The sequence below is a fragment of the Heterodontus francisci genome, chromosome 23, assembly GCF_036365525.1.
Source record: "Heterodontus francisci isolate sHetFra1 chromosome 23, sHetFra1.hap1, whole genome shotgun sequence".
Lineage (NCBI taxonomy): Eukaryota > Metazoa > Chordata > Chondrichthyes > Heterodontiformes > Heterodontidae > Heterodontus > Heterodontus francisci.
The window spans coordinates 69,232,590-69,302,737 of NC_090393.1; the positions used below are offsets into that span (position 1 = coordinate 69,232,590).

Here is a 70,148-nt window from a genome sequence, read left to right on the forward strand (position 1 = left end):
TCAATGCAGGTGTCCCAGCTGTTTTCGAGAGTTCTCCATTGTTTTAATAGGCTGTTTTGAGGTTTTCCCCTTTCTTTAATAAATTCACTGTTTTTTTCAGGCTTCTTGCCTTAATGGAGGTGCTCCCCCTTCCCCCCTCTGTTTTCGGGGCTTTCCCGTGCTTTTCAGGAGTTCCCGTGCTTTTCAGCAGTTTCCCGATCTTCGCCCTCGTGTTCAGCCCAAGTAAAAGATTGGGTTTTTGCCTGTTTTTTTTAACCTTTTCTGAGCACAATGCCTTGAGAAAAACACTGCAAGTTTTTCAAAGGGCTTTTAAACTGATCCAAGACCACTGGTATCATGACTCACCCGATCGCTGCATTTTAGTTGTAGTTCACCACCCTTCTGTTCTGTGGTGCAGCCTATATTTCTGTGCTCTGACTCACCAAAGCTATGGAACTCTTCATAGCCTTTTCTGTAGGTAAGCAGTTTTCTTACTGTATCGGACCATTAGTTATCTTTAAACTTTTGTGTTGTTCACCTGTTGTTTCTTTCAAAGGTAAGATCTTCAAATTCTCCAGGTCACTTTCACCACCATTTTACTGCTGCCACCATATTGGGTTTCGTTGTATTAGTAATGTTATAGGGCTTTCTAGAGAAAGTCTTAGACTCCGATAAAGGTGAATTAACAACTCTATTATTTACACTCTCCGCAAGCCACCTAAGCTAGCATCCTTTGTGCTGCTATACCTTCTTCTTAAGCCTATCTTATGTGACTGTTATGTCATCACTTGTACATTGGGAGGAGTCTCTCTCATTGTCTTTGGTATTAACCCTTTACATCCTTATACTACAATATGTCAGCCAGACCAAGTAAGGACAGCAGATTTCCTTACCTAAAGGACATTAATGAAGCAGATGGGTTTTTCGGACAATTGATGGTCAATATTGCTGACTAGCTTTCAATTCCAGATTTTTATCAATTAATTGAATTTAAATTCCACCAGCTGCCGTGGTGGGATTTGAAACCATGTCTCCAGAGTATTAGCCTGGGCCTCTGGATTACTAGTCCAGTGACATTACCACTACGCCACTGTCTCCCCTATCCCAGAGTTTAACCTGGGTCATGTTTCTCTGTAGCTGTCATTTGATCCAATCTAAAAATAATGCTGGCTGTGCCAAACCTCACTGACTTTGAAACAACTTTGCCGAGTGGTCCCAGGGATGAGGGATTACAGTTACATGGATAGACTGGAGAAGCTGGGTTTGTTCTCTTTAGAGCAGAGAAGGCTAAAAGGAGATTTGATAGAAGTGTTAATAATCCTGAAGGGTTTAGACAGAGTAAATAAAGGGAAACTGTTTCTGTGACTGAAGAGTCAATAACCAGAGGGCACAGATTGAAGGCGAATTGCAAAAGAACAAGAGTTGACATGAAAAAAATTTTTTACGCAACTAATTGTTGGATTTGGAATGCACTGCCTGAAGTGGTGGGGATACAGATTCAATAGTAGCTTTAAAAATGAAATTGGAAAAATAACTGAAGGAGAAAAAAATTGCAGGGTTACAGGGAAAGAGTGGGGCAGTGGGGATTAACTGGATACAAGCCCGGCTCCTATTTCCCGTCTCCATGGTGACAATTCAGCCCTCTGACTTTCCGGATTTTCATTATCATCAGCAAATGTGATATAGTCCATTTTACACGATCACCCAAGTCAAAATTACCCCCAAACTATTCCGTTTCCCAATTAATATCCATCACTCAAATGAATAGAAAATCAAAGTTGTTAATGATATGTCAGTTGACTGTTAGTTGCATTCTGGAGATGGGTATTCTGGAGATGTCTGTGCTCATATATATGTATAGATTGAACCAAGCTGAGTTTGGGGTTTTTGTTAGAGCTGCAGGATATGCAATATGTTTCTTTGTAAATGCTTGTAATTGAATAAAGGCTAGGCTGAGGCACAGTGTGGCTTTCGAGCAGAGAGATCCACCATTGACATGATGTTCTCACTTAGCCAGCTACAGAAGAAATGCCGTGAACAACAGATACCCTTCCACATTGCTTTCATTGATCTTACCAAAGCCTTTGACCTCGTCAGCAGACGTGGTCTCTTCAGACTACTAGAAAAGATCGGATGTCCACCAAAGCTACTAAGTATCATCACCTCATTCCATGACAATATGAAAGGCACAATTCAGCATAGCGGCGCCTCATCAGACCCCTTTCCTATCCTGAGTGGCGTGAAACAGGGCTGTGTTCTCGCACCTACACTGTTTGGGATTTTCTTCTCCCTGCTGCTCTCACATGCGTTCAAGTCTTCAGATGAAGGAATTTTCCTCCACACAAGATCAGGTTGGCAGGCTGTTCAACCTTGCCTGTCTAAGAGCCAAAGTACGGAAAGTCCTCATCAGGGAACTCCTCTTTGCTGACGATGCTGCATAAACATCTCACACTGAAGAGTGTCTGCAGAGACTCATCGACAGGTTTGCAGCTGCCTGCACCGAATTTGGCCTAACCATCAGCCTCAAGAAAATGAATATCATGGGACAGGACGTCAGAAATGCTCCATCCATCAATATTGGCGACCACGCTCTGGAAGTGGTTCAAGAGTTCACCTACCTAGGCTCAACTATCACCAGTAACCTGTCTCTCGATGCAGAAATCAACAAGCGCATAGGAAAGGCTTCCACTGCTATGTCCAGACTGGCCAAGAGAGTGTAGGAAAATGGCGCACTGACACGGAACACAAAAGTCCGAGTGTATCAGGCCTGTGTCCTCAGTACCTTGCTCTACAGCAGCGAGGCCTGGACAACGTATGTCAGCCAAGAGCGACGTCTCCATTCATTCCATCTTCGCTGCCTCCGGAGAATCCTTGGCATCAGGTGGCAGGACCGTATCGCCAACACAGAAGTCCTCAAGGCGGCCAATATCCCCAGCATATACACCCTACTCAGCCAGCGGCGCTTGAGATGGCTTGGCCATGTGAGCCGCATGGAAGATAGCAGGATCCCCAAGGACACATTGTACAGCGAGCTCGTCACTGATATCAGACCCACCGGCCGTCCATGTCTCCGCTTTAAAGACGTCTGCAAACGCGACATGAAGTCCTGTGACATTGATCACAAGTCGTGGGAGTCAGTTGTCAGTGATCGCCAAAGCTGGCGGGCAGCCATAAAGACGGGGCTAAAGTGTGGCGAACCGAAGAGACTTAGCAGTTGGCAGGAAAAAAGACAGAAGCGCAAGGCGAGAGCCAACTGTGTAACAGCCCCGACAACCAATTTTATCTGCAGCACCTGTGGAAGAGTCTGTCACTCTAGAATTGGCCTTTATAGTCACTCCAGGCACTGCTTCACAAACCACTGACCACCTCCAGGCGCTTACCCATTGTCTCTCGCGACAAGGAGGCCAAAGAAGAAGAAGAAGAAGGCTGAAGTATTCTATTCTTCACCAGCTGGCTATCTGAGTTTTGACATTGCAGCAGAGAATGGGTGCCTAAAGGTGGATTTTGGAACCTATGATTTTTTTTGCTGTTTCAAAAAAAAACTTGAAATCCCAGCAGCAAATGTGGATAATAGCAGAAAGCAAGTCTCAACATTAATGGTACAATTTCACTCCAATGTTCTGAGAGTTTGAACCAAATGGCCAGTGGTAGAATGAGATTGATATATGGACACAAGTGTGCAGCCAGTGTAGGATTGCACTGTGCATCCAGTGTAGGATGGCACTGTGCAGTCAGTGATGGATAGCACTGTGCAGCCAGTGTAGGGTGGCATTGTGCAGCCAGTGTAGGAAGACAGGGTGCAGCCAGTGTAACATAACATTGCAGCCAGTGTAGAATGCCACTGTGCAGCCAATGTTCGGATGGCACTGTGCAGCCAGAGAAGGTTGATACTGTGAAGCTAGTGTTGGATGGCATTGAGCAGCCAGTTTAGGAAGACATTGTGCAGCCAGTGTAGGATGGCACTGTGCAACCAGAGAAGGATGACATGGTGAACCCAGTGTAGGGTGGCACTGGCAGTCAGTGTAGGAAGACACTGTTCAGCCAGTGTAGGATGGCACTGTGCAGCCAGAGAACGATGACATGTTGAAGCCAGAGAAGGATAACATGGTCAAGCCAGTGTAGGATGGCACTGTGCAACCAGTGTAGGATGACACTGTGCAGCCAGTGTAGGATGGCACTGGTTAGTCACTATAGGATGCCGCTGTGCAGCCAGTGTAGAATGACACTGTGCAGCCAATGTAGGATGACACTGTGCAGCCAGTGTAGGATGGCACTGCTCAGTCACTGTGGGATGACACTCTGCTGCCAGTGTAGAATGACACTTTGCAGCCAATGTAGGATGGCACTGTGCAGCCAGTGTAGGATGGCACTGCTCAGTCACTGTAGGATGACACTCTGCAGCCAGTGTAGGATGACACTGTGCTCCCAGTGTAGAATGACACTCTGCAGCCAGTGCAGGATGGCACTGCTCAGTCACTGTAGGATGACACTGTGCAGCCAGTGTAGGATGGCACTGTGCAGCCAGTGTAGGATGACACTGTGCAGCCAGTGTAGGATGGCACTGCTCAGTCACTGTAGGATGACACTCTGCTGCCAGTGTAGAATGACACTTTGCAGCCAATGTAGGATGGCACTGTGCAGCCAGTGTAGGATGGCACTGTGCAGCCAGTGTAGGATGGCACTGCTCAGTCACTGTAGGATGACACTCTGCTGCCAGTGTAGAATGACACTTTGCAGCCAATGTAGGATGACACTGTGCAGCCAGTGTAGGATGACACTGTGCAGCCAGTGTAGGATGGCACTGCTCAGTCACTGTAGGATGACACTCTGCAGCCAGTGTAGGATGACACTGTGCTCCCAGTGTAGAATGACACTCTGCAGCCAGTGCAGGATGGCACTGTGCCCCCAGTGTAGAATGGCACTGCTCAGTCACTGTAGGATGACACTGTGCAGCCAGTGTAGGATGGCACTGCTCAGTCACTGTAGGATGACACTCTGCTGCCAGTGTAGAATGACACTTTGCAGCCAATGTAGGATGACACTGTGCAGCCAGTGTAGGATGACACTGTGCAGCCAGTGTAGGATGGCACTGCTCAGTCACTGTAGGATGACACTCTGCAGCCAGTGTAGGATGACACTGTGCTCCCAGTGTAGAATGACACTCTGCAGCCAGTGCAGGATGGCACTGTGCCCCCAGTGTAGGATGGCACTGCTCAGTCACTGTAGGATGACACTGTGCAACCAGTGTAGGATGGCACTGCTCAGTCACTGTAGGATGACACTGTGCAGCCAGTGTAGGATGGCACTGTGCAGCATATGTTGAAAGACAGAGTGCAGCCAGTGAAGGAAGGCACTGTGCAGCCAGTGTAGGAGGAAACTGTACAGCCAAAGTGGGAAAGGAAAAAAATGGGTTTATGTAGTGCCTTTCATTACCTCAGTATGTCCCAAAGTGCTTTAAGCCAATGAAGTAACTTTTGAAGTGCAGTTACTATTGTAATATAGGAAACACTGTGGCCAATTTGCACATAGTATGATCCCATAAGGAGAAATGTAATAATGGGCAGATAATCTGTGTTACTAATGTTAATTGAGTGATAAATATTGGCCAGGACAACGGGGATAACTCCTCTGCTCTTCTTCGAAAAAGTGTTATGGAATCTTTAACGTTCACCTGGAGAGCAGACAGAGCCTTGGTTTAATGTCTCATTTGAACGACAGCACAACAGTGCAGCACTCCCTTGGTACTGCACTGGACCCAAATTTTTAATTCCTCTCTGGCCACAGGAGAGGTGCCAGAGGACTGGAGAACAGCTAATGTGGTCCCACTATTTAAGAAAGGTTGTAGAGATAAGCCAGGGAATTATAGACCAGTGAGTCTCATGTCAGTGGTAGGGAAACTACTGGAGAAAATTCTGAAGGAGAGAATCTATCTCCACTTGGAGAGGCAAAATTTGATTAGGAATAGTCAGCATGGCTTTGTCAGAGGGCGGTCATGTCTAACAAATTTGATTGAATTTTTTGAGCATGTGACCAGGTGTGTAGATGAGGGTAGTGCAGTTGATGTAGTTTACATGGATTTCAGCAAAGCCTTTGACAAGGTCCCACATGGGAGACTTATCAAGAAAGAAAATGCACATGGGATACAAGGTAACTTGATAAGGTGGATTCAAAATTGGCTTAGCTGTAGGAGACAGAGAGTAATGACAGACGGCTGTTTTAGTGACTGGAAGCCAGTGTCCAGTGGCATACCACAGAGATCTGTGCTGGGTCCCCTATTGTTTAATATATATAAACGACATAGATGACTATGTGGTATGATCAGTAAGTTCGTGGATGACATAAAGATTGGCCAAGTGGTTAACAGTGAGGTTGAGTGCCTTGGGTTACAGGAAGATATAGACGGGATGGTCAAATGGGCAGAAAAGTGGCAGATGGAATTTAACCCTGAAAAGTGTGAGGTGATACACTTTGGAAGGAGTAATGTGACACAGAAGTATTCAATGAATGGCCTGACACTGGGAAGTTCCGAGGAACAAAGGGACCTTGGCGTGCTTGTCCATAGATTCCTGAAGGCAGAAGGGCAGGTTAATAGGGTGGTGAAAAAGGCATATGGGACACTCGCCTTTATCAGTCGAGGCATAGATTACAAAAGCAGGGAGGTCATGTTGGAGTTGTATAGAACTTTGGTAAGGCCACAGCTGGAGTACTGTGTGCAATTCTGGTCGCCACATTATAGGAAGGATGTGATTGCACTGGAGGGGGTTCAGAGGCAATTCACTAGGATGTTGCCTGGGATGGAACATTTAAGCTATGAAGAGAGGTTGGATAGGCTTGGGTTGTTTTCGCTGGAGCAGAGAAGATTGAGGGATGACCTGATCGAGGTGTACAAGATTATGAGGGGCATGGACAGTGTGGATAGGGAGCAGCTGTTCCCGTTAGTTGAAGGGTCAGTTACGAGGGGACACAAGTTTAAGGTGAGGGGCGGGAAGTTTAAGGGGGATTTGATGAAGAACTTTTTTACCCAGAGGGTGGTGACAGTCTGGAATGCACTGCCTGGGAGGGTGATAGAGGCGGGTTGCCTCACATCCTTTAAAAAGTACCTGGATGAGCACTTGGCATGTCATAACATTCAAGGCTATGGGCCAAGTGCTGGCAAATGGGATTAGGTAGACAGGTCAGGTGCCTTTAATGCATCGGTGCAGACTCGATTGGCCGAAGGGCCTCTTCTGCGCTGTATTATTCTGTGATTCTGATTCTGAGTGTCAGCTGAGATATTTGTTCTTATGCCCTGGAGTGGAACTTGACTGTACAACTTTCTGACTCAGAGGTGAGAGTGTCACCCACTGAACTATGGCTGACACCTGTGACTGGCAACGTGCAGCTAATAAAAGAACACAAGAACTAGGAGCAGGATTGGACCATATGGCCCATCGAGCCTGCTCCACCATTCATAACGATCATGGCTGATCTTAGGATTCAACTTCACTTTCCTGCCCGATCACCATACCCTTTGATTCCTGAGAGACCAAAAATCCCAGCCTTAAATGTATTCAATGATGGAGCATCCACAACCCTCTGGGCTGGAGAATTCCAAAGATTCACAAACCCTTTGTGTGAAGTAATTTCTCCTCATGTGGGATGGCACTGTGCTGGGATGGTTAGTCATGCATGGGTTGGTTTAATAAAAACAGAATATGCTGGAAATATTCAGCAAGTCAGGTAGCATCTGTAGAGAGAGAAACAGAGTTAATGTTTCAGTTAGATGACCTTTCATCAGAACTTGAAAAAGTTGTTAGATGGAACAGATTTTAAACAAGTAAGAAAGAAAGGAAAAGGCGGAGGGGAGGAAAGAACAAAAGGGAAGGTCTGCGATAAGGTGGAAGGCAGGAGAGATTAACTGACCAAAGGGATGATAGTGTAAAGCAAAAGGAGATGCTAATGGCACAAGTAAAGCAACAGAAGATGGTCTAGAGGAGGTGTAAATGGGAAGCACAGAACTCAAGGTTGAGTCTGTAAGGCCTCATTGGAAGAGTATAAGAGGCTGAGGAAAGAGAGGTCAGACTGGGAGTGGGGCAGAGAATTAAAATGACAGGCGACCAGAATGTCGAGTTCACGCTTGCAGACTGAATGAAGGTGTTCTGCAAAGCGGTCACTCAATCTGCATTTTAAAAAATTTGTTCATGGGATGTGGGCGTCGCTGGCTAGGCCAGCATTTAATGCCCATCCCTAATTGCCCTTGAGAAGGTGGTGGTGAGCTGCCTTCTTGAAGAGTCCATCTGGCGTAGGTACGCCCACAGTTCTATTAGAAAGGGAGTTCAAGGATGTTGACCCAGTCACAGTGAAGGAACGGCGATATAGTTCCAAGTCAGGATGGTGTGTGGTTTGGAGAGGAACTTGCAGGTGGTGGTGTTCCCATGCATCTGCTGCCCTTGTCCTTCTAGGTGGTAGAGGTCACGGGTTTGGAAGGTGCTGTCGAAGGAGCCTTGGTGAGTTGCTGCAGTGCATCTTGTAGATGGTACACACTGCTGCCACTGTGCATCGGTGGTGGAGGGAGTGAATGTTTAAGGTGTTGGATGGGTGCCAATCAAGTGGGCTGCCTTGTCCTGGATGATGTCGAGCTTCGTGAGCGTTACTGGAGTTGCACTCATCCAGGCAAGAGAAGACTATTCCATCACACTCCTGACTTGTGCCTTGTGGACAAATGCGGATTCATTAAGGAAAACCAGCATGGATTTCTTAAGAGAAAATCATGTTTAACAAACTTGCTGGAGTTTTTTGAAGAGGTAACAGAGAGGGTTGATGAGGGTAATGCAGTTGATGTGGTGTACATGGACTTCCAAAAGGCATTTGATGCAGAGCCACACAACAGACCTGTGAGCAAAGTTATAGCTCATGGAATGAATGGGACAGTAGCAATATGGATACGGAATTGGCTGAGTGACAGGAACCAAAGAGTAGTGGTTAATGAATGTTTTTTGGGCTGGAGGAAGGTTTGTAGTGGAGTTCCCCAGGGATCAGTTTTGGGACCCTTGCTTTTCCTGATATATATTAATGACCTAGACCTTGGTGTACAGGGCACCATTTCAAAGTTTGCAGATGATACGAAACTTGGAAGCATTGTGAACTGTGAGGAGGATAGTGTAGAACATCAAAAGGACATAGACAAGTTGGTGGAATGGGCAGACAGGTGGCAGATGAAGTTCAATGTAGAGAATGTAGGGGCAGCACAGTGGCGAAGTGGTTAGCACCGCAGCCTCACAGCTCCAGCGACCCGGGTTCAATTCCGGGTACTGTCTGTGTGGAGTTTGCAAGTTCTCCCTGTGTCTGCGTGGGTTTCCTCCGGGTGCTCCGGTTTCCTCCCACATGCCAAAGACTTGCAGGTTGATAGGTAAATTGGCCATTATAAATTACCCCTAGGATAGGTAGGTGGTAGGGAAATATAGGGACTGGTGGGGATGTGGTAGGAATATGGAATTAGTATAGGATTAGTATAAATGGGTCGTTGATGGTCGGCACAGACTCGGTGGGCCGAAGGGCCTGTTTCAGTGCTGTATCTCTAAAAAAAAAATGTGAAGTGATTCATTTTGGTAGGAAGAACATGGAGAGACAATAAAGAATAAAGGGTACAATTCTAAAGGGGGTGCAGGAGCAGAGGGACCTAGGTGTATATGTGCATAAATAATTGAAGGTGGCAGGGCAGGTTGAGAGAGCGGTTAATAAAGCAGACAGTATCCTGGGATTTATTAATGGGGGCATAGTGTACAAGAGCAAGCAAGTTATGTTGAACTTGTACAAGACACTAGTTTGGCCTCAGCTGGAGTATTGCGTTCAGTTCTGGGTGCTGCACTTTAGGAAGGATGTGATGGCATTAGAGGGGGTGCAGAAAAGATTCATGAGAATGCTAGCAAGGATGAGGAATTTCAGTTATGAAGATAGATTGGAGAAGTTAGGACTGTTTTCCTTGGAGAAGAGAAGGCTGAGAGGAGATTTGATCGAGGTAGTCAAAATCATGAGGGGTCTGGACAGAGTAGATAGAGAGAAACTGTTCCCACTCCTGAAAGGATCAAGAATGAGAGGGCAAAGATTTAAAGTGATTGATAAAAGAAGCAAAAGTGACATGAGGAAAAACTTTTTCGCGCAGCCTGTGGTTAAGATCTGGAATGCACTGTCTGAGAGTGTGGTGGAGGCAGGTTCAGTTGAAGCATTCAAAATGAATTAGACTGTTATTTGAAAAGGAAGAAGGTGCAGGGTTACAGGGAGAAGGCAGGGAGTGGCATTGCTCATAAGGAGAGCCAGTGCAGACACGATGGGCCAAATGGCCTCCTTCTACGCTGTAATAATTCTGTGATTCTTGTAGATGGACAACAGGATTTGGGGAGTCAGGGAGTGAGTTATTCGCCGCAGCATTCCCAGCTTCTGACCTGCCCTTGTAGTCACTATATTTATGTAACCGGTCCAACAGCAACAACTTATATTTATATAGTGCCTTTAATGTAATGTAAGGGCGGCACAGTGGCGCAGTGGTTAGCACCACAGCCTCACAGCTCCAGGGACTCGGGTTCGATTCCGGGCACTACCTGTGTGGAGTTTGCAAGTTCTCCCTGTGTCTACGTGGGTTTCCTCCAGGTGCTCCGGTTTCCTCCCACATGCCAAAGACTTGCAGGTTGATAGGTTAATTGGTCATTATAAATTACCCCTAGTATAGGTAGGTGGTAGGGAAATATAGGAACAGGTGGGGATGTGGTAGGAATATGGGATTAGTGTAGGATTAGTATAAATGGGTGGTTGATGTTCGGCACAGACTCGGTGGGCCGAAGGGCCTGTTTCAGTGCTGTATCTCTAATCTAATCAAAATGTCCCAAGGCGCTTTACAGGACCATTATAAAACAAAGGGCTGCATTTTATATTTCTGCCGCCGACGTAAATAATAACGGTCCACCTGCGAGGACCGCATGTCATGGAGCTGCTGCGTTATTCAGCGCGGCGGCTCATTTAAATGGCTCTCCATCTCCGGCAATGGCGCAGCAGCCTTTGCGCAGGCACTGACTCCATTTTTAAAGGGCTTCGAGCTCTTCATTTCAATTTGAATATTTAAAGCTACATTGAAATTAAAAAATAAAACAAATTGATCCTGCCTCTCTCCCACCCCCAATAACCATGGAATTAATTAGCTGCCAATCCCCCACCCCCAAAGCACTTACCTTGTGCACCGGACCTTCCCCCCCACCACCCCCCCCACCAAAGTTCATAAACTTGAAACCTTACCCTTTCCCACCATCCCCTAAACCAATGAAATGAGTCTGACGCCACTCACTAAAAAACTTACCTGCTTCCCCCCTCCCCAGCAGTGTTCCGCCTTGGATTCCCAGATGGGGACCTGAAGGCACGGGAGTGCCAGCATCAATATCGCAGTGGGACGGAAGGTGGAGAGTAATTGATGCCTTTACTTAAATTTATTTAAACATGTAAATTTTGCTCCCGTCACCGAGTGGCTGAGGGCAGCCGCCAAAAAGCCTCACTGCTGCCGGCAATATCAGGCCGAGCCTTCCCAGCATCAAGGCCCATGGCATTTTCCACCCCCCGCACCCTCACGACCCCCGACATTGGAGGGATTGTAAAATTCAGCGCTAAATATGTCGCCGAGCCACAAAAGGAGATATTAGGTCAGATGACCAAAAGCTTGGCCAAAGTGGTAGGTTTTAAGGAGTGTCTTAAAGGAGGAAAGTGAGGTAAAGAAGTGGAAAGGGGTAAGGAAGGAATTTCAGAGCTTACAGTCATGGCACTTGAAGGCACGCCCACCAATCCTGGACTGATTAAAATTGGAGATGCTAATGATGCTAGAATTAGAGGAGCACAGATATCTTGGAGGGTTGTAGGGCTGGAGGAGATTACAGAGATGGGGAGGGGCGAGGCCATGCAAGGACTTGAAAACAAGAATAAAGATGTTAAAATCAAGAACGGGAAACAATGTAGGCCAGCGAGCACAGGGGTGATAGGTGAACGGGACTTGGTTTCAGTTAAGACACGGGCAGCAGAGTTTTGGATGACCTGCAGTTTACAGAGAGTAGAATGTGGGACATCCACCAGGAGTGAACAACAAAGAACACTACAGTACAGGAACAGGCCATTCGGCCCTCCAAGCCTGCACCGATCTTGATGCCTGTCTAAACTAAAACCTTCTGCACTTCCGGGGACCGTATCCCTCTGTTCCCATCCTGTTCATGTATTTGTCAGGATGCCTCTTAAACGTCGCTGTCGTACCTGCTTCCACCACCTCCCCTGGCAACAAGTTCCAGGCACTCACCACCCTATGCTTAAAAAACTTGCCTCGCACATCCCCTCTAAACTTTGCCCCTCGCACCTTAAACCTATGTCCCCTAGTAACTGGCTCTTCCACCCTGGGAAAAAGCTTCTGACTATCCACTCTGTCCATGCCATTCATAACTTTGTAAACCTCTATCATGTTGCCCCTCCACCTCCGTCATTCCAGTGAAAACAATCCAAGTTTATCCAACCTCTCCTCATAGCTAATGCCCTCCAGACCAGGCAATATCCTGGTAAACCTCTTCTGGACCCTCTCCAAAGCCTTCACATCCTTCTGGTAGTGTGGCGACCAGAACTGCACATAATATTCCAAGTGTGGCCCAACTAAGGTTCTGTACAGCTGCAGCATGACTTGCCAATTTTTATACTCTATGCCCTGACCGATGAAGGCAAGCATGCCGTATGCCTTCTTGACTACCTTATCCACCTGCGTTGCCACTTTCAGTGATCTGTGGACCTGTACACCCAGATCTCTCTGCCTGTCAATAGTCCTAAGGGTTCTGCCATTTACTGTATACTTTCCACCTGTATTAGACCTTCCAAAACGCATTACCTCACATTTGTCCGGATTAAACTCCATCCGCCATTTCTCTGCCCAAGTCTCCAACCGATCTATATCCTGCTGTATCCTCTGACAATCCTCATCACTATCTGCAACTCCACCAACCTTTGTGTCATCCGCAAACTTACTAATCAGACCAGCTACATTTTCCTCCAAATCATTTATATATACTACAAACAGCAAAGGTCCCAGCACTGATCCCTGCGGAACACCACTAGTCACAGCCCTCCATTCAGAAAAGCATCCTTCCACTGCTACCCTCTGTCTTCTATGATCGAGCCAGTTCTGTATCCATCTTGCCAGCTCACCTCTGATCCCGTATGACTTCACCTTTTGTACCAGTCTGCCATGAGGGACCTTGTCAAAGGCTTTACTGAAGTCCATATAGACAACATCCACTGCCCTTCCTTCATCAATCATCTTCGTTACTTCCTCAAAAAACCCGAAAAAGATAGTAAGACACGACCTTCCCTTCACAAAACTATGCTGCCTCTCGCTAATAAGCTCATTTGTTTCCAAATGGGAGTAAATCCTGTCCCGAAGAATCCTCTCCAATAATTTCCCTACCACTGACGTAAGGCTCACCGGCCTATAATTTCCTGGATTATCCTTGCTACCCTTCTTAAACAAAGGAACAACATTGGCTATTCTCCAGTCCTCCGGAACCTCACCTGTAGCCAATGAGGACACAAAGATTTCTGTCAAGGCCCCAGCAATTTCTTCCCTTGCCTCCCTCAGTATTCTGGGGTAGATGTCATCAGGCCCTGGGGACTTATCTACCTTAATGCTTTGCAAGACGCCCAACACCTCCTCCTTTTTGATATCGACATGACCCAGACTATCTCCACTCCCTTCCCTAGAATCATCATCCACCAAGTCCTTCTCTTCGGTGAATACTGATGCAAGGTACTCATTTAGTACATCGCCCATTTCCTCTGGCTCCAAGCGTAGATTCCCTCCTCTGTCCTTGAGTGGGCCAACCCTTTCCCTGGCTACCCTCTTGCTCTTTATACACATATAAAAAGCCTTGGGATTCTCCTTAATCCTGTTTGCCAATAACTTTTCGTGACCCCTTTTAGCCCTCCTGACTCCTTGCTTAAGTTCCTTCCTACTTTCTTTATATTCCTCAAGGGCTTTGTCTGTTCCCAGCCTTCTAGCCCTTATGAATGCTTCCTTTTTATTTTTGACTAGGCTCACAATATCCCGCGTTATCCAAGGTTCCCGAAACGTGCCAAACTTATCCTTCTTCCTCACAGGAACATGCCGGTCCTGGATTCTAATCAACAGACGTTTGAAAGACTCCTACATGTCAGATGTTGATTTACCCTCAAACAGCCATCCCCAATCTAAATTCTTTGGTTCCTGCCTAATATTGTTATAATTGTTATAATCCACAAGTACCTTAAAACTTACGGAATTATGGTCACTGTTCCCGAAATGCTCCCCTACTGAAACTTCGACCACCTGGCCGGGCTCATTCCCTAGTTGGACTATCTACATCTTGTTTCAAGAAGCCCTCCTGGATGCTCCTTACAAATTCTGCCACATCCAAGTCCCTAGCACTAAGTGAGTCCCAGTCAATATAGGGGAGGTTAAACTCACTCACCACTACAACCCTGTTGCTTTTACATCTTTCCAAAATCTGTCTACATATCTGCTCCTCTATCTCCCGCTGGCTGTTGGGAGGCCTGTAGTAAACCCCCAACATTGTGACTGCACCCTTCCTATTCCTGAATTCTACCCATATAGCCTCGCTGCATGACCCCTCCGAGGTATCCTCCTGCAGTACAGCTGTGATATTCTCCTTAACCAGTAATGCAACTCCCCCACCCCTTTTACATCCCCCTCTATCCCGCCTGAAGCTTCTAAATCCCGGAACATTTAGCTGCCAATCCTGTCCTTCCCTCAACCAAGTCTCTGTAATAGCAACAACATCATAGTTCCAAGTACTAATCCAAGCTCTAAGTTCATCTGTCTTACCTGTTATACTTCTCGCATTGAAACAAATGTACTTCAGACCACCAGTCCCGCTGTGCTCAGCAACATCTCCCTGCCTGCTCTTCCTTTAGTCTTACTGGCCTTATTTACTAGTTCCCCCTCAGTTATTTCACCTGCTGTCCTACTGCTCTGGTTCCCACCCCCCTGCCACACTAGTTTAAACCCTCCTGAGTGACACTAGCAAACCTCGCAGCCAGGATATTTGTGCCGATCCAGTTTAGATGCAACCCGTCCTTCTTGTACAAGTCCCATCTGTCCCTGAAGAGATCCCAATGGTCCAGATATCTGAAACCCTCCCTCCTACACCAGCTGTTCAGCCACGTGTTTAGCTGCACTATCTTCCTATTTCTAGCCTCACTGGCACGTGGCACAGGGAGTAATCCTGAGATTACAACCCTAGAGGTCCTGTTTTTTAACTTTCTACCAAACTTCCTGAACTCCCCCTGCAGGACCTCATCACTCTTCCTGCCTACGTCATTGGTACCAATGTGTACCACAACCTCTGGCTGTTCACCCTCCCCCTTCAGAATGCCCCCTGTCCGTTCAGAGACATCCTTGACCCTGGCACCAGGGAGGCAACATACCATCCTGGAGTCTCTTTCACATCCACAGAAGTGCCTATCTGTGCCCCTGACTATAGAGTCCCCTATAACTATTGCTCTTCTGCGCTTTGTCCCTCCCTGCTGAACAACAGAGCCAGCCGTGGTGCCACTGCTCTGGCTGCTACTGTTGTTTTCCCCTGATAGGCCATCCCCCCCAACAGTATCCAAAATGGTATACTTGTTAGAGAGTGGGATAGCCACAGGGGATTCTTGTACTGACTGCCTGCCCCTTCTAGCGGTCACCCATCTATCTGCCTGCACCTTGGGTGTAACCACATCTCTAAAACTCCTGTCTATGATGCTTTCCGCCACCTTCATGCTCCTAAGTGCATCCAGTTGCTGCTCCAACCGATCCATGTGGTCTGTGAGGAGCTGCAACTGGGTACACTTCCTACAGATGTAGTTGCCTGGAAGCGTCACGGACATCCCACATCTCACAGGTGAAGCACTTTACTCCTCTAACTGACATTTCTAGAACTAATTAATAAATTAATTTAAAGTAGATACTTATTAAACCCTTACTAAATTAAGTTACATTTAACTATTTTCTTTTCTTTCTTTCTTTTGGGCCTCCTTATCTCGAGAGACAATGGATACGCGCCTGGAGGTGGTCAGTGGTTTGTGAAGCAGCGCCTGGAGTGGCTATAAAGGCCAATTCTGGAGTGACAGGCTCTTCCACAGGTGCTGCAGAGAAATTTGTTTGTTGGGGCTGTTGCACAGTTGGCTCTCCCCTTGCGCCGCTGTCTTTTTTCCTGCCAACTACTAAGTCTCTTCGACATTTAACTATATGGTCTAGATTTTTACTATAAATATTAAATGCAAAATATAGTAATCTCCTCCCTCCGGTTTAGTTACTTCTCTACTTATTAATTAATTAGTTAATTCGGGTTTTAATCAATATTAATCAATGTTTTATTTTCAAATTCAGTGCAGATTCCCTACCAGCCAATCAGGTCACAGCTTTCCTGTGACGTCACTTTTTCAGTTTTTTTTTACCCGAGGTAACTTAACGGCATGGAACTCCGCCCTCTGAGTCTTCTCCCTGGATGTAGGCCGCGAATTCCCGAGGTAAGGTTTTTATACTTACCGGTCCAGAACTCTGTCCTCCGATTGTGCATTGGAATAGTCAAGCCTCGAGGTAACAAAAGCATGAATGAGGGTTTCAGCAGCAGATGAGCTGAGACAGGGGTGAAGTCGGACTATATTACAGGGGTGGAAATAGGCAGTCTTAGTCAGAGCACGAATATGACGTTGGAAGCTCATCTCAGGATCAAATGTGACATCAAAGTTGCAAACAGACTGGTTTAATCACAGACTATTGCCAGTGTTACTATATTTTTTGTTAGGTTTTTTTTGAGGACTCATGTATTTTAGAATTATGGACATTGTTTTATTTTGGAAAATTGAAAAATATTCCATGGATGCTTTTTTCACTGGTGTCATTGAAAGGACACTGAACAGTGCTTGAAAACAACATTTACTGGAAGTCACCTGTCTTCAGATAAATACCCAGCAGGGGCTTTTTGACTTGGGGGAGATGTTTACTGAGACGTGACAGGTCAAGATTTATAGGGATCAGGTGTCTTGACTCTTGTGATATTGTTTTTGGTTCCACTTTGGACAGTGTGTTGGGGTGTGAACTGTTTCGAAGGCAGTTGGAGAAAACCAGCCAAGAGAGCAGCCACCATCAGCTCATCCTCTTCCACCTCCTTGAAAACTTCCTGAGAATCAAGTGTAAGAAATATAGAAACTGATCCTGCATTTCTCCTGAAAAGCCTCCCAAACTGATCTTTAACGTCACCTGAAAAGAACGGTTCAGAAAGATCCTAGTGACAGCCCTCTACGCATATTTGGGATGCCAAACCAAAAAGGGACAACTAACATCATTCCATATCTTCTCTTTTCTTCTTCAAAAATTAGCAAGTACTATATCAAAGTATTCTTTTTTGTCTTTTTTTTGTAATACAGCTCCAAAGAGAAAATCTCTATCTTTCAGTTAACCGGTGTGTGTGTGTGAGGGGCTAAGGTAAAAAGGGAGCTTTCATATTTCAATCTGTGTGTTAATGCTTTGCTTTGTTACTGGTTAAGTGTTGTTTTATAATAAACGTATAATTTTGTTGTTTATTACAGAAACCTGATTGGTGTATTTTATTCTGGGATAAAAATAGAGTCTATGATTGACCGTATCAGTAACTGGGTAAACATTTAAATATATGTTGTGACCTGTGGAGAAGTGGAACTAGAAAAAAACAGTGCTTTCCTCCGGCCTCAGTTTGTAACATATAACTGGGGGCTCTGTGCGGGATAACCCAACACTGACGACGTACAATTGTAAGTGGGGTAATAATAGTTGAAAAGAGGAAATGTAAAAAAAAAAACAAGTTTATTGTGCATTCGAGTAAAGTTTACACTACTGGAATGTCTGTGTCAGTTACTATGACCTTTCTGGGGAAGAAGGATGTATTCCTGAGGGATTTGAGACACTTAACCAAGGCTAGGCTAAAGGATTTGGCAGAATCGTTGGCGTTAGAGTTAAAACCAGGAGCTAAGAAAGCAGGTATAGTTGTAATTAGAAGAAGCAGAAGGCAAACTACATGGTAGTACAGTTGAATTAGCTAAAACACGGTTGCAGATGAGGCAGTTTGAACTTGACAAAGAAAAGGAAAAAGAAATAGAATTGGTAAAACGTAAGCTTGAATTTCAAAGATAAAGTAAAAGAGAAGGAAGGGAATTAGAATTTAAAAAGATGGAACTAAAACGAAGGGCTGGTCCTGACTCCAGCGAAAACGTTGGTGAGGAAAGATCTGACTCCAGCCCAGGACCCAGTGGAGAGCTGTTTAAATTTGTACAAGCCCTCCCAAAGTTTGAGGAAAGGGATGTAGAGGCACTTTTCATTTCTTTTGAACAGATAGCTAGACAGGTGAAGTGGTCAAAGGAAAGCTGAAACTGCTTATGCAAAGCAGGTTGATGGGCAGAGCTCATGAAATTTATGCCATGCTTTCTGAGGAGGCGTCTGCAGATTATGAGATGACAAAAAAAAAGCTATTCTCAAGGCTTATGATTTGGTCCATGAAGCTTACCGACAGAAATTTTAGAACTTGCGGAGACAGTCTGGGCAGACATATAGAATTTGAGAGGGTAAAGCAAATTAATTTTGATCATTGGATGCAGGTACTAAAGGTAGAGGCTACGGATGAAACCTTAGGGAACTAATTCTCTTGGAAGAATTAAAAAATTCACTCCCTCCGTTAGTAAGAACCCATGTAGAGAAACAGAAAGTCCGTCACCCCCACAAACCCGAGAAGGATAGAAGGTGGGAGGCTGAAAGGAAGTCAAGTAGCCGAGGACAGGAAGGGACAGCTGGGAATGCCCCAGGATCTCCTCCTCGGGCCAGAAAGGAAGATGCTGAGGGTGGAAGTGAGGTCCACAAGCCTAAGTGTTACCATTGTCACAAGGTGGGACACCTTCGTGCAGAATGCTGGAAGTTGTGGGGTAAATCCATGGGACTTATTGGGATACACAAAGTCAATGCAGAGAAAGGGGTTCTGACCGACAGTACAGCGGATCAGGCTGTAGTTCTGACTGCCACTGTAAGGCCAAATACAAAAACTGCTGAGAGTGTGGGGACGTGAACAAAATACCTGAGAGTTGTAGGGATTTCTTGTCAAAAGGAAAAGTAACTCCTTATCCCTCAAGTGAGGCAGGTAAACCTATAGTTATACTTAGGGATACAGGAGCAACCCAAACTCTTTTGCTGGAAAAAGGCATAAATTTTCCACCAGAGGGCACACTGAATGCCAAGGTTTTAGTGAATGGTATTGGCGGGGAGTATATACCCATACCTTTGTTTTGGGTGTACCTAGAATGTGACCTAATGTCTGGAATGGTAATTGTAGGAGTTGTCCATAGTTGGCCTGTAGACGGAGTTGACCTACTCCTGGGGAATGATTTGGCCGGAGCGAAGGTAATAGCTTCTCCAGTAGTCACGGAAAGACTAAGTGAAGTCAAAGAGATAGAACAGTTGCAGGAAAAGGTTCCAGGAAGTTTTCCTTCATGTGTAGTGACCCAAACAATGGCTAAACAAGTTCTATTGTCAGAGGTCAAATTGGCACTGCAAACCGATAGTCGAATATCTGAAACTTTCTTTGGGGATTTGGATAATCCAAAGGAAATGTTCAGTAAGTCTTCTCTGATCAGGACTCAGCAAGCCAATCCAGAGTTAAATAAAGTGGCACAATCGGCTTTAACTGAAACTGAGGCAAAGGGAGTTCCAGAAGGCTATTATATTAAAAATGGGACTCTGATGAGGAAGTGGAGACCTTGTCACAGACTTGTGGATGAAGAATGGACGGTTGTTCACCAAGTAGTGGTACTGCCCGAGTATCGCCGGGAAATATTAAGGAAAGCCAGTGAAATTCCTATAGCGGGACATGTGGGGATCCAGAAGACCCAATCACATAGAGGTCGACTTTTTTGATTAATTGTTAATTCTTGAGGGAAAATATGGAAAGCAGAAGATATGGAATGATATCAGTTGTCTCTTTATTCTGGTGTCTCAAATATGCATAGACGGCTGTCACTGGGATCTTTTTGGAGCAGTTCTCTTCAGGTGACATCAGGATTAGTCAGGCAGGCTTTCCAAGAGAAATGCGGCATTAGTTTCTCTATTTCTCACACTGGATTCTCAGGGTTTCTCGGAGAGGTGGAGAAAGGATGAGCTGGGTGCTTCTCTCAGCAGGCTGCAATCCCAACTGACTTCTCTGTAAACAACTCCCCTGGTTACCAAGGCTCTTGCTGTTTATTTAGCTTAAGGCAGGTAACTTCTTGTCAGTGTGTTTTTCAACCAAGTCCCAAAGTCCTTCCAGTGGCCTTTTTAAAATAAAAATCCAATAAAGTCCAACATCTATGGAATCTCTTCAGTCCTCCAAATACATCCATTTCCACAATTCTAAAACATGAGTCCTCAAAAAATATAAAAAAATGGAAGCACTTTCAAAACAACTAACACTGTGCTTTTGGATGATGTCATCGAGAGACAGCTTGTAGACAGGAAATAGGAGGGGGCCGAGGATAGACCCTTGGGGGAAACCAAAGGTAATGGTGCAGGAGCAGGAAAAGAAGCCCTTGCTAGTTCAGTTCAGTTTCTGGTCAATGGTAACACCCAGGATGTTGATGATGGGGAATTCGGTGAGGATAATGCCATTGAATGTCAAGGGGAGATGGTTAGATTCTCTTTTGTTGGAGATGGTCATTGCCTGTCACTTGTGTGGCATGAATGTTACTTGCCACTTATCAGTCTAAGCCTGAATGTTGTCCAGTTCTTGCTGCTTGCAGGCACGAACTGCTTCATTACCTGAAGAGTTGCTAATGGTACTGAACATCCCCACTTCTGACCTTATGATGGAGGAAAGGTCATTGATGAAGCAGCTGAGGATGGTTGGGCCTAGGACACTACCCTTTGGAACTCCTGCAGGCATGACCTTAGACTGAGACAATTGGCCTCCAACAACCACAACCATTCCTTCGTGCTAGGTTCTGTTAATGCTGACACTCCAGTGCAGTACTGAGGGTGTACTGCATTGTTGGAGGTGCTGTCTTTTGGATAAGATGTTAAATTGAGAGCCCATCTGCCTACCCTGGTGGATGTAAAAGATCCCATGGCACTATTTCGAAGAGGAACAGGAGAGATCTCCCCAATGTCCTGGCCAATATTTATCCCTCAATCAACATCACAAAAACAGATTATCTGGTCATTATTCCATTGCTGTTTGTGGGAGCTTGCTGTGCACAAATTGGCTGCTGCGTTTCCTACATGACAACAGTGACTACACGTTAAAAAGTACTTCATTGGCTGTAAAGTGCTTTGAAATGTCTGGTGGTCGTGAAAAGCACTACATAAATGCAAGTCTTTCTTTTCTGTTTGACTTCAGCCAGTGGAGAGTTTCTCCCCAGTTCCCATTGATTTCAATTTTCCTAGGACTCCTTGATGCCAAACTCAGTCAAATGCTCACTTGATGTCAAGGGTAGTCACTCTCACTTCATCTTTGGAATTCAGCTCTTTTGTTCTTGTTCAGGCCAAGGCTGTAATGCGGTCTGGAGCCATGTGGCCCTGGCAGAGCCCAAATTGAACATATGAGCAGGTTATTGCTGAGTCAGTGCCGCTTGATAGCACTGTCAGTGACACCTTCCATCATTTTGCTGATGATCGAGAGTAGACTGATGGGATGGTAATCGGCTGGATTGGATTTGTCCTGCATTTTGTGGACAGGACATACTTGGGCAATCTTCCTTCTTGTCGGGTAAATGCCAGTGTTGTAGCTGTACTGGATCAGCATCAGTAAGGACATGGCTAGTTCTGCAGCACAAGTCTTCAATGCTACAGCCGGGATGTTGTCAGGAACCATAACCTTTGCAGTATACAATTAGCATGCATGTAGTCCTGTGTGTAGCTTCACCAAGCTGACATCACATTTTTAGTTATGCCTGCTGCTGCTCCTGGAATGCTCTCTGCACTCTTTATTGACCAGGGTTGGTCCCCTTGCTTGGTGGTGATAGTAGAGGGTGGGATTTGCCTGACTTTAGGTTGTGCTTGTCTCAAGCTCAAAACTGGGCATCCATGAAGCGCTTTGCCCATCATCAGCAGCGGAATTATATTCAACCATAATCTATAACCTGATGGCCCAGCATATCCCTGTACCATTACCTTCAAGCCAGATTGCCCAGTGTACAGGAGACCACATTGTGAGCAGCAAATACAGTATACTAAATTGAAAGAAGTAGAAATAAATAACTGTTTCACGTGGAAGGAGTGCTTGGGGCCCCGGGTGAAAGGGTGGGTGTTGAGTTCCTGCAATTTCATGGAAAGGGAGGGGTTGTTGCAGGTGACTGAGGAGTGGACCAGGGTGTCACAGAGGGAACAGCCTGATCAAAGGAGGAGGTGGCATAGTGGTATTGTCACTGGATCTATAACCCAAAGACCCAAGGTATTGTCCTGGGGACATGGGTTTGAATCCCACCACAGCAGAAGGTGGAATTTGAATTCAATCAATAAATATGGAATTAAAAAGCTAGTCTAATGATGGCCATAAAATCCCATCTGGTTCACTGATGTCCTTCAGGGAAGGAAATCTGCCATCCTTATCTGGTCTGGCCTACGTGTGATTCCTGACCTACAGCAAATGTGGTTGACTCTTAAAAATGCCCTCTGAAATGGCCTGGCAAGACATTCAGGTGTATCTAAGCACTACAAAGTCGATTCAGAATAAAACCAGACGGACCATTCCGCATCGACCCAGGCACTGGAAACAACAATGGCAAATCCAGTCCTGTCGACCCTGCAATGTCCTCCTTACTAACAGATGGGGGCTTGTGCCAAAGTTGGGAGAGCTGTCCCACAGACTAGTCAAGCAACAGCCTGACACAGTCATACTCACGGAATCATACCTCACAGACAATGTCCCAGACACCACCATCACCATCCCTGGCTATGTCTTGTCCCACCGGCAGGGCAGAGGCACAGTGGTATACAGTCGGGAGGGAGTTGCCCTGGGAGTCCTCAACATCGACTCCAGACCCTATGAAGTCTTGTGGCATCAGGTCAAACAGGGAACAAGGAAAATTCCTGCTGATTACTGTCCCTACTGCCGCCCCCCTTACTTCAGCTGATGAATCATGTTGAACACCACTTGGAGGAAGCACTGAGGGTATCAAGGGTGCAGAATATACTCTGGGTGGGGCACTTCAATGTCCATCACCAAGAGTGGCTCGGTAGCACCATTACTGGCCGAGTCCTAAAGGCCATGGCTGCTAGACTGGGTCTGTGGCAGGTGGTCAGGGAACCAACAAGAGGGAAAAATATACTTGACCTTGTCCTCATCAATCTGCCTGCTACAGCTGCATCTGTCCACGACAGTATTGGCAGGAGTGACCACTGCACAGTCCTTGTGGAGACAAAGTCCCGTCTTCACATTGAGGATACCCTCCATCATGTTGTGTGGCACTACGACTGTGCTAAATGGGATAGATTTCGAATAGATCTAGCAATGCAAAACTGGGCATCCATGAAGCGCTGTGGGCCATCAGCAGCAGCAGAATTGTACTCAACTACAATCTGTAATCTCATGGCCCGGCATATCTCCCACTCTACCATTACCATCAAGCCTGGGGACCAACCCTCGTTCAATGAAGAGTGCAGGATGCTCCAGGAGCAGCATTAGGCATACCTCAAAATGAGGTGTCAACCTGGTGAAGCTACAACACAGACTTGCATACCAAACTGCGTAAGCAGCATGCGATAGACAGAGCTAAGCAATCCCAAGACCAACGGGTCAGATCTAAAACAAAGCAAAAAGTGCTGGAAACACTCAGCAGGTCTGGCAGCATCTGTGGAGAGAGAAGCAAAGTTAACGTTTCAGGTCTGTGACCTATCATCAGAACTGGCAAAGGTTAGAAAAGAATTAGGTTTTAAGCAAGTGAAGGGGAGAGGGTGGGGGAGAGAACAAATGGGAAGGTGTTTGATAGGGCAGAGGGAGATTAAATAACAAAGCTGTCCTGGGACAAAGACAAAGTGTGTGTTACTGCTTGTAGTGAAAGACAAAGCATTAGTCCAGAGAGACTGTTCATACTGGAAGAATGAGCAGCTCTGTCTACATGCAAAACAGGCACATGGTTAAGGCCAGTCATGTTCTGACGTTATTGAACTCAATATTCAGTCTGCAAGGCTGTAGTGTGCCTAATCGAAAGATCAGGTGCTGTTCCTCGAGCTTGCGTTGATGTTCACTGGAACACTGCAGCAGGCCAAAGGCAGAAATGTTGGTATGAGAGCAGGGTGAGTGTTGAAATGGCAAGCAACCCGGAGGCTCGGGGTCATGTTTTCGGACTAAGCAGAGGTATTCAGCAAAGTGGTCACCCAATCTACATTTGGTTTCCCCAATATAGAGGAGACCACATTGTGAGCAGCGAATACAGTATACTAAATTAAAAGTACAAATAAATCGCTGCTTCACCTGAAATGAGTGTTTGCGGCCTTGGATAGTGAGGAGAGGTAAATGGGCAGGTATTACACCTCCTGCGATTGCAGGGGAAGGTGCTGTGGGAAGGGGACGAGGTGTCGGGGGTAATGGAGGAGTGGACCAGGGTGTCGCGGAGGGAACGATCCCTTCGGAATGCTGACAGGGGAAGGGAGGGGAAGATGCGACTGGCAGTGGCATCACGCTGGAGGTGGTGGAAGTGACGGAGGATGATCCTTTGGATATGGAGGCTGGTGGGATGGAAAGTGAGGACAAGGGGAACCCTGTCGCGTTTCTGGGAGGGAGGGGAAGGGGTGAGGGTAGAGGTGTGGGAAATGGGCCGGACATGGTTGAGGGCCCTGTCAACCACAGTGGGGGGGGGGAATCCTCGGTTGAGGATAAAGGAAGTCATATCAGAGGCGCTGTTGTGAAAGGTAGCATCATCAGAGCAGATGCGCCGGAGACAGAGAAACTGGGAAAATGGAATGGAGTCCTTACAGGAGACAGGGTGTGAAGAAGTGTAGTTGAGGTAGCTGTGGGAGTCGGTGGGCTTATAATGAATATTAGTAGACAGCCTATCCCCAGAGATGGAGATAGAGAAGTAGAGGAAGGGAAGGGAAGTATCAAGATAGACCATGTAAAGTTGAGAGAAGGGTGGAAATTGGAAGCAAAGTTGATACAGTTTTCCAGTTCGGGGCAGGAGCAGGAAACGGCACCGATACAGTCAACAACGTACTGGAATAAGAGTTGGGGAGGGGGCCTGAGTAGGACTGGAACAAGGAATATTCGACATATCCCACAAAAAGACAGACATAACTAGGACCCATGTGGGTACCCATAGCAACACCTTTTACTTGAAGGAAGTGAGTGGAGTTGAAGGAGAGGTTGTTCAATGTGAGAACAAGTTCAGCCAGGTGGAGGAGGGTGGTGGTAGATGGGGACTGATTGGGCCTCTGTTCAAGGAAGAAGCGGAGAGCCCTCAAACCATCCTGGTGGGGGATCAAGATGTAGAGAAATTAGACGTTCATAGTGAAGAGGAGGCGGCTAGGCCAGGAAACTCAAAATTGTCAAAATGACAAAGGGCATCAGAAGATCAGATCTAAGCTCTGCAGTCCTGCCACATTCAGTCATGAATGGTGGTGAACAATTAAACAACTAACTGGAGGAGGTCGCTCCACAAATATCCCCATCCTCAATGATGGGGGAGCCCAGCACATCAGTGTGAAAGACAAGGCTGAACTATTTGCAACAAGCTTCAGCCAGAAGTGCTGAGTTAATGATCCATCTCGGCCTCTTCCTGAAGTCCCCAGCATCACAGATGCCAGACTTCAGCCAATTCGATTCACTCCGCATGACATGAAGAAACGACTGAAGGCACTGGATAGTGCAAAGGCTATGGGCCTTAACAAGATTCCAGCAATAGTGCTGAAGGCCTGTGCTCCAGAACTTGCCGCACCCCTAGCCAAGCTGTTCCAGTACAGTTACAACACTGGCATCTACCCAGCAATGTGGAATATTGCCCAGGTATGTCCTGTACACAAAAAGCAGGACAAATCCAACCCGGCCAATTACTGCCCCATCAGTCTACTCTCAATCATCAGTAAAGTGATGGAAGATGTCATCAACAGTGCTATCAAGTGGCACTTGCTTCACAATAACCTGCTCAGTGACGCTCAGTTTGGGTTCCGCCAGGGCCACTCAGCTCCTGATCTCATTACAGCTTTTGTTCAAACATGGACAAAAGAGCTGAACTCAAGAGGTGAGGTGAGACTGACTGTCCTTGACATCAAGGCAGCATTTGACCGAGTATGGCATCAAGGAGCCCTCGCAAAAATAGAGTCAATGGGAATCAGGGGGAAAACTCTACGCTGGTTGGAGTCATACTTAATGCAAAGGAAGATGGTTGTGGTTGCTGGAGGCCAATCATCTCAGTCCCAAGACATCATTGCAGGAATTCCTCATGGTAGTGTCCTCAGCCCAACCATCTTCAGCTGCTTCATCAATGACCTTCCCTCCATCATAAGGTCAGAAGTGGGTATGTTCGCTGATGATTGCACAATGTTCAGCACCATTCGCGACTCCTCAGATACTGAAGCAGTCCGTGTAGAAATACAGCAAGACCTGGACAATATCCGGGCTTGGGCTGATAAGTAGCAAGTAACATTCGCGCCACACAAGTGCCAGGCAATAACCATCCCCAACAAGAGAGAATCTAACCATCTCCCCTTGACATGCAATGGCATTACCATCGCTGAATCCCCCACTATCAACATCCTGGGGGTTACCATTGACCAGAACCTGAACTGGAGTTGCCATATAAATACTGTGGCTACAAGAGCAGGTCAGAAGCTAGGAATCCTGCAGAGTAACTCACCTCCTAACTCCCCAAAGCCTGTCCCCAAGTCAGGGGTGTGATGGAATACTCTCCATTTGCCTGGATCGGTGCAGCTCCAACAACACTCAAGAAGCTCGACACCATCCAGGACAAAGCAGCCTGCTTGATTGGCACCCCATCCACAAACATTCACTCCCTCCACCACCAATGCACAGTGTCAGCAGTGTGTACTATCTGCAAGATACACTGCAGGAACTCAACAAGACTCCTTCAACAGCACTGTCCAAACCCATGAACTTTACCACCTAGAAGGACAAAGGCAGCAGATGTATGGGAACACCACCCCATGAACAAGTTCCCCTCCAAGCCACACACCATCCTGACTTGGAACTATATTGCCGTTCCTTCACTGTCGCTGGGTCAAAATCCTGGAACTCCCTTCCTAACAGCACTGTGGGTCTACCGGTAGTCCACATGGACTGCAGCGGTTCAAAAAGGCAGTTCACCACCACCTTCTCAAGGGCAATTAGGGATGGGCAATAAATGCTGGCCTGGCCAGCGACGCCCACATCCCATGAATGAATAAAAAAAAGAATGCTGATAAGGGGCAGTGTGTTTGGTGATGACATCACGCTAGAGATTGCAGAAATAGCAAAAGTTGATCTGTTGAACGTGGGAGGTGGTGCGGTGAACAATGAGAACAAGAGGAACCCTGTCATGTGCCTGGTAGGGGAGGAATGAGAGGATTTGCAGCATCTTGCTTTGTATGGGTTGCTTAAAGACTGACTTATAGTTTTTAGCCACATCAACTCGTCCCAGTTGCTGTGGCCCTTGTCTCTGAGATTGAACGTCATGGGTTGAAGTCCCAATCTTGAGCACATAATCTAGGTTGACATTCTAGACAGTACTGAGGGAGCACTGCACTATCAGGGGGGCTGTCTTTCAGATGAGACATGAAGCATCAGAAACATAAGTAGGAGCAGGGGGAGGCAATTTGGCACTTCGAGCCTGCTCTACCAAGCAATAAGATCATGGCTGATCTACAACAGCTCCACCTTCCTGCACTATGCTAATATCCATCAATTCTCATAGTGTTTGAAAATCTATTAATGTGCCTTAAAGAGGCTCAACGATGAAACATCCACAGCCCTCTTGGGCAGAAAATTCCAAAGATTCACAAGCCTGAGTGAAGAAATTTCTCCTCATCTCAGTCCAAATTGCAAAGGCGCCATCTCCCTCCTTGGGTGGATGTGAAAGATCCCATGACCCGATTTTGAAGATCAGCAAAGTTCAGGGGAAAGGGCGGGGCTACGGGTGGGGGCGGTGCTATGGAGAAAGGGCGGGGCCACGGCAGGGGGCGGGGCGACGCCGGGGCTAGGGCGAACGGGATGACGCACTAGGTGACGGATGCACGTTGTGAGCACGAGTTTGTACGCCGCTCAGTCACTGTCTCAGGGTGTCAGGTTTGAAGTGGACGCCGGATTCGCAATGCCCCGAGGAAGCCGCAGCCGAATGAGGTGAGGCCTACGCTGAGTCGGTCTGGAGCTGACCGGGCCGGGAAGACTGACTGACAGACTGAGCTCAGGACAGGCCCAGTCCAGACCCTGACTCGGCCGGTGACGCCGCTTTCCTGAAGGACGAGCCGAGGTCACCGGTTGAGGCCCGCCGATCGAGTCCCGGCCTCAGCCACTGCGATCATTCAACACCGCACTTCCCAACTCACGGAGCGGGGACCGAGACAGCAGCTGGGGGACAGGGGAACCACCAACAACGACACCCCCTCCCCCCCACATCACCCCCCCCCCACATCTTCCCCTCCCCCCCCCCCACATCTTCCCCTCCCCCCCCCCCACATCTTCCCCTCCCCCCCCCCACATCTTCCCCTCCCCCCCCCCACATCTTCCCCTCCCCCCCCCACATCTTCCCCTCCCCCCCACACATCTTCCCCCTCCCCCCACACATCTTCCCCCTCCCCCCCACACATCTTCCCCCTCCCCCCCCACATCTTCCCCCTCCCCCCCCACATCTTCCCCCTCCCCCCCCACATCTTCCCCCTCCCCCCCCACATCTTCCCCCTCCCCCCCCACATCTTCCCCCTCCCCCCCCACATCTTCCCCCTCCCCCCCCACATCTTCCCCCTCCCCCCCCACATCTTCCCCCTCCCCCCCCACATCTTCCCCCTCCCCCCCCACATCTTCCCCCTCCCCCCCCACATCTTCCCCCTCCCCCCCCACATCTTCCCCCTCCCCCCCCACATCTTCCCCCTCCCCCCCCACATCTTCCCCCTCCCCCCCCACATCTTCCCCCTCCCCCCCCACATCTTTCCCCTCCCCCCCCACATCTTTCCCCTCCCCCCCCACATCTTCCCCCTCCCCCCCCACATCTTCCCCCTCCCCCCCCACATCTTCCCCCTCCCCCCCCACATCTTCCCCCTCCCCCCCCACATCTTCCCCCTCCCCCCCCACATCTTCCCCCTCCCCCCCCACATCTTCCCCCTCCCCCCCCACATCTTCCCCCTCCCCCCCCACATCTTCCCCCTCCCCCCCCACATCTTCCCCCTCCCCCCCCACATCTTCCCCCTCCCCCCCCACATCTTCCCCCTCCCCCCCCACATCTTCCCCTCCCCCCCACATCTTCCCCCTCCCCCCCCACATCTTCCCCCTCCCCCCCACATCTTCCCCCTCCCCCCCCACATCTTCCCCCTCCCCCCCCACATCTTCCCCCTCCCCCCCCACATCTTCCCCCTCCCCCCCCACATCTTCCCCCTCCCCCCCCACATCTTCCCCCTCCCCCCCACATCACCCCCTACCCCCCCACATCACCCCCCTCCCCCCCCACATCACCCCCCTCCCCCCCCAAATCACACCCCTCCCCCCCCCAAATCACCCCCCTCCCCCCCCACATCGCCCCCTCCCCCCCCACATCGCCCCCTCCCCCCCCCCACATCGCCCCCTCCCCCCCCCCACATCGCCCCCTCCCCCCCCCCACATCGCCCCCTCCCCATCAGCGCTCTCTGCCCCCCATCCCCGAGTCAGCTCGCCCCCCCACCCGGTCTGGCTCTCTTCCTCTCCCCCATGTCTCAGCCCCCACCCCACTTTCCTCCTGAAAGACTTTGGTGGTTCGAGGCTGACCTTTTGCTGCCTGTGTCTGTTTATTGCTTGTTTTTTGCTGTATGGTGATGATGAGCCAATGTGCCCACACGATGCTCCGTAATGGTTTGTTGTGTTTATATTGCAGTCGCCCAGCTCCATCCCGTGCCCCTCCCCCAGCTCACCCTCCACCATCAGCCGTCGCTCCTGCCCCTCGTCAGCCGCAGCAGCCAGGCCTGATGGCACAAATGGCAACCACTGCTGCAGGAGTGGCAGTGGGTTCAGCAGTAGGCCATGTGATGGGGAGTGCGTTGACTGGGGCCTTCAGTGGAGGAAGCAGCTCCGAGCCAGCCAAGGCAGACGTCACCTACCAGGTAAGGGAGTGAGTCACAGGAGAGAGGTACAGTGCCTTTCACCATCATTGGACATCAATGGCAGGCTTACTAAATACTTTGTATTAGTCTTGACAGTAGAGGTAGAGGATTAAGTACCACAAATATGAGGTAAACACATCAAGGCAAAGAACTCTTTTTAATGGGACTAAAGATGGTGAAATCCCCAGGAGTTGGGGGTTGAGATTTTATCTGTCTTTGGTCTCATCATTTTCTACACTTTTTTTGTACTGATGTTTGCATCCCAATATATTACAAGGTATGTGTGGAAATTGTAGGTAGTCTAATCATGATTTTTTTTTTAGATTAGAGATACAGCACTGAAACAGGCCCTTCGGCCCACCGAGTCTGTGCCGAACATCAACCACCCATTTTATACTAATCCTACACTAATCCCATATTCCCAACAAACATCCCCACCTATCCCTATATTTCCCTACCACCTACCTATACTAGTGACAATTTATAATTGCCAATTTACCTATCAACCTGCAAGTCTTTTGGCTTGTGGGAGGAAACCGGAGCACCCGGAGAAAACCCACGCAGACACAGGGAGAACTTGCAAACTCCACACAGGCAGTACCCGGAATCGAACCCGGGTCCCTGGAGCTGTGAGGCTGCGGTGCTAACCACTGCGCCACTGTGCCGCCCTAACAACTCTTGATTCGCCCCTTTAATTGGAAAATTGTCAATGTGGCTCCATTATTTAAGAATGGCGGGAGAGAGAAACTAGGAATTGACGGACCTATTCGGCCAGCATCAGTTGTAGGGAAGTTACTAGAATCTGTTGCTGGGGACAGAGTGACTGAGCAACTGGGCAAATGTGAACTGATCAGAGAGCCAGCATGGATTTGTAAAGGGATGTCTAAGTTGTCCTATCTGAGTTTTCTTGTGCAGGTAACTAACGTGGCTGATAAGGGAGTGTCTGTGAATATTATTTTTAACAACAACAACTTACATTTATATAGCACCTTCAACGAAACAAATGTCCCAGGGCACTTCACAGGAACATTATAAAACAAAATGACACTGAGCCACAAGGGAGATATGAGGTCAGATAACCAAAAGCTTGGTTAAAGACATAGATTTGAAGGATTATCTTAAAGGAGGAAAGCGAGGTGCAGGGAGGGAATTCCAAAGCTTAGGGCCTAGGCAACTGAAGGCACGGCCACCACTGGTGGAGCGATTAAAATCAGCGATGCTCAAGAGGCCAGAATTGGATGAGCACAGATATCTTGGAGGGTTGTGGGACTGGAGGAGATTAGAGATAGGGAGGGCCAGGGAGGGATTTGAAAATAAGGATGAGAATTTTAAAATCATGACCTTGCTTGATGGGAGCCAATGTAGGTCAGTGAGCACAGGGATGATAGGGGAACGGGACTTGGTGTGAGTTAAGACACGGGCAGCAGAGTTTTGGATGACCTCAAGTTAACAGAGGGTAAAATGTGGGAGGCCAGCCAGGAGTGCATTGGGATAGTCAAATGTGAGGGCATGAATGAGGATTTAAGCAGCAGATGAGATGGAGCAATGTCTTGCAATGTTACTGAGGTGGAAATAGGCGATATTAGTGATGTTGCGAATGTTGTCAGAATTTCATTTCGGGTCAAATGTGACATCAAGGTTGTGAACAGACTGTTTTAATCTCAAGCTGTTGCCAGGGAGAGGGATGGAGTCTGTAGCTAGGGAACAGAGTTTGGAGCAGGGACTGTAAACAATGTCTTCAGTCTTCCCAATATTTAATTGGAGAAAATTTGGATGTAGGATAAGCAGTCTGATAGTTTAGCAACAGTCGAGGAGTTGAGGAAAGTGGTGGTGAAGTACAGCTGGGTGTTGTCAGTGTACATGTGAATAATAACATTGTGCTTTCAGATGTTGCTGAGAGACAGCTTGTAGATGAGAAATAGAAGGGAGCCATGGATAGATCCTTGGGGGAGCAGGAGGAGAAGCCATTGCAAGTGATTCTCTGGCTATGATTAGACAGATAAGAATGGAATCAGGTGAGAGCAGTCCCACCCAGCTGGATAACAGTGGAGAGGTTTTGAAGGAGGCTGGTGTGGTCAACTATGTCAGACAGGTCGAGGAGGGAACATTTACCTTTGTCAAAGTCACATAGGGTGTCATTTGTGACTTTGATAAGAGCTGTTTTGGTACTATGGCAGCGGCTGAAACCTGATTAGAGGGATTCAAACATGGAACTCCAGGTCAAATGGTCATGAATTTGGAAGGCATCAACGCATTCAAGGACTTTGGAGAGGAAAGGAAAGTTGGAGATGGTGTGGTAGTTTGCAAAGGTGGTCGGGTCAAGGATTGGGTTTTTGAGGAGAGGGATGGTGACAACAGATTTAAAGGAGAGGGGGACCAACCCCTGAAGGTTAACAATATTGGCTAACGTGGGGATTGGGAGGGGAAGTTGGGTGTTCAGTATAGTCATAGAGATACAGCACTGAAACAGGCCCTTTGGCCCACTGAGTCTGTGCCGACCAACAACCACCCATTTATACTAATCCTACATTAATCCCATATTCCCTACCACATCCCCACCATTCTCCTACCACCTACCTACACTAGGGGCAATTTACAATGGCCAATTTACCTATCAACCTGCAAGTCTTTGGCTGTGGGAGGAAACCAGAGCACCCGGAGGAAACCCACACAGTCACAGGGAGAACTTGCAAACTCCGCACAGGCAGTACCCAGAACCGAACTCGGGTTGCTGGAGCTGTGAGGCTGCGGTGCTAACCACTGCACCGCTGTGGCGTTGTGGGAATAGGATTGTGGGAAAGATGTGAGTTCAGGGCTAGGGCAGCGGGAGCTTTAGTGGAAGTTTGACTCGGTGGGCCATTGGAAGGGACGGACACGGCAGAGGCAGATGGTCTCGATCTTAGTGACAAAGTCCATGTGTTCCATGTGGGGCGGGGGGGTGGCAACAGTGAACATGTGATGAAGCTGCAGTTCAGTCGCCTGCTTGCATCTGTGCATGACTAATTGACAATGTTACCAAAGTCCCTATGGCAAACTGGAATGAGCCTGAAGCATAAATGTCTAGGAATGGAGTGAAATGGGGCCCCTCACTGTTGGTGCTGTGATAATCCTGGAATTCAGTTAAAGCACTGAAAAGGACCAATAAAAATGAGATAAAGTTCTGCTGTCCCTTTAAATCAGTTCATGTTTAAAAGAGTACCTGACCCCCAATTTGCGGGGTGTGTATACCTGTACCTTTGTATAAAGTATGCCGAGAGAGTGACTTAATAACTGGGGTAATAACTGTTGGTGTTGTCCACAGTTTACCAGTCAAGGGAATGATTTGGCAGGATCAAAAATATCAGTCTCTCCTATAGTTAGAGGAACCAAGTGAAATTAAGGAAACGGAGCAATTACAAGGACAAGTTCCGGGAATATTTCCTACGTGAGTAGTTATCCGAGCAATGGCTCAACAGGATCCATTGTTGGAGGTAAAAGGGGCACCACAAATAGATAATCAGGCATCTAAAACCTTATTTGGATTATCTAAAACCCCAAATGAGATGTTCAACAGATCATCTATCATTGCAGCACAGCAAGCTGATCCAGGGATCTACCAAATAGCACAGACGGCTCTCTCAGAAGCTGAGGTGAAAGGAGTTGCGGAAGGCTATTACATGGCAAACAGGGTTTTGAGGAGAAAATGGAGACCACCTCATAGACCTGCTGACGAAGACTGAACAGTTATTGAACAGATAGTGGTACCACCTAAATATCGACAAGGATTATTAAGGTTAGCAGACGACATTCCTTTTTCAGGACATAGGGGATTCAGAAGACCAAATCACACATAAGCAAACATTATTACTGGCCAGGTCTTACAAAGGAGGTGAGACAATTTTGTAGGGCATGCCACACCTGTCAAACAGTGGGAAAACCACAACCTACCATAAAACCAGGGGATGAGGCATTAGTGTTGTTACCGTCACAGGGAGAACCAGTGAAAGCATGGTTCAGTGGCCCATATAGAGTGATCAGAAGAGTGGGTAAGGTAGATTACTTGATTGAGACCCCTGATAGCTGGATGAAGAGACAGTTGTGTTACATTAATTTACTCAAACCATATTACCGCAGGGAGGAGGATAAGCCAGTACAGGTATGTCAGGTAATCGGGACTGTGGAGAAGGAAAAGGATAGTGAGGGTGAGGCAGATGTAGGCCTAGGAAATTCTCAGATAGAACTTCCTACTATCCGATCAGCGAATACAGAATGGGTAGGAAAATTAAACAATAGGCTTTCACACTTAGAGGCAAAACAGTGTGAAGTCCTAACCAGGGTTTTCACAATGTTTCAAAAAGTTTGTCGGGATAAGCCAGGATGTACAACCTTAGCCACACATGATGTGGGAATAGGGGGAGACATTCCTTTAAAACGACATCCTTGTTGCTTAGGTCCAGACAGACAGGCCCAAGTGGAAGCAGAGGTACAATGCATGCTCAAGGGCAGCTTAGATGAACCTAGTCAGGACAGCTGGAATTCACACATGGTCTTGATGAATAATTCTGGTGGGACGGCTCACACTTGCATAGACTCTAGAAAAGTCACTGTGGTAAAAAAGGCAGACTCCTACCCAAATTCTCATTAAAAGGACTGTAAGGACAGAGTGGGCAACACAATGTGTCTTAAAGAGACAGATGAGTTGGAAGGATACTGTCAAATTCCTTTGACACCCCAGGGTAAGAAAAAAATCAGCTTCTGTTACACTGAACAGGGTTTTCCAGTGTCAAGCGATGCCACATAGATTAAGGGGTACTCGAGAAAATTCTCAGAGAATAGTGAAGCCAGTAGTGGTCAGTGCTCCTAGCTGTGCAGCTCACCTGGCTAAGACCTGACAATCGGGACACTTGGAAGGAAAACACGAAACAATTGGAAGATTATGCTTGTAAATTTGAAATGGGTTAATTGGAACAACCTTTTTGAAAATTTAAAGCCAAAATGTTCTGGTGGAATTTGTTGCTGTAGTCTAAACATTTTTTTTTAGAAATGTGTATATCTTAAAATGCGTGGAAAAAAAATTAGCGTCTTTTCAATTTGTATTTTTTTTACCCATTGTAATGAAACGCACTTCAGGGATGGTGTTTCATTCCGCTTGGGGCAGAGGTAGGAGTTCTAGGAAGGTGCATTTTCGTTGGCTTAGAAACAGCCATTTGGAGACTGCGATTCAAAGGGTGCCTTCTCGATACCATGGAAACAGCCACTGGGAGTGAGCCTGATGCGATACATTTGTTACAATTCAGTTTGAACTGGCAGTTAGTAAGACAGTTTGAACACACAGACAGAGAAGACACAGGCAGCTGTGGTGTCAGCGCTGAAAAAGAGCTCTCAACCATTTAAACTGAAGGCAATAGGATTTTTGTCTGTTTAATTATTGTCTCGAAATTCTAAAAAGTCAAGCCAAGACACAGATCTCTGGTAATTTAAAGTGAAGAAAGGGAAGTTAGACTGTGACAATCTTTTATCCCTTTAAAAAAAACTCTGAAGTCAGATTGATTCCATTGAAAGTGTTTGCCAGTTGTTAATTGTTGAAATTCACTGGAGAAGGAAAGCATCATCTACTGAAGTTAGACTACGGATTGTTCTACGGTGGAAGAACCTTTTTTCCCCGCATCGGACGACCGCGAGGACTGCGAGCAAACTCGGACTGTAAATTTGGAAGGACTCTAATTTTTTTTTCTATTTTAAATATTGTTTATATCTTCTTAGTGTTTAAGAATTTAGTTCTTTTAATTAGAGAGTTAATTTGTTGATTTAAAGACACCTGGTTTGGTTAGCCTCATTCGGAGATTAATAGATGGTACAGTTTGGTGGGTCTTCCTTTAATTTGGAAAGTTTTAAAATTATATGTTAGTCAATATGTGGAACGACGGGATTGAATCAACAGTGCATTGGTCCCATCACAATCAGAATGTTATATTTTGATTGGGGGCTTTGACAGGAGCGGTCGGTCATAACAAGGTACCTGAAGGAAACAGGATGAAGTGATATGTGACTGGAAGATGTGGGGAGAAACATCAGCAGGGACTTGTGAATCCGAATGGCCTCTTTGTGTTGGAATCCTAAGTATTACAATGTGAGGCAATGCTTTTGCTCTTTGCCAGTTGACCTTTAATCAGAGGAGTTTTGCTTTTTCCCTACAGGAGCCTCCAATGGCAGCCCCACCAGCCCGGCCACAGGCCCAGCAGAACATGCCCTGCCAGTTTGAAATGAGGCAGTTCCTGGAGTGCGCCCAGAACCAGCATGACCTAACACTCTGCGATGGTTTCAATGAAGTGCTGAAACAATGCAAATCTTCATATGGTAAGTGGGACAGGTATAGTACTACAGTTGTTTTAATTAGTTTTTATGTGGCTCTGACTTTTTTTTTTATTCGTTCATGGGATGTGGGCATCACTGGCAAGGCCAGCAATTGTGGCCCATCCCTAATTGCCCTTGAGAAAATGGTGGTGAGCTGCCTTCCTGAACCGCTGCGGTCCATGTGGGGTAGGTACACCTATAATGCTGTTAGGAAGGGAGTTCCAGGATTTTGACCCAGCGACAGTGAATGAACAGCAATATAGTTCCAAGTCAGGATGGTGTGTGGCTTGGAGGGGAACTTGCAGGTGGGGGAGTGTGTGTGGGAGAAAGGGAGGGAAATGGGGAGCACGTGGCAGGGAAGGAATGGGGCAGCGTGTGTGAGGCAGGGAGGGAATGGGGCAGCGTGTGTGAGGAAGGGAGGGAAAGGGGGAGTGTGGCAGGGAGAGAAAGGGGGAGCGCGTGGGAGGCGGGGAGGGAAAGGGGGGGAGGGGGGTGGGAAAGGGGGGAGGGGGGTGGGAAAGGGGGAAGGGGGAGAGGGAGGGGGGAAGGGGGAGAGGGAGGGGGGAAGGGGGAGAGGGAGGGGGGAAGGGGGAGAGGGAGGGGGGGAAGGGGGAGAGGGAGGGGGGGAAGGGGGAGAGGGAGGGGGGGAAGGGGGAGAGGGAGGGGGGGAAGGGGGAGAGGGAGGGGGGGAAGGGGGAGAGGGAGGGGGGGAAGGGGGAGAGAGGGAGGGGGGGAAGGGGAAGGGGGAGAGAGGGAGGGGGGGAAGGGGAAGGGGGAGAGAGGGAGGGGGGGAAGGGGAAGGGGGAGAGAGGGAGGGGGGGAAGGGGAAGGGGGAGAGAGGGAGGGGGGGAAGGGGGAGAGCGGGAGGGGGGGAGGGGGGAGAGCGGGAGGGGGGGAAGGGGGAGAGCGGGAGGGGGGGGAGGGGGGAAGGGGGAGAGCGGGAGGGGGGGGAGGGGGGAAGGGGGAGAGCGGGAGGGGGGGAGGGGGGGAAGGGGGAGAGCGGGAGGGGGGGGAGGGGGAGAGCGGGAGGGGGGGGAGGGGGGGAAGGGGGAGAGCGGGAGGGGGGGAGGGGGGGAAGGGGGAGAGCGGGAGGGGGGGAAGGGGGAGGGGGGGAAGGGGGAGAGCGGGAGGGGGGGAAGGGGGAGAGCGGGAGGGGGGGAAAGGGGCAGCGCGTGTGAGGCGGGGAAAGGGGCAGCGCGTGTGAGGCAGGGAGGGAAAGGGGCAGCGCGTGTGAGGCAGGGAGGGAAAGGGGCAGCGCGTGTGAGGCAGGGAGGGAAAGGGGGGGGGGGAGAGGGAGGGGAGTGCGCGTGAGGGAGGGAAGGGGAGTGCGCGTGAGGGAGGGAAGGGGAGTGCGCGTGAGGGAGGGAAGGGGAGTGCGCGTGAGGGAGGGAAGGGGAGTGCGCGTGAGGGAGGGAAGGGGAGTGCGCGTGAGGGAGGGAAAGGGAGTGCGCGTGAGGGAGGGAAAGGGAGCGCGAGGGAGGGGAGGGAAAGGGAGCGCGAGGGAGGGGGGGGAAAGGGGGAGCGCGAGGGAGGGGGGGGGAAGGGGGAGCGCGAGGGAGGGGGGGAAAGGGGGAGCGCGGGAGGGGGTGAAGGGAGAGCGCGTGTGAGGCCGCGAGGGAGGGGGAGCGAGAGGGAGGCAGGGAGGGAAAGGGAGTGCGCGTGAGGGAGGGAAAGGGGGTGCGCGTGAGGGAGGGAATGTGGGAAAGGGAGGGAGAGGGGGAGCGCGCGTGGTAGGGAGAGGGGGAGCGCGCGTGGTAAGGAGAGGGGGAGCGCGCGTGGTAGGGAGAGGAGGAGAGGGGCATTGTGCAAGTGTGGGAGGGTGTAACGGAGGAAAAGGGGGTGTGTGAGTCCATGTGGGAGGGAGCGAAGGAAGGAAAAGGGGAGTGTCTCCTTGGAGGGGGAAAGGGGGAGTTTGGGTCCATGAGGGAGAGAGGAATGTTTGCGCATGTTTGAGTGGGAATCTATATTTGATGAGTTGCAAAGCCACAATTCTCAAATGCGTGGACACACACTCGAACGCACGTGCACATTTGTACGCAAGCATGCACTCACTCGATGGGAACGGTAGCATAGTGTTAATGCTACTCCACTAATAATCCAGAAGCTTGGTAATGATTTCGAGGCATGAGTTCAAATCCCACCATGGCAGCTGCAGAATTTAAATTTAATTAATTGAATAAGTCGAATTTTAAAAAACTAGATTGGAGTAAAAACCCATCTCGTTCACTAATATCCTTCAGAGAAGCAAATCTGCCGTCCTTATCTGCAAGGACTCTAGACCCACAGCACATGGTTGTCTCTTAACTGCCATCTGAAATGGCCTAGCAAGCCACTCAGTTGTACCAAATTGCTGTGCTTATTGTGATTCAACAAGGCAGCTCACCACATCACCCTCAAGGATGATTCGGGATGGACAATTAAATGCTGGTCTTACCAGCGACATCCTCACATTCTCAGGTGCACACAGGCACTCTCACTTGTGCACCTCAAGCACATTTTTGAAGTCTGCCCATACAGCTTTTGTTTTCCAAACCCTCTCCCTAACCTTGGCTCCACTCTGCTGCTGCTGGTGAGTAATGGTGACACAACCTACACACTCTGCTCAAATTAACACATGTCCCCTGGGTGGGTGATTGCACCCTTTGTAATTCTTATATATTTTTATTAGGTCTATCCTGAAGTGGGAGCTGCTGGTTGGAAGCCTGGAGGATGTGAAGAGGAATGTCGGGTATGCGATGACTCCAACCGTGTACCTTGTAATGATTTTACTGGAGATAGCAGAGGCCTCAGTAGTGTATTGTCACTAGATGTGAATAAAATTTTCTTGTGATTGGACTTTGTATCTCTTTGTAAGTTGGGAAGTGAATGGGTGTTAATATAATACACAGCAGGGCCTTTGGTTGCCAAGGGGTTGTTTTTATATTTTACCAGTTACTAATGTCCTGGTTTGAGGCTCAGTATTAGCTCTCTGTAGATAATTAACATAGTTATTTGTTCAGTTATGTGGAGAAGCTAAGTTGTTCCCCTTGGAGCAGAGAAGGTTAAGAGGAGATTTGATAGAGATGTTCAAAATCATACAAAGTTTGATAGAGTAGCTATTACACCAGTAGCAGAAGGATCAGTAACCAGAGGATACAGATTTTAGGTGATTGGCAGAAGAACCTGTGATGAAATGAGGAAACATTTTTTACAGAGTTGTGTGTGATCTGGAATGCACTGCCTGAAATTCAATATTAAGATTCAAAAGGGAATTCAATAAATACTTGAATGGATAAAATTTACATTTCTATAGGGAAATATCAGGGGAGTGCAATTATTTGGATATCTTTAGCAAAAACCTATGGAGGCATGATGGCACAAAAACAGGCCACTTGGACTATGCTGATATTGATGCTCCACATGAGCCTCCTCCCACTTTATTGCATCTCATCCTATCAGCATATCCTAATCTTTACTCCTGTGTGTGCTTATATAGCTTCATCTATGCTATTCAGCTCAACTACTTCCTGTGTTAGCGAGCTCAATGCTCTGGGTAAATTCTACTGAATTCTCAGTTGGATTTACTGGTGACTTTTGTATTTATGGGCCCCTAGTTTTGGTATCCTGGCAAGTTAAAACATTTTCTCTGTAGTATAAGGGTCTGAAAGGGTTACTCTTGAGAGAGTGTAAAGAATACCACCCACATGATGATGTAAGAGATGTGGGAGAGACTTGAACGGATACAACGTGGCTTTTGAAGGAGTCACCCAGGCTAGTATGGAGTGTATATGGTTGTTAGGAAATAAGTATTAATGTTTAGATACTACAGTCTAAGATCCTCTTTGACTAGACTCAAAATAGTGGCAGCATACGAAACCAAACATAATATGGTGAACAGTGGTGGGTAGTGGCACCCAGAAGAAACAATTTGAAGAAACTACCATACTTCAGCCATGTAAAACGCTAGTTAGGCCACAGCTGGAGTACTGTGTACAGTTCTGGGCACCACACTTTCGGATGGATGTGATTACACTGGAGAGGGTGCAGAGGAGATTCACCAGGATGTTGCCAGGGCTGGAGCATTTCAGCTATGAAGAGAGACTGGATTGGCTAGGGTTGTTTTCCTTGGAGCAGAGAAAGCTGAGGGGCACCTGACTGAGGTATACAAAATTACGAGGGGCATTGATAGGATAGATAGGAAGAAACTTTTTCCCTTAGCGGAGGGATCAATAACCAGGGGGCATAGATTTAAAGTAAGGGTCAGGAGGTTTAGAGGGGATTTGAGGAAAAAACCTTTCACCCAGAGGGTGGTTGGAATCTGGAACACACTGCCTGAAGAGGTGGTAGAGGCAGGAACCCTCACAACATTTAAGAAGTATTTAGATGTGCACTTGAAACACCATAGCATACAAGGTTACGGGCCAAGTGCTGGAAAATGGGATTAGAATAGAAAGGTACTTGAGGGCCGGCACAAACACGAAGGGCCCTGTTTCTGTGCTGTATAACTATGACTAAATGAAAAATTTAGAGCAACTAGCTGAAAAGAAGAAAAAACCTTGAGACTGAGAGAAGTTCCATAGAACAGAAGTGTGGCTGCCTGCCAATCAAATTTTTGATCGGATGAATCATACTGTCAATGGTCAAGGAATTTCAGGAAAAAAAGCCCTTGAAGAGCCTAGTTATTTTCTGAAGGCATCAGGCTAGGGAAAAATAATCGGGAAACCCCAATCCTTTACTAAGACTGAGTGTGGGGATGAGGAGTGGGAAGCTGCTGAAAAGTGTACGAACTGGCGTCAAGTGTGGGAAACCCCCAAACACAGCAGGGAAACGCCACTAATGCAGCCAAGCCTGAAGAAAAACATAACTTGCAGCTCTCAAAGAAAGGGAAAAATCCTAGAACAGTCTTAAAAACAGCAGAGAACTCTCAAACAGCTGTCCACTGCATTAGGCAAACTGAGTAAACAGAGTGAACTGCTCAAGTAAAGGGAAAACTAAAATGACCTATTAAAAACAGCAGTGAACACTCAAAAGCACCTGCTGCACTCCATTAAAGCAGCTAGCCTGAAAAAATGATTTCTTAAAGGGGAACACTTAAGTGTATAAAATAAAGCAACATGGATCAGAAATTGGAAATGCCAGAGAGTTTCAGAAGACATGAGGGACCCAATCAGACTCAAAACTGGGGATATTGGAAGAAAGCTTGCTCAGATATAGAATTGCATCTAAGTTAGCAAGTCTGAAGCAGAGCAAATGAATACACTACTATATTCAATTGGTGCCATAGCTGATGACCTAAGTGTGAGATGAGATTTTAATGAAACATCTGGCAAGTTTTAAAAACTTGTGATACCTCTTTCAATTTGCGGAATAACACGATTTTAGAAGAGCTAAATTCAACAAAACGGTCCAGCAACTGGGTGAAACGGTTGATACTTTTATCAATGGCGTTTACGGGCTTGCAGAGGGATACGAGTATGGAGACCTGAAAGATGAATTGATAAGAGATTGAATTGTGGGTGTTGCGAATGATTCCATATCAAACATTTTACAGTCTAAAGAAGACCTCACCCTGGATAAAGCTATTCATTGGTGAGGCAAGCTGAGGACAGGAAGAGCACCAATCCTGCGAGGTGAAGAAAAACCTTGGTTCAGGAAACCTCCTCCAATAGTATAGTTCCTTCACAGGGCTGAAAAAGAGGCTCCATTAAAAGAGGTACACTGGTGAAGGAGGGTGGGGGGGACATTGGTGGTGTGAGAGCAAAAGATGCCATTAAACCCTGCCAGTGATGTGGCACCAAAAGTACCCATAGGTGCAAATAATGTCCTGCCAATAGAACAGAATGCTTTTATTGCAGAAAAATATGGCATTTCAGTAAGATGTGCTGACTACCTCAAGTTCTAAAGAATAAGTATACAAGAATAGAGGGGTTAACGAAGTTAAACAACCTCCTGCAGCAGACTAATCGAGACATTGGTGAGATCAATGATCCGAATCAGGTATTTTGGTCAACAGACATATATGTCAACAGATATATCAGTAATTTCAAACTCGACACCAGTGCAAGTGTAACAGTCTTATCAGACAAAGAGCCGTGGCTGTCCACACACTTTTTACAACCAATGGAAACTCAGTTACGTGGCCTAGGAAGGGTTGAACTTGAAGTAAAGGGGAAGTTACAAGTAACGCTTCAGTACAAGGGAAAGCAGATATTAGAAACACTATGTCCTAAGAAATCAGGAGTTCACTCTTAAGCAGAAGAGCTTGTATTGACCTTCATCTTGTGAAGTAGAATAAGTTAAACCACAAGAATCCAGGCGCCAGGACAGAAGCAGAGCTCCCCACCCCGACCTAAGCACTGTGGAGAGTCCAGACTCCACCCAACAGAGAGAGAACCTGTACAACACAGCACAGCCCGCCATGCCGCTCAAAGACTACCAGAGCGAGAAATAGAAATGCAGCAAGTTCCTACAGGATTTCTATACGGACAGAGAATTCAATGGGAAGAAAACTTTGAATGCAACTTCCAATTCTACCCAAGAAATTACTTCCAGGGTTACAAAGCAAGGATCATTGGAGAGTACAAGACAAAGAACAATCTTGTTGAAAGAAACAAACCCAAAACTATAATAGGTACTGTACCAGAAACCTACCTAAGTTGTCAGAAGAGCAAAAGGTATGGATACGAGACCAAAATAGAGGAGTAATTCTCCAGAAAGAGGAGAATCAACAGCGATCCTACTACGAACTCAAGAAGGTACAATACAGAGAAATAAAAGGAATCTTATTCCTTTACAGCAAAGATGTCAATCGGTCATACATTTAGACGAATCAGATATTGATTCGGAAATTCAGAACGCACCCAACACATCAAACTTTAAAGAAGGCCGTTGAAGTCAAGACACGAGATCATGAATCTATGAAGTCAGAGACTTGGGGGGAGATGGGTTAGTATGTAAATAAAAAAAGTGAATGTATATAAATATATATTTGGATAAAGACTTAAGTGATGTATAAAGGTCTGAAAGGGTTAATCTTGAGAGAGTGTAAGGAGTACTGCCCACCATGAGATTATGTATGGGAGACTCGTACAGATACAGTATGGCTTTTGAAGAAATCAACCAGGATTTGTGGAGCATATATAGTTATGAAATAAATGTTAATGTTTAAATAAAACAGTCTAAGATTCTCTCTGGGTAGCCTCAATATGGTGGCAGCATACAAAACCAAGCATTATTATAGAATCATCGGATGGTGACAGCACAGAAGGATGCTATTTGGCCCATCGTGTCCAGGCCGTTCTTTGCAAGAGCAACACGTCTAATGTCACTCCCCTGCCTTTTCCCTGTACCCCTGCAATTTTTTTTCTCTTCATATAATTATTAAATTTCATTTTTAAAGCCACAATTGAATCTGCCTCCGTCATACTCTCAGGCAGTGCATTCCAGATCCTAACCACTTGCTGTGTTAAAGATCTTTTCTGCATATCGCCGTTGTGTCTTTTGCCAATGACCTTAAATTAGTGTCCTCTGGTTCTGGATCCTTCTGTCAATTGGGAACAGTTTCTCCCGGTCTACTCTGTCCAGACCACTCATGATTTGAACACCTCTATTAAATCTCCTCTTAATCTTGTTCTCAGCACCTTGCCGTATGGCTGTGAAACATGTGTGATTAACAGTGACAAGGAAAAGAAGCTCAATAATTTCCATCTTCGCTGTCTGCGGTGCATTATGGGTATATCCTGGCAGGACAAAACCACAAATGCAGCAGTCCTCTCAAAGGCGGAGCTCCCAAGTGTGATGGCACTAATCAAATGGGCGGCTTCGGTGGATTGGACACGTCCACAGGTTGGAAGACGGTTGCATGCTCAAGGACCTTCTGTATGGTGAGGTAGCTGGTGCCAGACGACCAGGGGGGCGCCCAAAGCTCCATTTCAAGGATGCTTGCAAGCGTGACATGAAGGCCCTAAATGTTGATGATTGCACTTGGGAGTCACTAGCTGGTCAAAGATGGAAATGGCGCCACATCCTATGGACTGGACATCCATGATGACCATTTGCTACAGCAGCTTGGCAGCAGGTGCCAACATCAAAAACAATAACTCACAGCGTCACTTGGCAGCTTCATTTGCAGCACTTGTGACAGAACCTGTCCCTCAAGGATTGGCCTTCACAGCCATCAACAGAGGTGCACCAAGAGAAGACACCCCACCTAAATGGATTGTTTGCTGTGTGTCCATCATCTTTCGTAGATTGAAGGATGCCAACCATTATAACATCCTTGCTTTTCTACTCTATGCCCCCAAATTATAAAGCCCAAGATTAACTACTAAAAAAGAGAGAAATTAGAGTAAACCAACAAGAAATATAAAAACAGACAGTAAAAGCTTCTATAAATATATGAACAGGAAAAGAGTAGCTAAAGCAAGTGTTGGCCCCTTCGAGGATGAGACTGGGGAATTAATAATGGGAAGTAAGGAAATGGCACAAACTTTGAACAAGTATTTTGTATCTGTCTTCACAGTAGAAGACACAAACAGCATCTGAAGAATAGTAGAACATCAAGAGGCAAAAGGGAGGGAGGAACTTAAAACAATCACTACCACTAGAGAAAAAGTACTAGGAAAACCAATGGGACTAGAGGCTGACAAGTCCCCTGGACCTGATGGTCTGCATCCTCGGGTCTTAAAAGAAGTAGCTGCGGCGGTAGTGTTGCATTAGTTGTAATCTTCCAAAATTCCCAAGATTCTCGAAAGGTGCCAGCAGATTGGAAAAACACAAATGTAACACCTCTATTCAAGAAAGCGAGGGATGGGCTGCAGTAAGTGGGAATCCATAGGCTAGTTAGCCTAACATCTGTCAAAATGTTAGGATCCATTAATAAGGAAGTATTAACAGGACATTTAGAATATCATAATGCAATTAGGCAGAGTCAACATGGTTTTATAAAAGGGAAATGGAGTTTGACAAATTTATTAGTGTTCTTTGAGGATGCATCAAGCAGGGTGGATAATGGGGAACCAGTAGATGTAGTGTATTTGGATTTTCAAAAAGCATTCAATAAGGTGCCACGTAAAAGGTTACTAGACAAGATGAGCCCATGTTGTTGGGCATATTAGCATGGATAGAGGATTGGCTAACTAATAGGAATCAGAAAGCAGGCCAATTTCCGGTTGACAAACTGTAATCAGTGGAGTGTGTTATGATGGTGCTTCTTTTTTTTTGTTAAGTATTTTTTTGAGGACTCGTATTTTAGAATTATGGACATTGTTTTATTTGGGAAAACTGAAAAGGATTCCATTGTTTGCACCAATCCTTACTGGAAGTCACCTGTCTTCAGATAAATATCAAGCAAAGGCTTTTTAGACTAAGGGGAGATGTTTACAGGGAAGTGACAGGTCAAGATTTTCAGGGGTCAGGAGGCTTGACTCTTGAGATGTTGTTTTTGGTTTCAGTTTGGACATTGAGTTAGGGTGTGGAGTGTATTGAAAGGCATTTTTATAAGAACAACCAAGAGAGCAGCCACCCCAGCTCAGCCTTTTTAATCTGTTAGCTTTTCCATCTCTTTAAGAAGCTCTTTAAATCGAGTGTAAGAAATAGAGAAATTGATGCTGCTTTCTTCCTGAAAAGCCTGCCAGGAACCTCTGATGCTGCATTTCGCCTGGAAAACCTGCCAAACTGATCTTCAACATCACCTGAAAAGAACTGTTCTAGAAAGATCCCAGTGATAGCCGTCTACGCATATTTGGGATGCCAAACCAAAAAAGGGACAACCGACATCTTTCCATATCTTCTCTTTTTTTATTCAAGAATTAGCAAGTATTTGGCCAAGGTCTTTTTTGGGTTTTTTTTGTAACAGAGGTGTAAAGTTAAAAACTATTTTATGATTAACTGGTGTGTGTATGTTTGTGTGTATGTGTATGTTTGTGTGTATGTGTGTGTGTGTGTGTGAGAGAGAGAGGGCTAAGGTAAAAGGGAACTTTCATATTTCACTCTGTGTGTTAATACTTTGCTTTGTTACTGGTTATGTCTTGTTTTATAATAAAATGATAATTTTGTTGTTTATTAAAGGAACCTGATTGGTGTATTTTATTCTGGGATAAAGAGTGGAGTCTATGATTGACCATATCAGTAACTGAGTAAATATTTAACTATATGTTGTGACCTGTGGAGAAGTGGAACTAGAAAAAACAGTGCACTCCTCCCACCTCGGTCGTAACAAGTCCCACAGGGATCAGTGCCTGGCCTCAACTGTTTACAATATATATTAATGACTTGGATGAAGGGACCGATTGTATCGTAACTAGATTTGCAGATGATGCAAAGATAGGCAGGAAAGCAAGTTGTGAGGACGATACAATGTCTGCAAAGGCTAAGTGCGTGGGCAAACATTTGGCAGATGGAGTATAATGTAGGAAAATGTGAGGTTGTCCACTTTGCAGGAAGAAGAGAAAAGCAGAATATTATTTACAGGGAGAGAGACTTCAGAATGCTGTGGTACAGAGGGATCTGAGTGTCCTTGTACATGAATCACAAAATGTTAGCATGCAGGTACAGCAATTAATTAGGAAGGCAAATGGAATGTTTACCTTTACTACAAGGGGGATGGTATATACAAGTAGGGAAGTCTTGCTACAACTGTACAGGGCATTGGTGAGACCACACCTAGAGTACTGTGTACAGTTTTGGTTTCCTTACTTAAGGAAGGATATATTTGCATTGGAAGCAGTTCAGAGAAAGTACACTAGGTTGATTCCTGGGATGAAGGGGTTGTCTTAAGAGGAAAGGTTAAGCAGGTTGGACCTGTACTCATTGGAGTTTAGAAGAATGAGAGGTGATCTTATTGTAACATATAAGATTCTGAGGGGGCTTGGCAGGGTAGATGCTGAGAGGATGTTTCCCCTCGGAGAACCTAGAATTAGGGAGCACATTTTCAAAATAAGGGGTCTCCCATTTAAGATAAAGATGGGAAGGAATTTCTTCTCTGAGGGTCGTTAATCTTTGGAATTCTCTTCCCCAGAGAGCAATGGAGGCTGTGTCATTGAATATGTTCAAGGCTGAGTTGGACAGATTTTTGATCTCCAAGGGAATCGAGGTTTATGGGGGCTGGAAAGAAAGTTGAGGCCACAATCAGATCAGCTATCATCTTACTGAATGGAGGAGCAGGCTCAAGGGGCTGAATGGCCTAGTCCTGCCACCTTCAATGATTTGTGCATATAACCCCATGTCAATCTGCTCCTGCACCACGTTAGAATTGAACCCTTTATATTATATTGGCCTTCCTCATTCTTCCTACCATCTAACCTATTGAAGCCCTTCATTATTTTATCAGGTCACCTCAACCTTCTCTTTTCTACAGCAAAGAGACCCAATCTGTGCAGCTTTTCCAGATAGTTATGGAATTGTACTTGTAAACGTTTGAAGTGTAGGACAGGTCAGTCAGCACCTGTAAAGTGTATATTTCTGGGTCCCCTCCCTCCCATTTAGGGCTGCTCCCTCTGATTCTCAGAGTGTCCTGCGTTACTTTGGTTATTACTACAAAAGGATAGGGACCGTGCGACACTGCCCACATTGGAAAACCTCCCGCCCTGTTCTTGAAGCCCCTTGACCTCTTTCTCTGCCATATTTCTATCCCATTTTGAATTTCCAAACATTGCACACTGGGTGATATTGATTTTAGGGGAAAGTAGCTGATGGTTTGGGAATATTTTGCAAAGGATATAAACAGTCCTCAGGGCCTTAGCGAGGCACACAGCCTCGACCTCGGCTTTAATCCCAGGACCTCAGGTGGGGTGGTATGAGCACTGCGACTGGGCTCAGTATGCCTCCCGAGGTGTGCATGTGTGTAATGCCCCCCCTCCCCCACCCCTTTGTGGATTATGTCTGTGTGTGGTATCAATAGCAGGTGCTGCTCAGATCCATGATTTGTGGCTTTTATTCTGAAACATTTTCCATTATTTTCAGAAAGCTTTGTGTGTGAAGCTGGGGTTCTTTTTAATCCCAAAAGCTGATTTGTTTTTGGAAGGTGTGGTGAGAGTGACCTCCTTGGTGGATCGCGATTTCCTCAGTATCGGCTCCTTCCTGTCCTTGGCCTTGGGATTGGACAACTTCCGCAGCTGGTCTGAGAACACATACAGAAGATAAACCAGTTTCAGCACAAACAGGGAGGACTAGAGCACAAGTTACACGTCTCCTGCTGGTCTATGAACCCCCCCTTTGCACCCACTTCCCTGGTTATATGAATCCTCACCTGCCAGTACAGGATGACAATTCTCAATATTCTTCAACATGGATTCGTATTTGATAGTCTCGGAATCATCTTGTTCTAAAATGTACAACAAACATGCACATTAAATATGCATTTCTAATAAATATGTCAAATACAAGTGCTAAATACACAGAACAAATGCACCATTGAATACATACACCCAAGAGTGTTAAAAAACTGTCCTTCTCACACTCGGTGACATAAGAACATAAGGTCCCTCGAGTCTGCTCCAACATTCAATATGATCATAACTGAAATTGTACATCAACTCCACTTTCCTGCCCTATTCCCATCTCCCTTAATTCCCTTAGAGTCTAAAAATCTAACGATCTCAGTCTAGAAATATATTCAATGACTGAGCATCCACAACCCTTTGGGGTAGAGAATGTCAAAGGTTCACAAGTCACTGAGAGAAGAAATTTCTCCTCATGCCAGTCCTAAATGGGCAACTGAATATCTGGAGACTATGGACTTGATTTTAACTGTAAGTGATTGGGTTTTGACTAAGTTAACATCAGGCCCAAGGACCCCTAGTTCTACTCTCGCCAGCCATGGGAAATGGGGTCAGATACTGTCCTTTCACCCTCTGGGACTGTGGAATATTGATCCCTGACAGTTCTTGCCTCACACCTTCTCTTAAATGCAAAGTTTCAGTCATAACGCAGTATTGATTATTGTACCAGGTCTGTTGGTTTGCGCACTGGCCGCAGGCTGTGTCGCTACCCTTTCCCAGTGGCGATGGTTTAACTCTACACCACACAGTCTTACTGTGAAAGGCTGAGGCCGCCGGCCAGTATTTGGATTGACTGCTTATTGAACAGGCTCTGGATTTACTTACCTCCTGTAAGGACTCCATTCCATTCTCCCAGTTTCTCCGTCTCCGACGCATCTGCTCTGATGATGCTACCTTCCATGACGGTGCTTCTGATATGACCTCCTTTTTCCTCAACCGAGGATTTCCCCCCACTGTGGTTGACAGGGCCCTCAACCGTGTCCGACCCATTCCCCGCACCTCTACCCTCACCCCTTCCCCTCCCTCCCAGAACCGTGACAGGGTTCCCCTTGTCCTCACTTTTCACCCCACCAGCCTCCATATCCAAAGGATCATCCTCCGCCATTTCCGCCACCTCCAGCGTGATGCCACTACCAGTCGCATCTTCCCCTCCCTTCCCCTGTCAGCATTCCGAAGGGATCGTTCCCTCCGCGACACCCTGGTCCACTCCTCCATTACCCCCACCACCTCGTCCCCGTCCCAGGGCACCTTCCCCTGCAATCGCAGGAGGTGTAATACCTGCCCATTTACCTCCTCTCTCCTCACTATCCCAGGCCCCAAACACTCCTTTCAGGTGAAGCAGCGATTTACTTGTACTTCTTTCAATGTAGTATACTGTATTCGCTGCTCACAGTGTGGTCTCCTCTACATTGGGGAGACCAAGCGCAGACTGGGTGACCGCTTTGCGGAACATCTCCGCTCAGTCCGCAAGCAGGACCCTGAGCTTCCTGCCGCTTGCCATTTCAACACTCCCCCCTGCTGTCATGCTCACATCTCTGTCCTGGGATTGCTGCAGTGTTCCAGTGAACATCAACGCAAGCTCGAGGAACAGCATCTCATCTACCGATTAGGCACACTACAGCCTGCTGGACTGAACATTGAGTTCAATAATTTCAGAGCATGACAGCCCCCCATTTTACTTTCATTTTTAGTTATTTTTTTCTTCCTTTTTTTTACATTATTTTTTACATTTTTTACAATCTTTTCTTGCATTTATTTCATTTCATCTTAGTTTGTTCAGTTTGCTTACCCACTGTTTTTTTCAGGTTTTTTTCATGTTTGCACTTGCTGCTGTTCAATATTCAGTGTATTTACACCTAATCTGTACTAATGCTTTGTCTTTCAACACACCATTAACATATTGTTTGCCTTTGCTCCGTGACCTTTTGGTCAGCTATGTGGCCTGGTCCAATCTACACCTTCTCCTTTGTTATCTCTTTCCCCACCCCCACCTCACTTGCTTATAATCTGTGACTTTTCTAATATTTGTCAGTTCCAAAGAAGGGTCACTGACCCGAAACGTTAACTCTGCTTCTCTTTCCACAGATGCTGCCAGACCTGATGAGTGATTCCAGCATTTCGTGTTTTTGTTTCTGGATTTACTTACTTGTCACTTTGATGAGGATATATCTCCTGCGCTCCTTCAGGATATCGCTGGCAAATTGAAGGGAGTTTTGTTGCACACTGAGATTCATCAAGTTCCCAGACTCATCGATCAGGTCAATGCAATCTGGAAACAATGAAATAGGAAGAAGAATCTGAGATCCCACCTGAATTCACACCTAATTTCGATCCCCCCCTCACCCAGCTACTGTTCCACAGGTGCTAGCATTTGCTCCCCTGGATTGCTTCGCCTCCCCCAACCGTCCCTCTCAAATCTCTCGAAAATGAGTATTCTGTGTGTGTGAAGGTATGTTAGCTGTGACTCAATGGGTAGCAGTCTCATCTCTAAGTCAGAAGGTTGTGGGTTCAAGCTTCGCTCCAGGAATTGAGCACATAATCTAGGCTGAGACTCAGTGCAGTACAGAGGGAATGCTGCACTGTTGGTGTTGACAACTTTTGGATAGACTTTAACTGAGGCCCTTTAACAGGGGAGTTATTCCTAATGTCTAGGCCAATGTTTATTCCCTCAACCAACATCTCTAAAAAAATAATTTCCATTATCTTGTTGGAGGGATCTTGCTGTGTGCAAATTGATTGCCACGTTTACTACATTACAACAGTAACTACACTCCAAAAATAATTTCCATTACCTTGTAAAGGGCTCTAGGGCATCCTGAGGTTGTGAAATATGCTATAGAAATGCAAGTCTACCTTCTTTCTGTAATACCTCTGGTTGTTGCACCCTCTACTTCACCTTTTGCCCTTTACTGTACTGTGCCCATGTTTGGAATTGCACGCTGGCTGTCAGTCTCAGTTCAGGTTTTGAAGCGCGACCATTACATACCTTCAGTCTTGCACTCACATGTCTGTTTGACATAGTCTATGAAGTTCACTATTCGACATAAGTGATTGAAAATCGTCGTCTGATCTGCTGTGATTTAAGAGAGGCACAGCATTAAACACTGAACAAAGGCAGGCTTACTTCAGTTCAATTCTTAATGCATACAATTAAACTCCAATGTCCTTAGTCTCCATGACGACTGTGTGTACTTGCATCATCAATTAACAGTAGAAGATGCATCCAATCCCATGGATTAATGTCCATCTCACGATGATGGGCAAGAAATTCAAGCAAATCTTTGATACAAGTCTCAACCCTGTTTCCAACTCCCAGAGCCTGACAGTGGAAGATGGTGTGACTGACAAGCGGCAGCCCCATTTAGAGGCAGCATTGACTGGCTACAGGTGTGGTGACACTGTCTGGCCAAAGATTTTGTGACATTGGTTGGCTGTGCTGTGATGACACTGGCTACAACTTTTTTTGACACTGACAGGCTACCCGTATGATGACGCTGACTTTCTACTGGTGTGTTGACATTGAATGGTTACAAATACTGTTACATTGACCAGCTACAGGCATGGTGAAATAGTCTGGCTAAAGGTGTGGTGACACTGACTGGCAATAGGTGTGGTAAAACTGTCTCTCTGCAGGTGTGTTGACACTGCATGGTTACAGGCATCATGACATCGATCAGCTACATGCGTCGTGAAACTGCCTACGGGTATCGTAGCATTGGTTGGCTACAGATGTGGTGACATTGTTTACAATGTGGTGAAACTGAAAGGCTACAGATGTTTTTTTAAAATTCGTTCATGGGATGTGGGCGTCACTGGCCAGGCCAGCATTTATTGCCCATCCCTAATTGCCCTAAGGAAGGTGGTGGTGAGCTGCCTTCTTGCACATGTAGTGTAGGTGCATCCACAGTGCTGTTAGGAAGGGAGTTCCAGGATTTTGACCCGGTGACAGTGAAGGAACGGTGATATAGTTCCAAGTCAGCAAGATGTGTGACTTGGAGGGGAACTTGGAGGTGTTCCCATGCATCTGCTGCCCTTGTCCTTCTAGTTGGTAGAGATTGCAGGTTTGAAAGGTGCTGTCTAAGGACCCTTGGCTGCCACTGTGCATCTTGTAGATGGTACACACTGCTGCCACTGTGCATCGGTTTTGAAGGTTGTGGATGGGGTGCCTATTAGGCGGGGCTGCTTTGTCCTGGATGGTGTCGAGCTTCCTGACTGTTTTTGGAGCTGCACCCATCCAGGCAAGTGGAGAGTATTCCATCACACTCCTAACTTGTGCCTTGTAGATGGTGGACAGGCACTGGGGAGTCAGGAGGTGAGTTACTCGCCAACCTGCCGTTGTAGCCATAGTATTGATGTGGCTGGTCCAGTTCAGTTTCAGGTCAATGGCAACCCCCCGGGATGTTGATAGTGGGGGATTCAGTGATGGTAATGTCATTGGACATTCAGGGGAGATGGTCAGATTCTCTCGTTTGAAATGGTCATTGCTTGGCACTTGTGTGTCGTGAATGTTACTTGTCACGTATCAGCCTAAGCGTGGATGTTGTCCAGGTCTTGCTGCATCTGGACATAGGCTGCTTCATTATCTGAGGAGTCATGAATGGTTTTGAACATTGTGCAATCATCAGCAAACATCCTCACTTCTGACACTGTGGTGCCACTGTCTGCAGGTGTGGTTACAATTACTGGCTACAGGTATGGTGAGACCAACTACAGGTGCAGTGACACTGACTACAGATATGGTGAAACTGACTGGTTATAGGCACAGTGACACTGACCAGCTATGGGTGTGGTAACACCGTCTAGCTAAAGGTGAGGTGGCATTGAATGGTTACTGGACTGGTGACACTGGCTACAAGAGTGGTGACACTGGCTGGTTACAGGTGTGGTGACGCTGGCTGGTTACAGGTGTGGTGACACTGGCTGGTTACAGATGTGGTGACACTGGCTGGTTACAGGTGTGGTGTCACTGTCTGCCACAGGTTTGCGACATTGTCAGGCTGCAGATATGGCGGCACTGTTTACAGGTGGGGTGACAATGGTTAGATGTGTGGCGGCACTCTCTGGCTACAGTGTTGGTGACATTGACTGGCTACAGATGTGTTGACACTCTGTTAATTGTGCATCAATTGTTTAATGATAGGTCAAGGGTGTTAATTGTGGTCTTACTTAAGCACTGATAAGCAGACACTTACTGAGACTGGTGGAGGGTTTGCGTGAGGAGCTACATGTTTGTAATCCTTTTACTCTATACAATAAATGAATAAATGTAACACTGAGTAAAGATTGGCTCCAGCATTATCCTTCCATAACAAGCTTTCTGGAATATAATGTGGTAGCAGAGAATAGTTGCCTAAAGGTGAAGGTTGGAAACTAAGAACATTTTTTTACATAGTAAACTAAAATCTCAGTGGCTATTCTGGAAAAATGGTAAAAAACAATTGTAAATTGTTAGGGTATGATTACCCTCCGATGTTCTCGGAGTCTGAACCATATGACCAGCAGAAGAATGAAGTGGATATGTGGACATAGGTTACATCCTTACAAAAGATGGCGTTGTCACTTCCTAACAAATTAAAATCAGAAGTAAAGGTATTTTATGAACTGGATGCTTGTCAGTTGGATAGTGATGAAGGTGTGGATCTTCTGTTACAATTCTTTGGTGAGTTTTACAAGAAAGATGACCTATTGAATACATATGTGGCATGTTCAGACTTTGATAGATTTTGGAAAACAGAATCAATGGAGGAATATATCATGGACTTTAACAGACTATATAGAAGACTGAGGAAATTCAATTTGGAGATCCCTGGTTCACTGCTAGCTTTTAAATTGCCAGATTGTGCTAGGGTGTTGCATATGAACAGGCTCCTGGTTCTAACTGGGGTTTGGTTCTTGGAAAAAAGGACTCCCTGTTAGATCAGGGCTGGAATTTTACAGTATAAAAACGGGAATCCTCCAAGGCGGCCGACGCATAAAATGGCAGGTGATGACATCGGGTCGGGTCCCCGATGTCATGATGCCTAAAATCCATTTAATGCTGGTCGGACGGCGGGCGAGATCGACGCACCGAGCGAGATCGACTGTCCGCTTAGAGTCAATTAAAGACCAATTGAGGCCATTTCACGCCGGCTGTCAAATTGTACGGCAGTAAAACGAGTTGAAGGAGGTGTCGGGAACCTGGTAGCTTTAAAAGAGCGGCAGGCAGTGTCTCTATGAGGGAGTTGGAGGTACTTTTTTTTGGTTTATTGTTCATTGATATTTCTTTGTGTGAGTTTGGGGTTGTTTCTGCTGGTTCAGCAGGGGTCATCTGAGTGTTAGTCACTCCTGGTCAGGCTACAGCAGTATTGATTTATTGGATGAAGGGGAGGGGGTTGTTTGTGCCTGTCCTTACAGCAGGCTGGTAATACCTGAACTAATTGCATCTGTGGAACACAGCATCAATGGGAATTGTCCACTCTGGAGGCGGCTCATCTAATGAGGAGGACTACGCCCCAAGGAGGGAAAAAAAACAACTGGCCGGGGAAACCAGCAACCTGCTGGCCCAGTGCAGCCTCGTAATGGCAGAGGGTGGGGAAGGTGATAGAGTGGCCCGGGTACAACCACCTGCCAGGAGACGATCCTACCCAGCAGTCAGGGTCTACCGTCCCCGTTTGAGCTTTCTGCAACTGTCTGAGCGCCAGTGCCAAAGAAGACTGTGCCTGTCACGGGAGACTGTCACATCTCTGTGTGAGATGCTGGCAGCGGAGGTCGCTTCCAACTGCAGGGGTGGCCATCCAATGCTGGTCACACTGAAGCTAACAGTCACACTGAACTTCTACGCATTAGGCTCCTTCCAGGCTTCATCAGGACACATGTACGGAGTGTCACAGTCATCAGCACATCACCGCATTAAGGTGGTAACTGATGCCATATTCAGGTATGCCAACCAGTTCATCAAGTTCCAGGTGGACTCCGCCAGTCAGGCTGAGACCACCAGAGGTTTTAGCGCCATTGCTGGGTTCTCCATGGTCCGAAGTGTAATTCACTGCGCACATGTGGCCATTAGAGCCCCTACCTGTCAGTCAGGTACTTTCATTAATCAAAAAGGGTTTCACTCAATGAATGTGCAACTTGTTTGTGACCACCATAAGAGTATATTGCAGGTGTGTGCTGGTTATCCTGGAAGCAGTCACGATGCATTCATCCTCCAGAACTCCCAGGTGCCAGCGCTATTCAGCTCCCCGAGTGCCTGCAAGGATGGATACTTGGCGACAGGAGTTACCCGCTGATGACACCGGTGAGAAACCACAGAATGAAGCTGAGGAGCGTTACAATGCGAGCCATGTGACAACCAGAGTCAACATAGGGTAGACCATAGGTCTTCTGAAAATGACACTTAGGTGTCTGGATCGCTCAGATGGTGTCCTACGGTCCTCCCCAGCAAGCAGCAATGCCTCCTCCACACTGGTGAGAAATGCTAGATTTGGCACACCGCCACCAGTCCGTGCCCTCTCATGGGCATTCTGTGCCCTCTTTTCCTGTGCAGACACATGACAATCATTTAAGTTACTTGGCTTGAAGGAGCACCCGCTCATCCCTTGTGCTGCCTCTGGGACCATTGTCATTCAAGTGTACAGTTGGCACACTTCTGGTCCATTGTGTGACTCAGATGTGCCCAGCATATGCCCCATGACAGAGCTGCAGCCATTCACTCCAGGTGGATGGCTTCAAATTTGCAGTATCTACACCTGGTTACCTATCCATATGAGTACAACACAATGAGGATTGAGACATGCCCCTTACCCTGGCAGAGCGGAGAAGGTTGTTGATCTGTTTGCGGCATTGTATCCATGTCCTCCTGATTGCACCTTGGCTGCTGACCTCCTCAGCAACCTCCAGGCCTTATTGGTGATCTGGGGAGGGCACTGCCTTCTGTCAGGTGGGAACTGAACCTCGCCTCAGCCGCCTGGCGGAATCTTAGGGCCATGTGGTTGGCTCTCTCTGCCATTGCTGCAAGCGGGTTGTGATCCTCCAACGTCTCAGGTGGCTTTATGGAAAATGACGGTGCATCACCCCTTTAAGTGACAGGATGGCTCCTGTTCCCCTCAGCCTGGTATCTCAGTGACAGGACAGCTCCTGTTCCCCTCAGTCTGGTATCTGAGTGACAGGACGGCTCCTGTTCCCCTCAGTCTGGTATCTCAGTGACAGGACGGCTCCTGTTCCCCTCAGCCTGGTATCTCAGTGACAGGACGGCTCCTGTTCCCCTCAGTCCGGTATCTCAGTGACAGGACGGCTCCTGTTCCCCTCAGTCCGGTATCTCAGTGACAGGACGGCTCCTGTTCCCCTCAGTCCGGTATCTCAGTGACAGGACAGCTCCTGTTCCCCTCAGCCTGGTATCTCAGTGACAGGACAGCTCCTGTTCCCCTCAGTCTGGTATCTCAGTGACAGTACGGCTCCTGTTCCCCTCAGTCTGGTATCTCAGTGACAGGACGGCTCCTGTTCCCCTCAGCCTGGTATCTCAGTGACAGGACGGCTCCTGTTCCCCTCAGCCTGGTATCTCAGTGACAGGACGGCTCCTGTTCCCCTCAGTCTGGTATCTCAGTGACAGGACGGCTCCTGTTCCCCTCAGCCTGGTATCTCAGTGACAGGACGGCTCCTGTTCCCCTCAGCCTGGTATCTCAGTGACAGGACGGCTCCTGTTCCCCTCAGTCTGGTATCTCAGTGACAGGACGGCTCCTGTTCCCCTCAGCCTGGTATCTCAGTGACAGGACGGCTCCTATTCCCTTCAGTCTGGTATCTCAGTGACAGGACGGCTCCTGTTCCCCTCAGTCTGGTATCTCAGTGACAGGACGGCTCCTGTTCCCCTCAGCCTGGTATCTCAGTGACAGGACAGCTCCTGTTCCCCTCAGTCTGGTATCTGAGTGACAGGACGGCTCCTGTTCCCCTCAGTCTGGTATCTCAGTGACAGGACGGCTCCTGTTCCCCTCAGTCCGGTATCTCAGTGACAGGACGGCTCCTGTTCCCCTCAGTCCGGTATCTCAGTGACAGGACGGCTCCTGTTCCCCTCAGTCCGGTATCTCAGTGACAGGACAGCTCCTGTTCCCCTCAGCCTGGTATCTCAGTGACAGGACAGCTCCTGTTCCCCTCAGTCTGGTATCTCAGTGACAGTACGGCTCCTGTTCCCCTCAGTCTGGTATCTCAGTGACAGGACGGCTCCTGTTCCCCTCAGCCTGGTATCTCAGTGACAGGACGGCTCCTGTTCCCCTCAGCCTGGTATCTCAGTGACAGGACGGCTCCTGTTCCCCTCAGTCTGGTATCTCAGTGACAGGACGGCTCCTGTTCCCCTCAGCCTGGTATCTCAGTGACAGGACGGCTCCTGTTCCCCTCAGCCTGGTATCTCAGTGACAGGACGGCTCCTGTTCCCCTCAGTCTGGTATCTCAGTGACAGGACGGCTCCTGTTCCCCTCAGCCTGGTATCTCAGTGACAGGACGGCTCCTGTTCCCCTCAGTCTGGTATCTCAGTGACAGGACGGCTCCTGTTCCCCTCAGCCTGGTATCTCAGTGACAGGACAACTCCTGTTCCCCACAGTCTGGTATCTCAGTGACAGGACGGCTCCTGTTCCCCTCAGTCTGGTATCTAAGTGACAGGACAGCTCCTGTTCCCCTCAGCCTGGTATCTCAGTGACAGGACGGCTCCTGTTCCCCTCAGCCTGGTATCTCAGTGACAGGACGGCTCCTGTTCCCCTCAGTCTGGTATCTCAGTGACAGGACGGCTCCTGTTCCCCTCAGCCTGGTATCTCAGTGACAGGACGGCTCCTGTTCCCCTCAGCCTGGTATCTCAGTGACAGGACGGCTCCTGTTCCCCTCAGCCTGGTATCTCAGTGACAGGACGGCTCCTGTTCCCCTCAGTCTGGTATCTCAGTGACAGGACGGCTCCTGTTCCCCTCAGCCTGGTATCTCAGTGACAGGACGGCTCCTGTTCCCCTCAGCCTGGTATCTCAGTGACAGGACAGCTCCTGTTCCCCTCAGTCTGGTATCTCAGTGACAGGACAGCTCCTGTTCCCCTCAGTCTGGTATCTCAGTGACAGGACGGCTCCTGTTCCCCTCAGCCTGGTATCTCAGTGACAGGACGGCTCCTGTTCCCCTCAGTCTGGTATCTCAGTGACAGGACAGCTCCTGTTCCCCTCAGTCTGGTATCTAAGTGACAGGACGGCTCCTGTTCCCCTCAGTCTGGTATCTAAGTGACAGGACGGCTCCTGTTCCCCTGAGTCTGGTATCTCAGTGACAGGACGGCTCCTGTTCCCCTCAGTCTGGTATCTCAGTGACAGGACAGCTCCTGTTCCCCTCAGTCTGGTATCTCAGTGACAGGACGGCTCCTGTTCCCCTCAGTCTGGTATCTCAGTGACAGGACAGCTCCTGTTCCCCTCAGTCTGGTATCTCAGTGACAGGACGGCTCCTGTTCCCCTCAGTCTGGTATCTCAGTGACAGGACAGCTCCTGTTCCCCTCAGTCTGGTATCTCAGTGACAGGACGGCTCCTGTTCCCCTCAGCCTGGTATCTCAGTGACAGGACGGCTCCTGTTCCCCTCAGCCTGGTATCTCAGTGACAGGACGGCTCCTGTTCCCCTCAGTCTGGTATCTCAGTGACAGGACGGCTCCTGTTCCCCTCAGCTTGGTATCTCAGTGACAGGACGGCTCCTGTTCCCCTCAGTCTGGTATCTCAGTGACAGGACGGCTCCTGTTCCCCTCAGTCTGGTATCTCAGTGACAGGACGGCTCCTGTTCCCCTCAGTCTGGTATCTCAGTGACAGGACGGCTCCTGTTCCCCTCAGTCTGGTATCTAAGTGACAGGACGGCTCCTGTTCCCCTCAGTCCGGTATCTCAGTGACAGGACAGCTCCTGTTCCCCTCAGTCTGGTATCTCAGTGACAGGACGGCTCCTGTTCCCCTCAGTCCGGTATCTCAGTGACAGGACGGCTCCTGTTCCCCTCAGTCTGGTATCTCAGTGACAGGACGGCTCCTGTTCCCCTCAGTCTGGTATCTCAGTGACAGGACGGCTCCTGTTCCCCTCAGCCTGGTATCTCAGTGACAGGACGGCTCCTGTTCCCCTCAGTCTGGTATCTCAGTGACAGGACGGCTCCTGTTCCCCTCAGTCTGGTATCTCAGTGACAGGACGGCTCCTGTTCCCCTCAGTCCGGTATCTCAGTGACAGGACGGCTCCTGTTCCCCTCAGTCTGGTATCTCAGTGACAGGACGGCTCCTGTTCCCCTCAGTCCGGTATCTCAGTGACAGGACAGCTCCTGTTCCCCTCAGTCTGGTATCTCAGTGACAGGACGGCTCCTGTTCCCCTCAGTCTGGTATCTCAGTGACAGGACGGCTCCTGTTCCCCTCAGCCTGGTATCTCAGTGACAGGACGGCTCCTGTTCCCCTCAGTCTGGTATCTCAGTGACAGGACGGCTCCTGTTCCCCTCAGTCTGGTATCTCAGTGACAGGACGGCTCCTGTTCCCCTCAGTCCGGTATCTCAGTGACAGGACGGCTCCTGTTCCCCTCAGTCCGGTATCTCAGTGACAGGACGGCTCCTGTTCCCCTCAGTCTTGTATCTCAGTGACAGGACAGCTCCTGTTCCCCTCAGTCTGGTATCTCAGTGACAGGACGGCTCCTGTTCCCCTCAGTCTTGTATCTCAGTGACAGGACGGCTCCTGTTCCCCTCAGTCTGGTATCTCAGTGACAGGACGGCTCCTGTTCCCCTCAGTCTTGTATCTCAGTGACAGGACAGCTCCTGTTCCCCTCAGTCTGGTATCTCAGTGACAGGACGGCTCCTGTTCCCCTCAGTCTGGTATCTCAGTGACAGGACAGCTCCTGTTCCCCTCAGTCTGGTATCTCAGTGACAGGACGGCTCCTGTTCCCCTCAGTCTGGTATCTCAGTGACAGGACGGCTCCTGTTCCCCTCAGTCTGGTATCTCAGTGACAGGACGGCTCCTGTTCCCCTCAGTCTGGTATCTCAGTGACAGGACGGCTCCTGTTCCCCTCAGCCTGGTATCTCAGTGACAGGATGGCTCCTGTTCCCCTCAGCCTGGTATCTCAGTGACAGGACGGCTCCTGTTCCCCTCAGTCTGGTATCTCAGTGACAGGACGGCTCCTGTTCCCCTCAGTCTGGTATCTCAGTGACAGGACAGCTCCTGTTCCCCTCAGTCTGGTATCTCAGTGACAGGACGGCTCCTGTTCCCCTCAGTCTGGTATCTCAGTGACAGGACGGCTCCTGTTCCCCTCAGCTTGGTATCTCAGTGACAGGACGGCTCCTGTTCCCCTCAGTCTGGTATCTCAGTGACAGGACGGCTCCTGTTCCCCTCAGTCTGGTATCTCAGTGACAGGACGGCTCCTGTTCCACTCAGTCCGGTATCTCAGTGACAGGACGGCTCCTGTTCCACTCAGTCCGGTATCTCAGTGACAGGACGGCTCCTGTTCCACTCAGCCTGGTATCTAAGTGACAGGACGGCTCTGGTATCTGTCTGCTCAGCTTGGTATCTGTCTGCTATTGTACCTTTGCTCCTCCCACCATCCTCTGTGAAGCATGCCGCCTTCTCAGAGCCGCTAAAGGTGTAGACGGCCTTTTTAAATAGCTGTCAGCACCTTCTTTTGGCTTTTGCCCCAACCCCGCCAATGCTGACCTTCCTGCCTGTGGCGCCTTTTCTATTCAAAAATCCACCAGCGAGACGCTAATTGGTCACTTAGTGTTGAATCGCGGCGGCAGCTGAGAGCGGAGCAGGAGCGACCTCAGCATCCACCTCTGCCTCCGAGACCGCGGAGCCGCTGGGACAGGTAAAATTCCAGCCCAGGTGTCTGCTGCCTTATAGAAATTCCTGTGGAAACAGTCATTTCCTGCAGCGCTGGTAGGACAAAGCGAACATTCTGCAGTGACACAAAGAATGCAGGGCTCAATGATTGCTGGATTTTGAAATGGTCTGGATACTGGACATAGGCACCAGTACAATGGAAGAGTTAAAGACAGGAGGAATGAGGATAAAGCACCTTTAGAGGGTCTGACTATTACAGCGGAAGACAGAATTGGAACCGCAATCATCGGCGAATTAATGCCAGGAATGCCCAGAAACAGTTAATAGGTGCTTCAGGTGTGACTCAAAGTATCATTATGCAATGAACTGCCCAAAGCGGAGGGGCAGGGTCCTTGAAATGACACATTTAGAACATTACAGCGCAGTACAGGCCCTTCGGCCCTCGATGTTGAGCCGACCTGTGAAACCATCTGACCTACACTATTCCATTTTCATCCATGTGTCTATCCAATGTCCACTTAAATGCCCTTAAAGTTGGCGAGTCTACTACTGTTGCAGGCAGGGCGTTCCACGTCCTTACTACTCTCTGAGTAAAGAAACTACCTCTCACATCTGTCCTATATCTATCACCCCTCAACTTGAAGCTATGTCCCCTCGTGTTTGCCATCACCATCCGAGGAAAAAGACGCTCACTATCCACCCTATCTAACCCTCTGATTATCTTATATGTCTCTATTAAGTCACCTCTCCTCCTCCTCTCCAACGAAAACAACCTCAAGTCCCTCAGCCTTTCCTCGTAAGACCTTCCCTCCATACCAGGCAACATCCTAGTAAATCTCCTCTGCACCCTTTCCATAGCTTCCACATCCTTCCTATAATGCGGTGACCAGAACTGCACGCAATACTCCAGGTGCGGTCTCACCAGAGTTTTGTACAGCTGCAGCATGACCTCGTGGCTCCGAAACTCGACCCCCCTACTAATAAAAGCTAACACACCATATGCCTTCTTAACAGCCCTATTAACCTGGTTAGCAACCTTCAGGGATTTATGCACCTGGACACCAAGATCTCTCTGTTCATCTACACTACCAAGAATCTTCCCATTAGCCCAGTACTCTGCATTCCTGTTACTCCTTCCAAAGTGAATCACCTCACACTTTTCCGCATTAAACTCCATTTGCCATCTCTCAGCCCAGCTCTGCAGCCTATCTATGTCTCTCTGTACCCGACAACATCCTTCGGCACTATCCACAACTCCACCGACCTTAGTGTCATCTGCAAATTTACTAACCCACCCTTCTACACCCTCTTCCAGGTCATTTATAAAAATGACAAACATCAGTGGCCCCAAAACAGATCCTTGCGGTACACCACTAGTAACTAAACTCCAGGATGAACATTTGCCATCAAACACCACCCTCTGCCTTCTTTCAGCTAGCCAATTTCTGATCCAAAGCTCTAAATCACCTTCAACCCCATACTTCCGTATTTTCTGCAATAGCCTACCGTGGGGAACATTATCAAACGGATCAGAGAATTCTGAGGCAGAAGAGGAAGATAATGATGAATCTGAACAAATTGTACTAGTCACAAGGAGTTTTAGTCCTGTGATGGATGTGTTAGTTGTTGATTCATTCAACTGTGCTGTGTTAGATAGTGCTTGCACCTTGACAGTATGTGGAACAGATTGGTTACACTGTTATCTGGATTCACTCAATAGTGAGGATTGAAGCAAAGTTAAGGAGTATAAAAGTACTACCAGCTTTTGGTTTGGTGATGCCAACACATTGCAGTCACTGAAGAGAGTAGTAATTCCATGCAAAATAGCTGGAGTAAGCCATTTTATCAGTGCTGATGTAGTCTCTAGTGAGATAGCTTTACTATTAAGTAAACCTTCAATGAAAAAGGCACAAATGAAACTTGATATGGAGCATGATAAGGCAATATTTTTTGGAAAATCAGTGAATTTGCAGTTTACCCAGTCAGGGCTTTATTGTATCCACTTAACATAGTCAGAGTGTTAAAGAAGCATTAATAGCGTCAGGTGATAAGAATCAGAGAGATTAGAGTTTAAAGTTACAAAAACAATTTGCTCACCCTCGTCAAAGATTAAAAACCCTGCTAAAAGATGCCGGTGTGACTGATGAAGAGCATACGAGGATGATGGAAGAGTTTAGTGAAAAGTGTGAAAGCTGTAAAGCAACAGAGGACACCATCACACCCTATTGTCAGCCTTCTGTTGGTATGCGACTTTAACGAGGTAATGGCCATAGATTTAAAGGTATGGGGCAAAGACAGGAATATTTTTAGTCTACATTTTATAGACCTGGCAACTAGATTTAGTCTTTCTACAATAATACATAACAAGGACAAAAGGGTGATTGTAGATAAAATCATGGAGAAATGGATAGGAACTGGACTTGGGGCACCAGCTAAGTTTCTAATTGATAATGGAGGGGAATTTGCCAATGACGAGTTCAGAGACATGTGTGAAAACATGAACATTAAGGTTATGAATACTGCAGTTGAACGTCCTGTCAGCAATGGGCTCTATGAAAGAAATTACACAGTGATTGATGAAATGCTGCATAAGATCTTAGCTGACCATCCAAACTCCAAGTTGACAACTTCCCTAGCATAGGCAGTTCATGCAAAGAATTCACTTCAGATATTTGGAGGATATAGTCCCAATCAGTCTATGGGCAGAATCCCAAATTGCCTTCTGTACTTTGTGACAGTCCTCCTGCTCTGGAAGGTTCAATTTTTTCTGCACATTTGAATGCTTTACATGCAGGGCAACGGGCTTTCATCAAGGCTGAGATCTCTGAGAAAATTTGAAGAGCTCTGAGGCACCGTATAAGGCCATCTGAGATGGAATTTAATTCAGGAGATTTGATGTATTATAAAAGAGAGGGTATCAGGGAAAGGCTCTGGTAAGGTAATAGGTTGTGATGGTGAGACAGTAGTTATCAAACATGGAAATCAAAATAAAAGCAAAATACTGCGGATGCTGGGAATCTGAAATAAAAACAAAAAGTGCTGAAAATACTCAGCCGGTCAGGCAGCATCTGTGGGAGAGAGAAATAGAGTTAACGTTTCAGGTCTGTGACCTTACATCAGAACAGGCAAATGTTAGACACGTAATAGGCTTTGAGCATGTTAAGGGGTGAGGGGGGGGGGGTGCGGGTTGAGGAAAGCAAAAGGGAAGGTGTGTGATAGGGCAGAGGGAGGAGAGATTAAAAGACAGAGATGTCACGGAATAAAAGGCAAAGGGAGTGGTAATAGTTATTGTAAAAGAAAAAGCATGAGTGCAGAGTGTTAATGGCAGAATAATGAACAGCTCTGTCCAAAAGCAAAAACATGAAAAACAAGTTTAAGACTGGCACATGGTTAAAAAATAAATAAATAATAAATAATTATGGAAATCAAACTGTTAAGCTTCATTCCTCACAATTAATCAGGATTGATTATAAAATCTCAGAATCGAAGCAGCTGATAGAAGGAAATGAAGCACCTTGTATCTCAAATGCTCACGTGTTTTGTCCTGAGAAGCAGTATATGGTGGAGCAAGGGTTGAATAGTAAGGTGAGTAGTCATGACACTCAGGACAGAGCGATCACATCCAAAGGCAAATTGCTCGGGTGACATATATTGCAGAAGAGTCTAATGGAGGGATGAGACAGTTGTGGGACATGCAGGAAAATCTACAGGCAAGTTTAAATATTGGTTAAATTTTCAAGATGATGGCCAAGAAGCCAGAGCCATAGATTGGCAGAATGGGGTGAAAGAATGGATGGTAAGAAAGTGCAGTGTAAGTTCCAATAGTGGGTCTGGAAGTGACTCTTGCATCAGGAAATGGTCACGTACTGGAGAAAGAGCCTCTGATAGTGAGAGAGGGAGATCATACAGCAGTAGTCCTGAAAGACATCAAAATGCTAATGGAGGCCATAGTTTGAATAGATTACACAATAGAATGAAGGCTAAAGAAGAGTCTTGCAAGAGGACTATAAGCAGAAGTACTCATGGGTGATACAGATGTTAGAGTGGATTCTCCCACAGCTGGAAAAGTAATCTTGAAAATCTATTTAGCTCTTTTGGCCATATATTCATGTGAGTGTAGATCAATTGACATAAAAGCCACATTGCTGGAGGGTGATACTTTTTAGAGAGAACTATTCCTGAAACTGCCTAACAGGCAGCAGATGCAGAAGGAAAACTATGGAAACTGAACAGATGTATCTATGGCCTTAATGATGCTTCCAGGGTGTGGTATTTCTTAGTGAGATCTGTTTGGTTGAAAATAGGTTGTGTTCAACTAAATGCAGATCCTGCAATGTTTTATTGGTATCATAAAGAGAAACTTTCAGACATCTTCATGATGCACATTGATGATTTCTGATGGGGTGAGACTGTGGAATTTGAGAAATGTGTTATTAATACAAGTAGAGTAGAATTTAAGACTGGGAATCAGGCTTGTGGGCCTTTTTAAATATATTGGTTTCGATATTAAGCAGAGTAGGTCTGGGATAACTTTAAATCAACAATCCTATTTAGAGTGTTACTCCATCCCGGTTAATCGTGCTAAGTCATCACAGAAAGATGAGGCAGAGGAACTGCAAAGCTTGATTGGTCAATTAAACTGGTTGTGCACTCAGACTAGATCTGATGCTCGTTTCGATGTGCTGGAGTTAAGTACTGCAATGAAACACACGAAAGTTGAGAATGTTTTACGGCCAAATAGAACATTAAAAAAATTAACTCATAGAAATGATTACTAAAGTTCCCATCCTTAGGTGACCCAAAGAACATAAAACTAGTCATTTTTAGCGATACTGCACATGCTAATCTTCCTGATGGGTGTTCTAGTGCAGCTGGTTTCATAATATTTCTGTTGGATGAAAAAGGGAAATGGGAAGCAAAGAAAATAAAAAGGGTTGTTAAAAGTACTTTAGCTGTGGAAACACTGGGTCTTGTGGAGGCAGTGGATATGGGATTCTATTTGTCAAGTATTTTAGGTAAGATTCTGTACAAGGGACATAAAGAAGATAAGACATTTCTTATGGAATAATGTACACTCTACAAAAAGTGTGAGTGAAACAAATGCTGGAGAGAAAGGAAATCTCCAAACTTAAATGGGCAGATGCAAGTCATCAGCTATCCGATTGTCTGTATGAAGTAATTGTTAGGGGTCCTACAGGAGGTGTGTCTCTCAATGTAATACTTTCTACAGAATATGGAATTTATTTTGATTTATTTTGAAATGTTGTTTCAGAATGTTAAACTCTAAGTTTTATTCTAAAAGAAAGAATGGAATTTGTTAATTGTATATCACTTGTTTAATTATATACAGGTGGAGGATGTTAATTGGGGTCTTACTTGAGCACATAGAAGGAGTCACTAACTGAGACTGGTGGAGTTTTTCTTTGAGTGAGAAGCTACATCCTTTTACTCTATACAATAAATGTAAGACTGAGTAAAGATAGGCTCCAGCTTCATCCTTCCATAACAAACTTTTTGGAATTTAAAATTGAAGTGGTGACAGACTGGCCACAGGGGTGATGACACTGTCAGACTACTTACGTGGCTAAACTGACTGACTACAACTAGGATAACACTGTTTGTTTACAGCTGAGGTTACATTGAATGGTGTGACACTCTCTGCAGATGTGGTAGCATTGACTGACTACATCTGTGGTGACACTGTGTGGATACACATGCAACACTGACTGGAAACGGGTACGGTAACACTGTTTAGCTACAAGTATGGTGACACTGAGTGGCTACAGTTGTGGTGACAGTGTCTCACTTCAGATATGGTGAGACTGGCTACAAGCATTGTGACATGGATTGACTGCAGGTGTGGTAAAACTATCTACAAGTGTGGTGAAATAAAAACAAGAAATGCTGGAAATACTCAGCAGGTCTGGCAACATCTATGGAGAGAGAAGCAGAGTTAACGTTTCAGGTCAGTGACCCTTCATCAGAACTGACAAATATTAGAAATGTAAAAGGTTTTAAGCAAGTAATGAGGTGGGGGGGGGGGGGGGGGTGGATTGGGGTGGCAAGAGATTACAAAAGAGGTGTTGATAGGACAAGGTCACAGAGGATAACCGACCAGAAGGTCATGGAGCAAGGGCAAACGGTATGTTAATGATGTGGTGAAAAACAAAGCCACAGTCCACCTGCTTCAATGGGTGCTTGGAGCTCAGGGTCATTGCCCGAAAAGTGAACTACAACACCACACCAAACAGCACGAAAAAAGGAAAGAAGGTACCAGCCCTTCGTTTTGCAAGCTGGAACGTCAGAACTATGTGTCCTGGCCTGTCGGAAGACCTTACGCAAATCAACGATTCTCGGAAGACCGCCATCATTAACAACGAGCTCAGTAGACTCAATGTGGACATTGCAGCACTTCAGGAGACACGCCTCCCTGCGAGTGGATCTCTAACAGAGCAAGAGTACACCTTCTTCTGGCAGGGTAGGGATCCTGAAGAACCAAGACAGCATGGAGTGGACTTCGCTATCAGAAACTCTTTGCTCAGCATGATAGAGCCTCCCTCAAATGGCTCGGAACGCATACTGTCCATCCAACTGCTCACCGCCTGTGGTACAGTACACCTACTCAGCATCTATGCTCCAACACTCTGCTCTCCACCTGAAGCTAAAGACCAGTTCTATGAACAACTCCATAATATCATTAGTAGCATCCCCAACACCGAACACCTGTTCCTGCTGGGGGACTTTAATGTCAAGGTGGGGCCGACCATGACTCATGGCCCTCCTGCCTTGGGCGCTATGGCGTTGGAAGGATGAATGAGAACGGGCAGAGACTGCTTGAGTTGTGTACCTATCATAACCTCTGCATCACCAACTCGTTCTTTCACACTAAACTCTGTCACCAGGTTTCACGGAGGCACCCAAGATCACGTCATTGGCACCAGCTGGACCTCATCGTCACAAGGCGAGCCTCCTTAAACAGTGTTCAAGTCGCACGCAGCTTCCACAGTGCGGACTGCGACACCGACCACTCCCTGGTGTGCAGCAAGGTTAGACTCAGACCAAAGAAGTTGCATCATTCCAAGCAGAAGGGCCACCCGCGCATCAACACGAGCAGAATTTCTCATCCACAGCTGTTACAAAAATTTCTAAATTCACTTGTAACAGCCCTCCAAAACACTCCCACAGGGGATGCTGAGACCAAGTGGGCCCACATCAGAGATGCCATCTATGAGTCAGCTTTGACCACCTACGGCAAAAGTGCGAAGAGAAATGCAGACTGGTTTCAATCTCATAATGAAGAGCTGGAACCTGTCATAGCCGCTAAGCGCATTGCACTGTTGAACTACAAGAAAGCCCCCAGCGATTTAACATCCGCAGCACTTAAAGCAGCCAGAAGCACTGCACAAAGAACAGCCAGGCGCTGCGCAAATGACTTCTGGCAACACCTATGCAATCATATTCAGCTGGCCTCAGACACCGGAAACATCAGAGGAATGTATGATGGCATTAAGAGAGCTTTTGGGCCAACCATCAAGAAGATCGCCCCCCTCAAATCTAAATCGGGGACACAATCACTGACCAACGCAAGCAAATGGACCGCTGGGTTGAGCACTACCTAGAACAGTACTCCAGGGAAAATGCCGTCACTGAGACTGCCCTCAATGCAGCCCAGCCTCTACCAGTCATGGATGAGCTGGACGTACAGCCAACAAAATCGGAACTCAGTGATGCCATTGATTCTCTAGCCAGCGGAAAAGCCCCTGGGAAGGACAGCATTACCCCTGAAATAATCAAGAGTGCCAAGCCTGCTATACTCTCAGCACTCCATGAACTGCTTTGCCTGTGCTGGGACGAGGGAGCAGTACCTCAGGACATGCGCGATGCCAATATCATCACCCTCTATAAAAACAAAGGTGACCGCGGTGACTGCAACAACTACCGTGGAATCTCCCTGCTCAGCATAGTGGGGAAAGTCTTTGTTCGAGTCGCTTCAAACAGGCTCCAGAAGCTGGCCGAGCACGTCTACCCTGAGGCACAGTGTGGCTTTCGAGCAGAGAGATCGACCGTTGACATGCTGTTCTCCCTTCGTCAGATACAGGAGAAATGCCGCGAACAACAGATGCCCCTCTACATTGCTTTCATTGATTTCACCAAAGCCTTTGACCTCGTCAGCAGACGTGGTCTCTTCAGACTACTAGAAAAGATTGGATGTCCACCAAAGCTACTAAGTATCATCACCTCATTCCATGACAATATGAAAGGCACAATTCAGCATAGCGGCGCCTCATCAGACCCCTTTCCCATCCTGAGTGGCGTGAAACAGGGCTGTGTTCTTGCACCTACACTGTTTGGGATTTTCTTCTCCCTGCTGTTCTCACATGCGTTCAAGTCTTCAGAAGAAGGAATTTTCCTCCACACAAGATCAGGTTGGCAGGCTGTTCAACCGTGCCCGTCTAAGAGCCAAAGTACGGAAAGTCCTCATCAGGGAACTCCTCTTTGCTGACGATGCTGCTTTAA

At 47.3% G+C, this 70,148-nt stretch overlaps 2 protein-coding genes across 2 annotated transcripts; one reads left to right on the forward strand and one right to left on the reverse strand.

The window, feature by feature from the left end:
* Positions 1 to 28,199: 28,199 nt before the first annotated feature.
* chchd10 (coiled-coil-helix-coiled-coil-helix domain containing 10) lies at positions 28,200 to 39,439 on the forward strand. The gene is made up of 4 exons (XM_068055467.1): positions 28,200 to 28,325; positions 30,046 to 30,271; positions 36,448 to 36,607; positions 39,273 to 39,439. Exons 1-4 carry the CDS (start codon positions 28,216 to 28,218, stop codon positions 39,281 to 39,283), a joined length of 507 nt encoding a protein of 168 aa, XP_067911568.1. The 5' UTR covers positions 28,200 to 28,215; the 3' UTR covers positions 39,284 to 39,439.
* Positions 39,440 to 48,540: 9,101 nt separating this feature from the next.
* Positions 48,541 to 52,108, reverse strand: LOC137382937 (uncharacterized protein C22orf15-like). The gene is made up of 5 exons (XM_068055512.1): positions 52,054 to 52,108; positions 51,848 to 51,934; positions 51,008 to 51,130; positions 48,831 to 48,905; positions 48,541 to 48,701 (listed from the first exon to the last, which is right to left on the reverse strand). Exons 1-5 carry the CDS (start codon positions 52,106 to 52,108, stop codon positions 48,541 to 48,543), a joined length of 501 nt encoding a protein of 166 aa, XP_067911613.1.
* Positions 52,109 to 70,148: the final 18,040 nt, after the last annotated feature.

Coding starts and splice junctions, on each gene's coding strand:
- chchd10 (XM_068055467.1), top strand. CDS start 28,216: ATGCACGTTGTGAGCACGAGTTTGTACGCCGCTCAGTCACTGTCTCAG. Junction 28,326..30,045: donor GGAAGCCGCAGCCGAATGAG/GTGAGGCCTACG, acceptor TTTATATTGCAG/TCGCCCAGCTCCATCCCGTG. Junction 30,272..36,447: donor AGGCAGACGTCACCTACCAG/GTAAGGGAGTGA, acceptor TTTTCCCTACAG/GAGCCTCCAATGGCAGCCCC.
- LOC137382937 (XM_068055512.1), bottom strand. CDS start 52,108: ATGGACATTAATCCATGGGATTGGATGCATCTTCTACTGTTAATTGAT. Junction 51,131..51,847: donor ATGTGAGTGCAAGACTGAAG/GTATGTAATGGT, acceptor CATTGTTTCCAG/ATTGCATTGACCTGATCGAT. Junction 48,702..48,830: donor TTGTCATCCTGTACTGGCAG/GTGAGGATTCAT, acceptor ATGTGTTCTCAG/ACCAGCTGCGGAAGTTGTCC.